The sequence below is a fragment of the Leptopilina boulardi genome, unplaced genomic scaffold (assembly GCF_019393585.1).
Source record: "Leptopilina boulardi isolate dan_hultmark-lab unplaced genomic scaffold, ZJU_Lbou_2.1 LbouV2_204, whole genome shotgun sequence".
In the NCBI taxonomy this organism is placed as follows: Eukaryota; Metazoa; Arthropoda; class Insecta; order Hymenoptera; family Figitidae; genus Leptopilina; species Leptopilina boulardi.
The window spans coordinates 3045-75133 of record NW_026137757.1 but is presented as its reverse complement, the minus strand read 5'-3'; the positions used below and the strand labels follow the sequence as shown (position 1 = coordinate 75133).

Here is a 72089-nt window from a genome sequence, read left to right as displayed (position 1 = left end):
CCTACTGTAAACCTCAATAGATCTTACTCCTACTATGTTAAGTATTCGAGTTAAATTAATAACACCAACAAGTACTTCTGAGAATAGAGAGACTATAGCAAAGGTCAGTGTTGTAATTAATTTACTACACTCACTTTTCAATCAAATAGTTTTAAATGGTGTTGAAATGCGACTCCGCATTGTACGTTTAAAAATTACTTTTCCACTTTTAGACCCTAAAAACCAGTGCTCTTTACTTATCTCAGAAGCAACACTTCTTGTACGTTGAACAAAAATTAGTCTTGCCGTTCTTCTTGCTCATACAAAAGCTCATTCGCATGGTACAGCAAAATATCCTATTACCAGAATTGAGGTCAAAACATTCACTTTACACAGTGATGTTCACGCTGAAACTTTAAATAATGTCATTTTAGGATAACTACCAACTCACCACTAGGTGAGTTGTGCTCCAGGTTCTGTTTTCCGATCAAAACTATTACATAAATTTCTTTTTGACTATTCTATTAAATAGAACTTTTAGTACACGTACAAACACAACTTTTGGCATAATTGATTAATTAAAATTCAAAACGGAAATAGAAATTTTGCTTGTTTTTCGAAAAAACTGGTTTTATTACTTTTCAAAAACAGTAGGGAGTTGTGCTCCACCGTTGAAAATTGAAGAAAAATACATATTTTTTAGAATATTCTTTATTTAAATTATAAAATGTGAAAAAGTAAGATAACTTAGGCAAAATAAAGTAATAGATAAGATAATAAAAGATTAATTTTATATAATTTAGATAAAATTAAATTATTTTAAAAATAATTGAATATGATGTAAGGCACAACTCCCCACTAATGCTGGAGCACAACTCTATCACAACTTCCTCTTCTACATTTTCAAAATAGTCATGGACTAATTAATACATCGAAACTTTATCCAATTTTTTTTAATACTTCAAAAGTAATTAATGAGAGCTAATTTCTATGCATTAAACATTGTGAGGCGCGTGAATTTTCTATAAATTTCAAATGGCTTAAAACTTAATTGACCTAATTGTCCTAATCTTCATTCAATCTAATCTTAATTTGTACTAATCTTCATTTGTCCTACTTCTAATTTGGCATAATCTTAATTTTACCTAATTCTTATTTATTATAATTTTTTTCTGCCCTAAATTTCACTTGGCCTAAATTTTCTGTAATCTAATACTTTTTTAGCTTCATTTTTATTTGACCTAATTATTTCTTGGCCTAAAGACCATTTCCCATAATTATCATTTGAGATAATTTGTTTCTGGTCTAATTACTATTTGGACTAAACCCGCTCATGAACGCAAAGCATGAGAGAGAAAATGACAAAACATATTTTTGTTCTATTCTCTCTTATGAGTCACGTTCAAAAGCGAGTGATATATGAAGTTTAGGCCAAGTGAGAATTAGATCAAATGAGGATTAGACCAAAAGAGAATTAGGTTACATTAAGATTAGGACAATTTAGAATTATGTTAGATTAATATTAGAACAAGTAACAATTAGGATAATGTAAAATTAGGCAATATGAGAATTAGGGCACATAAATTTTAGAACAAATAACAATTAGGTTGTAGTATGATTAGGCCAAATGAGGATTAGGTTTTATAAAGATTAGATCTAATGAAAAGTAGTTTAAGCGGCGTTTAGTCCAAAGGATAATTAGGCCAGATGAAAATTCTTTCAATTGATAATTATGGGAAATTGTTTTTAGGACTAGTAATAATTATATCAAATAAAAATGAGGCTGATAGAGTATTAGGTTACAGAAAATTTAAGCTAAGTGAGATTTAGGGCAGATAAATATTACGCTAAATAAGAATTAGGTTTAATTAAAATTATGCCAAATGAGAATTAGGAAAAATAATGATTAGTACAAATGAGGATTAGATTTAATAAAGATTAGGATAAATATTAATTAGGTCATATACAGATTAGGCCAAGTAATAATTAGTTCATACGACTTTTAGGCCAATTGAATTTAGGTCAATTAAGTTTTAGGCCATTTGAAATTTGGAGAATATTCATGCGTCTCGAATATGCCAAAAGTCGAAATTTATCATATTAATTGCCATAATAAAAAAATTAAGGTGGAGCACGACTCCCCACTCTCCCCTAATAATTGGCTTTTTTTATAATAAAGCATATAATGGAAATACTAGTCTGAACCCGTTTAATTTAAAAAATTATGACATTAATTTCTTATTTTTTATATTGATGGTATGCAGATTCCTTCTAAATCTCTACAACCTGATTTTAATAAAGAAGGTATATTGATTGTGTATTAATTGTTATCAGACTTTATTTTCTGTAACCGGAATACATTTTCTCAACGATGGAAATGATATAGACAAAGCTAGCTACCCTAATAGATTTTGTCTGTTTGCTTTTGACCTAATACCAGATATATCGGCAAACTGTTCTTCTCATTGGAATTTGATAAGAAGCGGCAGTCTTATAGTTGAAGTGCGCTTTAATAATGCTTTAACAGAAACTGTAAACTGTATTATTTACGCAGAATATAATAATGTTCTTGATATTGACTCGGCAAGGCAGGTCATTGTTGATTTTGAAGGTTAGATAGGCACAATATCTTTCAAATTTGAGATAACAGTATTTTATTTTTTTCATGGAAACTTTTTATTACTCACACTCGAACCATCTAATTGTAAAATCAAAATAAAATAAGAGAAGCTTATGTTAGAAATTCTACTTTCATTTATACATGTATAGACGCGGTTTTCTACGCGTATATTACCGAGTATATTACCTCACAAGTTTTATACGTATTTGAAGTATATTACATCTTGTGCACTGGGCATGCGTTATTGTAAATTCTCGTTTGTTTTCATAACCTATACACTCTTGACCGTATATGCTTACACATTTTTTTGAAATTTATATATTTCAATATATTTGAACTTTTTTATTATGGTTTAAAAATGAATAAAGTCGAAAGACCTATAGAAGCAAATTGTGGGAAGAATTAGATTATCTTCTACTTTATTTTTGTATAGAAACAATCTAAATATTGGCAAAAATATTTGCAATTAGTTTTTAAAAAATATTAATAAAATAATTTTTTTGCATATTTATGACTTTCAAGACGTTCTACAACTGTATTTTAATAGTTTTATTGCAAATTAAGCATTTTGAACATTTTATATCGCATATCCTTTTTTCTCAAAACTCAAACTATCCCACTGAATTTTTGTGTGTTTTTGTAAATATTTTCGTTTTTCTGTCACTTTTAAACGTTTAAAAAATCTTCTTTTTTAACGGAAACAAATTATAACCTCTAAATCTCTTATAGAAATGAACAAAATGTAACATACTTGAGTTTTATACGGTTTTTGACGTATATTACGTAGAAAACGTATTATACGTCGAAAACCTCAAGTTACGCGTAACTTTTTCCGAAGCTTTGACTCGTCGTAAAGCTTCTTGTGTAGCGTAACCGACATTTAAATAATTAACGGTAACCGTTTTACTCGTTTTCATGAAGTCGATTTCAGTCATGGGCTTTGAATCCAATACATCTTTCTTAACAAATCTTTGCATTAGATCAGTCAAAAGAAATTTGAGGTCTGAGTACAGGGATTTTCAATAGGGTAGTCACATTATTAAGACAACGTGTTCCGCAAAACTTCAATGGAAACATCTTTGATTTTGTGTAGTAAGTATAGTCTGCTTTCCGTGCCGGTGATTTTTTGAACATATTATATATTGCCCTCAAAAATTCAATTAAATCCCAAAATGTAGCTTTGATTGCGGTTTTCAATGAATTGTGAAAAATGTGCAGGGGACATACGCCTGAATCAAATAATTCCGGATGATCAGGATGATAATTAAGATGTTATTGGATTTATAAAACTACCTGTATCGACTATTTTGACAAAATTAGTAATACTTTGAGAATTATTCTGAGTCGTTAACGCTGATCGATGTTTTCTTCTTTCATTATGACTGACTAAAGATCTTTTTCTCATGCTACTAGGAGAAAAACTTTTTTTTTTACAGATTGTACAGTAACAAGAATGTATATCATTGTCTACATGCTTCGCCCAGTAAAATGTTGAATCCCGTGTCCAATCTTCATTAAAAACAGTCTTTCTCATTGCTATTTTGACAAGTACCTTTAAAGTAAACGTAATTAATAAATATTAAATAATAAATATTAATAAATAGCCCTACATATTTTTTAGCAAAAACCTTGTACAATGAATTAAAAGATAATATCTGTATCCCCAAATCACATATTAATAATAGTTTTGAGCTCATCGAAAAAATAAAAAATTATTATATACCAAATGATTACATTTTAGTCTCTCTGGATGTTAAATCTCTGTTTACCAACGTACCTCTTGACTTGGTCATTCAAAGTCTTGAACGTAGAATCTCAAATATTAATAATTGTAAAATCCCCTTTAATGATATCTCACACTGCACTGATTTTCTTTATAAAAACACCTTCTTTGTCTTTGATGGAAAATATTATCAACAGATTGGTGGTACCCCTATGGGTTCTCCAATTTCTGCGTTTTTCGCTGATATTGTAATGGATGATTTGGAAAGTGATTGCCTTAAAAAATTAAAAATTGAACATAATTGTGTACCTATTTTTTACTTTAGATATGTTGATGACACTATTTTATGTATACATAAAGATCATATTAACCCTGTCATTGAAACTTTTAATTCTTATCACAATAAATTAAAATTCACCTATGAACAACAAGATAACAATCAAATCAATTATTTAGACATTTCTATAATTATAAAAAATAATAACATTACATATAAATGGTATCAAAAATCATCTTCTTCTGGAAGACTCATCAATTACTTTTCAAATCACCCACTCCAACAAAAAATAAACATTGTATATAACCTGGTAGACCGAGCAATGTTATTATCACATCATTCCTTTCACAATGACAATTTAATGAAAATTAATAATATTTTACAAAACAATGATTATCCACTTAAATTTATTAAAAAATATACTAAAATTCGTTTAAATAGCATTAAATTTCATAAAAAAAATAATGATAATAATTCTAATAATATTGTAAATTCACAAGCACTTTTATATAAAAAAATTCCTAAAGTCAGTTTACCTTATAATAACTCAAATTTCATTAGATTGTCAAAAATTCTAAAAACATACAATATACATACTATTCCAATAGTTAATAAACCTTTAAGATCTATTATAAAATTAGGTAAGGATCCTATTGACAAGTGGGATGAAACAAACATTGTTTATAAATTTAATTGTAAAAACTGTCCAGCGAATTACATTGGAGAATCTAAACGTTCATTAAAAACACGTATTAATGAGCATAAAAATACTAAAAATAAAACATCGGCTCAATCAGTAGTAGGATTACATCGATCAGAATTGAATCACGAGTTTGACTGGGATAATGTTCTTATACTAGACCGTGAACAAAATTATAAAAAACGATGTTTCTCAGAAATGCTACACATAAAAATCAATAATTCCACTATTAACAAAAAAGAAGACATAATGTATCTAAACAAAATATACTTGCCTTTAATTTCCAAATTAGACTCGTGATTCTATTTTTCTGAAAATATTTCACTGCCACGTGCTGTTTACATCTAAGTTCATTGACTCCTCTATTTCATTTAGATTTAGAAATTTTGTATTTTCAATTTAGTCTTGACGATACCGATCTATAAACCTGACGTGCCAGCATAGTCTGGGCAAAATAAAATTTTAACGCTAAGATGTAACGGTTCAATTAATTTTTTGGTAATTGTTATTACTTGTTTATTCTTTATTATTTAAAAAAAAAAAAAAAAAAAAAAAAAAAAAAAAAAAAAAATAACAATAATAATAATAACAATGTGGTGTTAAAAATAAAATTATAAATATTTTCAGTAAATTTGACCTGAAGATGATGACGAACCAAGTCATCGAAACGTCGTTTCTTGTTTTGTAACAATAAACAATATTAATAACATACAACTTTTATGTTATTTCATTCCTTCCAAGGATCGAATTTTTCTCAACTTTTTATATATATAGTACTTCACATTGACGTACAAATATGACGAGAATTTTCATGCATCTCATCTGAATAAACATAATCCATTATTGTCAATTTACAACTATAAGGCAAGTTACTAACACAGAATATATTAATACAAGTTATGTTAAATTATAAAAAATTACAACGTCTGATATATATTATTTTGCAATATAAAGAGTATAAATTTTTGTAGTTCGTTAGATTTAAGAAAGAATAAAATAATTTTATGAATAATGCTTCAAAAATTTTACTTACCTTGCATTAAAGCTGACTATAAATAATAACAGTAGTTGATTATCTATCATTTATTAAATTATCTTTTTAAGCAAAGCTACAAAATTAATCAATATTGATTAATTTACGAAAAGTCATTTGATATCGTATACAATTCACATTTTTACATTTGTAAAGTTAGGTAATGTTAGGTTAAATTAACAAAACAAACTAAAGGTTTATTCACTTACACTAACTTTCACCAATAGCAGAGCTGCGAATAGCCTGAACTGTGATACAACCTCTAATGAATCATGCGATTCAATCTAAAGGGTACCTTTTCATCGTAAAATTCGACAAAAATTAACATAATTTTAACAGAAAATTATTTTCTAGGTGTTTTTTCATTTTTCTCTGACATTTCCCTGACTTTTCCATACAAAATAAAATTCCCTGACATTTCCAGGTTTACAAACATTGTAGCAACCCTGTGTTTTAACCCGAGATGGAAACTTTATTGGATAATCGCACCACCTTTTACTGACTTGTCATCATCCACAAAGCAAACCAACAATTATTTGACTTGGTGTTTCTACGGTATCGAGTGGTTTGAGAGAGATGTTCCCGTTAAACATATGCACGCTACGCTCCGTAGTATTGCGAGAAATGCTGGACAAATTTTTACATGAGGTTCAGAAAAATCATCTCTTCTACAAGAGGTTGTGAGTCGTCAAATTGGTAATCTGGAATATCTTTTAAGTCCGAGTTTTAATAAAATAAATTCAAACACAAACATTGTCTACATCATGGTCTACAACAACATAAAAATTTATTGTGTGTATTGAATAATGTATTCAAAATCAAAAAATGGTTCTCACAGACAAATGAGGAGAACAGTCAAAGTTATTCACCGGTTGACAGTTCATGTACAATTAACTACGAGGATCCTTATTCCCAATCAATAGATAAGGTGGATAGAATTGAAGATAAAATCTAAAGATTTTACTCCTGGAAAAAAGGTTGATTCTGCAAACGATGGACAGCCTACATATTGTGACTTGTTTACAACTAATTCCAAAACACGTTATTGAAGTATTCCCAGCGCATCGAATACCGACAGAATTGATGCTCCCTTGTGCTATTGTTGTTAATACAGATGGTCACACTGTTTGGAGAATAACAATTTATTTTAAGAAAGGACACACAAAAAATGAAAAACACAAAAAAATACACAAAATCTCAGTTTATTGTTATTTTATCAAAAAAATAGAATTAAACACAGATTATAAAAATTGAGTTTTTTTCAAGAGAATTAAGATAACACTCTGGAAGGTCGATAAGGGTCCCTTGCAGGGATAACTACACTAATAAGGGCCCACAAGGGAGAGGCTTAAAACAAATGTACATAAAAGGGACCTTGCCAGAATGTTATACACTTTTCATTAATGTATGAATTCTATTTCAAAAGTGCGATTGCAATAGAGTAAGGAAAACTCAGAGCTTAGAAACGTACTTAGGCAAAAGCGAACTGAACGCAAAGTTTTCTATAATATTTTAGTTTTCGTGTTTTAGGAAGAAACTTGCAAAACCAATGAGATGCGCCCGCCAGGGTCGATCGCAGGCAATATCATAAAAAAGGGCTACGCTCGACATGCTAACACATGTTTTGCAGTTTCCATTGGCTTTTGTTATTTAGACTTATGTATAATTTTTTTGGCTTAAACTTTTAAATCTATCTTTAAACACACACAAAACCAGGAACTCACTGGATCGCCATACACATCGATCGAAATGGTACAGGAACATACTTTGATAGATATGGGTTACCGCCTTTTGTTCCTCAACTTCTTACTTGTCTACGCAGAAACTGTACCTACTACAGCTGGAATTTAACACAATTACAAAGTTTCTCTTCAGAAGTGTGTGGTCAGTTTTGTGTTATGTTTTTGTATATTATGCGTCATGGTGGTTTCTTGCTAATTTTTCCTGAACTTTTTACTAAAGATTTAGTGAAAAACGATTAAATTGTTAACCAGTTTTATGGAAAACCAGCGATCCCAAAAACTCCTGAGTAACAACTTTCAAGTGAATTTGGTAACTTTTATAAAACACTGTCTGCCATATTGCATCCGCCATTTTGAATTTAAAATTTTTGCAATTTTAATGTCAAATTCGCATTCAGTGATCAAAAAAGCATTCCAATACTCTCCGATATACCAAAATAAATTATTTTTTAATTTTAGAAACCATTTCAATAACAAAATTTTATATATAAATGTCATTTTTAAGTATAGTTTGAAAATAAATCAAATTTATCACAGTTGTGCGTTATAGGAAAAACCTCTCCCAGTAATTAAAAAAAATTATTAAAATCATTTAAGATTTGTGTTGTCGGCAGATTTTTGTCCACAAAAGGTCATCTTTTTCCCAGTGTAATACGGCTGCGCAGTAAATTTTATTTAACAAACCCTATTGGGGTGCATGTAGTACTTTACCAAATATACAATTTCCAAAAAAATATATAACAACATATATATAATAATATAATTATTCTTAATATATTTTCATATTACTATAGTAATCTTACAACAACCTTACCATGTAAACTTACCACAGCCTTCCCAGTGTGCACGTTATGTAACTGTTCTAGAACAAATAGTGTAACTTGTTCGAGAACAAGTGTTACAATTTTGTTATAAAACAGTTCTGAAACTGTGTCCTAGACCTGCTATGGGATTCCTTTTAGCAACGGCGCTAAGTAGCGCATTGCATTAATTAGCACTAAAAAATTAATTTTTTTTACAGACTTATTGTATATGATAATCAAGATCAACTCCCGTTTGAATTTTGTCAAAAAAATTAATTAGTGGCGTGTAAGATAAAAAACAAAGTCTATCGGCGCTACGAGTTAGCGAATTGGTCAAGATTTTGTTCCAAATCGCTACGGTGTAATCGCTTCGGAGCGTAGCGCAAAGTCACTAGCTATAACACAAATTCAAATTCACTTAAGAGGAGAATACACTGAGTTTTTTTCAAAAAATCAAATTTTTTTTAGTTTTCGTTACCATAATTATTTAAGATGGCGGTAAAAATTGTTTACAATGTATCCAAGGGTAATAAAAGGGTTAAAATAAAGTGGTTAACCCCTTGCCTGTTGAAAAGGCAAATTGTTATTTCTCAAATGAGACTTGAGATTTGTCTCAATTGACGAGTTTTAAGTCACACTTGAGACTTAGGACTCGTCTCAATTGAGACATGAGACTTGTCGCAATTGAGGCTTGAGACTTCTCTAAATTGAGACATGAGACTCGTCGACACCCAACAACCACCTGTTGGGATCTACTAGTGTTGTTGATTACCCTAGCAACGGTTGCTATGGAAACGGTTACCATAGCAACCGTTGTTATGGAGGTGGTTTAAAATAAATGTTTATGTTAAGCATGGAGATGATTGTTCGTTTTTTTTAAATTGTAATATAAGTACTGTACTGTACTGTACTGTACTGTACTGTACTGTACTGTACTGTACTGTACTGTACTGTACTGTACTGTACTGTACTGTACTGTACTGTACTGTACTGTACTGTACTGTACTGTACTGTACTGTACTGTACTGTACTGTACTGTACTGTACTGTACTGTACTGTACTGTACTGTACTGTACTGTACTGTACTGTACTGTACTGTACTGTACTGTACTGTACTGTACTGTACTGTACTGTACTGTACTGTACTGTACTGTACTGTACTGTACTGTACTGTACTGTACTGTACTGTACTGTACTGTACTGTACTGTACTGTACTGTACTGTACTGTACTGTACTGTACTGTACTGTACTGTACTGTACTGTACTGTACTGTACTGTACTGTACTGTACTGTACTGTACTGTACTGTACTGTACTGTACTGTACTGTACTGTACTGTACTGTACTGTACTGTACTGTACTGTACTGTACTGTACTGTACTGTACTGTACTGTACTGTACTGTACTGTACTGTACTGTACTGTACTGTACTGTACTGTACTGTACTGTACTGTACTGTACTGTACTGTACTGTACTGTACTGTACTGTACTGTACTGTACTGTACTGTACTGTACTGTACTGTACTGTACTGTACTGTGCTGTGCTGTGCTGTGCTGTGCTGTACTGTACTGTACTGTACTGTACTGTACTGTACTGTACTGTACTGTACTGTACTGTACTGTACTGTACTGTACTGTACTGTACTGTACTGTACTGTACTGTACTGTACTGTACTGTGTTGTACTACCCTGTTTTTAAGTTGTTTTTTAATTAGAAGAATCCGTAGAGTAGCTAAGCGTAGCGTAGCACTACTTAGCGCCGTTGCTAAACGGAATCCCATAGCTGTACTACAACAGTTGTTCTGCCTTTGTGCTATAAGGAAGATGTAACATTTGTTCTAGAATATTTGTGCTTAATTATTTCTAAAATTTTTAAGTAACGTTGTTACTGCAGCGTAATTCTAGAATATTGTTATAGATCGGTTACAGAATTGTTATATAATTAAAATTTTAAAAAATTTATTTTGGTATCAAATTGTTACATATTTGTTCTAGAATTGTTACAAATCCTGTTACTGTTTTGTGCTCCCAGGGGGACGACAGTTTAACTGACCTGTTCCTCACCAGTTCTAGAACTTGTTCTTTTTTGTTATGGAACAGTTACATAACTGTTCTGTAACATAAAGAAATATGCACAATCAATAAAAAAAGACTTGCAGAAAGTACATATATATGAAATATAGTGTGTCAATTAAATTCTGAAAATAAGTCGAAATTATTTAATTCTAAAATTTGAAAATATAAATAACTATTTTAAAAAAAACCGAAAATTTAATACATTATACTTTAGGTATTGTTATACAAATAATTAATTAATTTTTCTAAAATAGTAATGTTAAATCAGAAAAATTTTATTGTTGTTTTGTGGTTAACATTTAAAAGAAGGTAATGACTTACAGCTCAATAAAATAGAAGATAATATCAAAATCAGAAGAGCCATCAATTTTATTGTCGAAAGGTGTAAGACACATTTTTTTATAACAGTCTTATTTTTTCAAACAACATGAATAACGAAACAGTAAATCGAAAGGAAACTTGTATATCAGACTTCTATAGCCATAGGACCGATCTTAGTTTCCAACCAAGACCATACGCGGCGGTGGATGACCCTAATGAAAATACTAAAAATGATATAATGTCAGTGTTACAAAGAATAACAAATTTGTTAGCCCTGGAGAAAATACAAAAAGAGATACCCATATTGACGGAAAAAACATGCCAGCACGAGATTTTATTCATAATATTGTTAGTACTCAGTGTTTAGTCGCGCCTACGAGTGAGTGTAAGACAATGTTCATAGATTCTATCTTCAGTAGGTTGAGAGGTTATGCGCGAGAATGCACTATAAATATGCAGATTAGAAATTTTGATGATTCGATCGATCTTTTTAAGGATAGATTTGTTCCAAGATATTCATTTAATGATTATTTTGAAAAAATGTTTATGTTGCCTGTACGGGATATGGCGTTGAGAACATTTGTTAGGGCACTACCAAAACATTTAAAAAAAAGCTGTTCATGCACATAAATTTACCGATTTAGAAAAAGCATATACAAAAGACATAACGTGTATTAAAGGAGTTTGTAGGGAGGATTTATATACAATAGGGACAATAGAATTAGAAATTCTTGGAATCAAATCTCTTTTCCACGTAGTAGAACCCACATTTCTTATTTTAACGGAAGGACTTTTAGGAAGACTATTTTTATTAAAAGAAAAATCAAGTAGCTGGTTTCTGTACAAGAAACAAAATTCACAATTGAAATCAGTAGAACCGGATGCTTTCATGGACCCTGAATACAGAAGAATTAAAAAATGCTTAGAAAAACAAGTAGAGACATAAGAAGTACCTCATATAAATAGAGAACCCAGAATCAAACCTAAAATCAGCGTGAAGCCAAAGGAAACAACAGAGGAAATCAAACCTATTTCACCAGAATTGAGGGTTAAGGTAGAAAAGAGGTTAAAAGAAATAAAAACATCTCGAGACACAACTATTTCTACAATAAATCAAATGATGCACAGTAAACTAGAAACCGAAATGTTACAAATACATACTATGAACATGCCAAAAGAAGAAAAAGAAGGCAAACAAAAAGAATCTATATTAATCGATAAAAATGAAGATTCTATTGCAAATAATCGCAATCGGTCGGTCACTGAAAAAGATTCATACCTTCAGTACGATTCAATTCTTAAAAATGAAGAAGAAGATAAAGAAGAAGAAGTGAAACAAAAAGAGTCCTAGATAATTGATAAAAACAAAGATTCTATTGAAAATAATCGCCATCTGTCGATCACTGAAGAGAATGCATACTTTCAGGACAATCAAATTTTTTCAAATAATGAAGAAACAGAAGAAGAAACAGAAAACGTATTGAAAATAAACGAGAAGAAAACACAGAAAAATGCAAAGAATATAAAACAAAAAATAACTCTATATGGATGAAAATTTTATTTAGTCAGATACCATGGGGTAGAAGACAGAAAAGAGTAAATAAAATTAATAGAAGATCGACTGCGAATAGGACTAAACAAAAGTGACTAGTTAGAATCTGAGCATAAAGGATTAAATATATCCAAGTCAAGTACATAACGCAAAGAGTAAAACAGAAAATAAGAAAGAAAATGTTATATATATTTCAAATAATTTGTTTTGGAGATATAAAGATTTAAACGATTATACTATATGAATATTATTAGTTTCGGGTAACACAATTAATAACTTATCATAACTATTGACATATTATTATTAATTACTATTAATTTAGTAACAATAAACAATATTAACAAATATAAGGGATTAACCAAAATTTATAGATTAAACACTGTGAGATATTAAAAATTCTACAATGGCAAGGGCAAAGTCAAAATCAGAAAAGTTACTAAATTCTCAAAATTCAAAATATTTTCAAATTTCAAAAAAAAATTCAAAATTGTAAAATTTTTAATAATCGCAATCTCTGCCAAATAGAGAATATTTGCGACCACCTTCGGAACAATATTTTAGTTTTATAATGATTTTAAACGGATAAGTGTTGGGCGCCAGGTTAATAAATAAACCGTTTCAGCAACAAAATCAAATTCAAAATGTTCATTGTTCTAAAGGACCGAGACTACCAAGTTAATCCCAAAGTAACAATAAATAGATTATTATCCTAAGGACCGAGACTACCAAGTTAATCCATTATCAATAATAAATTAAAATTAATTCAAATATTTAGGGAAAGTGGCCAGTATGACCCAAAATTCAAATTAATCAATAAATATCAAAATTTATCAAAATAACAAAATCAACAAAATTTTCGGAAATCATTACATGAAAATCATCGCTACTTAAATATTGTTTACCGGTCAAAATAAAAAAAAATTTACATCACGCTAGCTCCTTAAATTCACAAACATTTGGGCGAAGGTTTCCAATGAGAGTGTTTCGGCAAATTTAATACACAATAAAATTCATAATGACAATAAAATATATTCAAAATTCATCCTAACTAAATTTAACAAAATGAGAAAATCATTCCTTGTTCTAATTATCTTAAATAAAATAATCAATAATTGGTCCGCGATATAATATAAATTAATCGATAAAAAAAATCTTACACAAAAAAAATTGACAAAAACTCTAAAAATGGCTCCATCGACAAAATTATTAACTATAATAATTTCCGTATTCATTCATTCATTCCGTCTGTCCACACTTGAAGTTAGTCGTATTTTGTTCCTTTTGTTTTTCTAAAATTGACAGATTCTTGATTTCGTAATATTTTATGGTTAACGCGACGGATATTTTTATTCATCGTCATTAATTAAGTCATATACTAAGTATCAGTTTAAAGTAAAAAAAAATACTGTTCATTGTGTGCTGCACCAGTATATTTCCTACTTGGTATTTATAGAAAAAAAAGTTTCAATTATAATATAATTTTTATTATTATTTATAAATTTATTATATTATATATACATTTTTTTAAATATAATGATTATTACAGATAATTAGAACATTTTAACTTATAATTATTATTTCTTTCATTATTTTTCCATTATTCATTATTATTTATTATATATTATTATTCATAAATTTATTATTATTAATTTGTTTTTATTATTAATTATTAGTAATAGTTCCAACGGGAACTGAACGAGAGAAAATAAAATAATAATAAAATAATAAAATTAAATAATAAAATAAAACGTCTAAGCTAGAAATAAGCTTGATTCTAACTTACTAGGGGAGCAAAAGCGCTGGATTTCTGGTTCTGCTCAATATGGTTGAAAGACCATAAGCTGCACGAAGTGTGTAGTACACTTGAATGTCTGTGCGGTTAATGTGGGCGAGTAGGTTTGATCGATATGAGCTCCATAAATGAATGCAAATGAATGTGATTATATGGTAGCGCACAGGTTGTACCTGTGTCCCATCCGGAATAGGTGAATGCGTATTTGGCTATATTAACGTGTTTAACCTTTTCGAGTCCATGAAGACCTGTAATGTTAGGTTTTACGTTTGAGGTTCCAAACTTGGGGACGATATTCTTTCCCATGTTGCGGAATGTTAGTGCAATTGGTTCGTCGTCAGCTGTTAAAACTGATCTGCGGATAGCCCTGTATGAATTATCCTCGGTAATGTTGAGAATATGTCTATCGATATGAACAAGCGGGATTGTACCTTGAAGATACTGGCTGTTATTATCGGTGAGAGACCATGCTGTGGTCGGTAAAGGTAGGGTAACTCCGTCAATTGATTCAGATTCAATTTTCAGTCCAAGTGTTAATGAATAATCAATAATACTGGGGCTATTAATGAATGGCTGGAACCAATAAACGTCGGGTAAGACGTGTTTGAGTGGGTCGAACAAAATTGGTTGAATAAGTGACTGATCTTTGTTAAACGTATAATCGGATACAAGATACATGTCGGCAGATGGTCCATCGATTGCAGGACTAAGAGTTTGTTTTCCTGTTGGTAATTCAACTAGGTAATTCATCGCTTTAGCATAATCAACAGAGTTGATTTGCTGAACGTGAGTTTTCTTTGCTGCTGGAGTGCCAAGTGAATGTGCGGTTGGTAGAGTCACGGATTCAAGAGAATGTGTAAGTAGTGCGGCACCGGTTGACATTTGAATGATCGCGCCAAGGGGGCGTGATGTCTTGTCATGCTGTGACAGAAATGTTGAAATATCTTTAAGCATACTTAAGATGTGGGGTAAGTTAGTCGGTGTAAATGCGGTTCCTAATTCATATGGATCAACGTCGAGAGTATTCTCGTAAGCTGGTCGCTGAATAGGGAGTTTAGCATACGTGGGCCTCGTTGCTAGGATAGTACCAGCTACTGGAATGTAGAATTGTCTAATTCGTTCATTAAACCAGGATTTGTGGTATCTATATGATTCCTCGAGAGTGAATATGCCGCCAATGATGTCTGATACTGAGAACGCACAGTGGCCGATTACCCGAAAAACCTGGGCAAAAGTCAAAAATTTTTTTTTAGAAATTTATACTTTTTATTGTTGAATATTATAAAGGAGGGTTCACTGCATAATTTTGCGAAAAAAAAATTACACTTTTTTTATCACCAATTTATTATGTGAACAAGTAAAAGTGATCTTTGCCAGAGATTTACTCAGAACGTTTCATAACTATAAATTTTCGTCACAGTTAAAATAGTGAAAATATACTAATATACAGCAGATTTTTGAATATCTTTTTTTGGGAATTATGAACAAAGGTGTATGAAATATGTTGAATGTATTTATAATCACATTTAAAACGTACAGTTTTTAAAAAATGACATTAAACATCGCTATTCATGGCGACGATTTTTGTATTGTTTTATCAACGTAAATCAAGAAAATAGTTGTGAAATCCACCGATATCCGCGCTCTACCTGGTATTATCATAAACTAGAATATATTTTTAATTCATTTCAATTGAAATCAGTTGCCCCAAGCTGCCCCTGCAGTTTTGGTATCACTTTTTATTTCACTAAGCGCGGTTTACCGACAGCGCGTTGCACCGGCCGGCGGTGCAACTGAACGTGAAAGACTGACTTTTTCTTCATTCGCATTCGCTTTAAACTAAAATTTAAGCACTGTCTGTAATTTAAAAAAAATAAGCTCTAACACATTTACGCAATTTTATAATACAAGCAAATATTTTGGATCCGCCATATTGAATTTGATAAAACAAATGTAAAATTTGATTTCAGAAACCCAGTAAACGTAAGTATACTAAGTTTGGTTAAAATCGTACCATTTTTTAATTTTTAGCAAAGTTTTTTAAAATCTAAACGGCCATTTTGGATCCGCCATTTTGAATTTGACACAACCAATGTAAAATTTGAATTCAGAAGCCCAAAAAACATGGGTATACCAATTTTGTTTGAAATCGCATCATTTTTCGATTTTCAGCAAAGTTTTTTAAAATCTAAACGGCCATTTTGGATCCGCCATTTTGAATTTGACACAACCAATGTAAAATTTGAATTCAGAAGCCCAAAAAACATGGATATACCAATTTTGATTGAAATCGTATCATTTTTCGATTTTCAGCAAAGTTTTTTAAAATCTAAACGGCCATTTTGGATCCGCCATTTTGAATTTGACACAACCAATGTAAAATTTGAATTCAGAAGCCCAAAAAACATGGGTATACCAATTTTGGTTGAAATCGTATCATTTTTCGATTTTCAGCAAAGTTTTTTAAAATCTAAACGGCCATTTTGGATCCGCTATTTTGAATTTGACACAACCAATGTAAAATTTGAATTCAGAAGCCCAAAAAACATGGGTATACCAATTTTGGTTGAAATCATATCATTTTTCGATTTTTGGCCAGGTTTTTCGAGAAATCGGCCACTGTGGAACGGGGCGTTCTCGACAGAATAGATGGTTAGATGCTGGAATTCGTTAAATAACTCATCCGGCGTCGAAGCATCTCTGTTTTTCGCTAATTGCTTGTGTGCAAGAAGGAGTAACATCGGTGGTATAAATCGGGGATAGTCAAGAGCAAATTCATAACATGCAAAAGTGGGAATATACAATAACTGTTGTCGTTGTGGATCTAGGATCGGAGCAACTTGTAAGATAATTCTTTCAAGATCTTGAGGAACATGGAGGTTCAGCAAGTCTTGGAGTAATCTGTTTTTAAAGTATCTGTTTTCCATTTTTGTGCAAAATATGATGTCTGTGGTCGGTTGACGAGGTCTTGTCTGAGAAAAACGGTGGATAAAATGATCATGCGGTACGCTACAAGGGTAAAAGGGCTAACATAAGGAAAGCCTTTGAAGTATACTTGTTTGTACATTTCCTGAACATTATAAATATGATAGATAAGAGGAAATCGGAAATCAGAAATTACATCTATTGTAAATGGAATTCCGTGGTCGGTTTCAATTTCATTTTTAATCTGTAGCCTGTCAAATAAATCTTTGTGGTCAAGTGGACCAGGATCTTTTTGATCGTAAATCGGGGTGGTATACTTTGTTGAGAGAAGGGAAGTGCCTTCTTTATTCTGTATACTGTAAACTTGAGTTAGTCCAGTCGGACGCGGTGATTTCGGTGATGGTTTAGTTTTATCATCTGAGCTCTATTTTAGAGGTTCGCGCGGTGGATTTTCAATGGATTTGGCCTTGATAGCCGAGTCTTTTAACTCTTTAGTTACTTCTGTAACTGATTGGAGAAGTTGTGATTCAACTTCGGACTTTGGTGATGGTTCAGTCGATTTACCAGATTTTTCTGGGTCAGATTGCTTTGTATCTGACATTTTTCGTAGATTGAATGATTGTATTCGCAAAAACACAATTATATATGGTGATTTGGTTTTATTACTGATAGATTTAACTCTGTCTAGGAATAAATCTTATTAATTATTAAATTGTTATATTTTTTATCTGTAAACAATATAAAAATAGTTTGCTTTTTTAAAAAATTCTCAATTTGATTTTAATTTTTTTTTTGATTACATAATTTTTTAATATTTATTAATTATCAATTAATTAAATTTTTTGAAAAAAAACATAAATTTAAAATTTTCATTTGCAACGAAATATTTATAGAAAATACAAAAAAATATTTAGCAAAACTAATTTTTTGTAATTTCAAAACTTATAAAAAATCATCTAACATTGACTTTATAAAAAATATTTATTTCTAAAATTTTAATATTTATATTCTAAAATTTTTACTTAAAAATCTTATTTTTTTACTATCAATTCACAAAAAAATGATCTTACTCGTTACATATACATTCTGTCAATAAGAAAATCCATTCGTCAGTAATATCTTTTATCCCAACAATCTCTGCCTTTTCGTATACAGTATACATAAGTGACAAAGAATATTTTAATCATAATTGACACAACATAATTAATTTTTCTCGGCATTTCAAGTGGCGGCGGTTATGTTGGTGAAACTAGAATTGATTTATCAACATTTACACCGCAAATTGTAACTATTGGTTTTAATTTATGTTTTTCTTATCATCACTTTTTCGATAGGTTTTTTCTTGGGTTTTCATTGTTGTTACCGTCAACAATCGAACTAATAGTTTTACAAGTTTATTAAATTTAAAAATTAACTTAGCTAAATTATTTTTGCTGTATTAACTAATTATGAGCTGACTTAACTAAAAAATCACTATTTATATATAACATCAAACTCATTTTTTTCTGTGTAAAAATAAATGATAACGTGAAAATTAGAAATATATCTATTATTAATTTATTACTCCACTGATGCAGAATTATTATTATTATTATTATTAATATTATTATTATTTTAAACAACCATTGCAATGACAGTTGGACGCGCGCTTTCGCGCGTGTAATTTTGCTAGTAAAATAATAAATACGCTAAATAATTTAATTAGGCCTTCTCGACTCATAGTTGATACGCAATAAAAAAAAACTTAAAATTTTCCTACACTAAATAATTTCACTTGACTTTGAGGGAAAGCGCGACATTTTGATTTGACTGATACACACAGAAAAAATCAATGAAACGACACTCGGCAAAATAAAATTAATGACGAATTTGATCAAGTCCAGAAATCACAAAATAATACGATAATATAATCAAGAGAAATAATAAGAAATGAACACCATTATAATAACACTTGAAATTTACGCAATTATATTAATAAGAGAAAAATATACGCGAGCAAAGAAAATTCAACCATGCGGTCGACAGTGGCGTCATTTCAAATAGAATATAGAATACACACTCTTATTCATAAAATCAAAATTAATATAATCAAAACATAAAGAGTGTATATTCTTTAGAGAAATGTGTCGACTCACTAAATATTCCAAGGATTAAGGCAGCTTCCGTGACTTGATTTACTCTACACGGAGAGAAAAATCTGCCTTTTATAGTATGAAATAGATTGCTGCTATTTTTCTTTAAACTTTTCATACTAATAGAGCAAAGATTTGAAAATTTTTAGCATGAAACTTGTCTATGCTAATAAAGTTTGTCATATAGCCTCTTTTTACATACTTATTATACTTTTAATCCAACGGCGCCATGCGAAGATCGCACATAACATCATCCTACTATGTTTGCATAAGGGCAGGGACTCAGTTCAACCTTTTCCAATTCTTCAAAGACCGATTTTACATGGTAGATTATACAAATGAATACTCAAAACGCAATCTTACTCTCACCTGACGGACTCTACACAGAGTTACTGTATAATATAATAAGTAAAAAGGGGTTAGATATTTGATTCTTCACAGACTGCCTCTGCACAGCAAAACTATACAAAACTAAATAAATTACAAAGTTAGAATCCTACGCGAACTGACTCTACGCAGAGAAACTCTCCAAAGCTTGATACAATTTTTTTACTCTCTACTGACCGATTCTACACGAATGGATTCTTCAATCTAAAATAAAAACTTGAAATTTTATTTCAATTTCTTATCTCTCCACACACTGACTCTACATGAATAAACTCTCCAAAACTTATTCCATTTTTTTACTATCCGCTGACTGATTCTACACCAAAGGATTATTCCAATCATCAACAAAAACTAAAAAATTTTTATTCATTTTTTATCTCTTCAAACATCGACTCTACACGAGTAAACTCTCCAAAACCCATTTCAATTATTTTTTACTCTCCACTGACTGATTCTACATGAAAGGATTCTCCAATCATCAATAAAAACTTGAAGTTCTAGTTCCACTTTTTATCTCTCCATAAATCGACTCTACACGAGTAAACTCTCCAAAATTTATTTCAATTTTTTTTACTCTCCACTGACTGATTCTACACGAAAGGATTCGCCAATCTTTAATAAAAACTTGAAGTTTTACTTCCACTTTTTATCTCTCCACAAATCGACTGTACACGAATAAACTCTCCAAAACTTAATTCAATTTTTTTTATTCTCCACTGACTGATTCTACACGAAAGGATTCTCCAATCTTGAATAAAAACTAAAATTTTTTGATCCACTTTTTATCTCTCCACAAATCGACTCTACATGAGCAAACTCTCCAAAATTTATTTGAATTTTTTTTACTTTCCACTGACTGATTCTACACGAAATGATTCTCCAATCTTGAATAAAAACGAAAATTTTTTGATCCACTTTTTATCACTCCATAAATCGACTCTACACGAATAAACTCTCCAAAATTTATTTCAATTTTTTTTACTCTCCATTGACTGATTCTACACGAAAGGATTCACCAATCTTGAATAAAAATTTAAAGTTCTAGTTCCAACTTTTTATCTCTCCACAAATCGACTCTACATGAGTAAACTCTCCAAAACTTAATTCAATTTTTTTATTCTCCACTGACTGATTCTACATGAAATGATTCTCCAATCTTGAATAAAAACGAAAATTATTTGATCCATTTTTTATCTCTCCACAAATCGATTCTACACGAATAAACTCTCCAAAACTTAATTCAATTTTTTTTATTTTCCACTGACTGAATCTACACGAAAGGATTCTCCAATCTTGAATAAAAACTTAAAGTTTTAATTCCACTTTTATCTCTCCACAAATCGACTCTACACGATTAAACTCTCCAAAACTTAATTCCATTTTTTTTACTCTTCACCGACTGATTCTACACGGAAGGATTCTTCAATCTTGAATAAAAACAAAAATTTTTTCATTCATTTTTTATCTCTTCAAACATCGACTCTACACGAGTAAACTCTCCAAAATTTATTTCAATTTTTTTTACTCTCCACTGACTGATTCTACACGAAAGGATTCGCCAATCTTTAATAAAAACTTGAAGTTTTACTTCCACTTTTTATCTCTCCACAAATCGACTGTACACGAATAAACTCTCCAAAACTTAATTCAATTTTTTTTATTCTCCACTGACTGATTCTACACGAAAGGATTCTCCAATCTTGAATAAAAACTAAAATTTTTTGATCCACTTTTTATCTCTCCACAAATCGACTCTACACGAGCAAACTCTCCAAAATTTATTTGAATTTTTTTTACTTTCCACTGACTGATTCTACACGAAATGATTCTCCAATCTTGAATAAAAACGAAAATTTTTTGATCCACTTTTATCTCTCCACAAATCGACTCTACATGAGTAAACTCTCCAAAATTTATTTCAATTTTTTTTACTCTCCATTGACTGATTCTACACGAAAGGATTCACCAATCTTGAATAAAAATTTAAAGTTCTAGTTCCAACTTTTTATCTCTCCACAAATCGACTCTACATGAGTAAAATCTCCAAAACTTAATTCAATTTTTTTATTCTCCACTGACTGATTCTACATGAAATGATTCTCCAATCTTGAATAAAAACGAAAATTATTTGATCCATTTTTTATCTCTCCACAAATCGATTCTACACGAATAAACTCTCCAAAACTTAATTCAATTTTTTTTATTTTCCACTGACTGAATCTACACGAAAGGATTCTCCAATCTTGAATAAAAACTTAAAGTTTTAATTCCACTTTTATCTCTCCACAAATCGACTCTACACGATTAAACTCTCCAAAACTTAATTCAATTTTTTTTACTCTTCACCGACTGATTCTACACGAAAGGATTCTTCAATCTTGAATAAAAACAAAAATTTTTGCATCCATTTTTTATCTCTTCAAACATCGATTCTACACGAATAAACTCGCCAAAATCTATTTCAATTTTTTTTATTTTCCACTGACTGATTCTACACGAAAGGATTCTCCAATCTTGAATAAAAACTTAAAGTTTTAATTACACTTTTATCTCTCCACAAATCGACTCTACACGATTAAACTCTCCAAAACTTAATTCAATTTTTTTTACTCTTCACCGACTGATTCTACACGAAAGGATTCTTCAATCTTGAATAAAAACAAAAATTTTTGCATCCATTTTTTATCTCTTCAAACATCGATTCTACACGAATAAACTCGCCAAAATCTATTTCAATTTTTTTTACTCTCCACTGACTGATTCTACACGTAATGATTCTCCAATCTTGAATAAAAACTTAAAGTTTTAATTCCACTTTTATCTCTCCACAAATCGACTCTACACGATTAAACTCTCCAAAACTTAATTCCATTTTTTTTACTCTTCACCGACTGATTCTACACGAAATGATTCTCCAATCTTGAATAAAAACGAAAATTATTTGATCCATTTTTTATCTCTCCACAAATCGATTCTACACGAATAAACTCTCGAAAACTTAATTCCATTTTTTTTACTCTCCACTGACTGATTCTACACGAAAGGATTCTCCAATCTTGAATAAAAACTAAAATTTTTTGACCCATTTTTTATCTCTTCAAACATCGATTCTACACGAATAAACTCATCAAAATCTATTTCAATTTTTTTTTACTCTCCACTGACTGATTCTACACGAAAGGATTCGCCAATCTTTAATAAAAACTTGAAGTTTTACTTCCACTTTTTATCTCTCCACAAATCGACTGTACACGAATAAACTCTCCAAAACTTAATTCAATTTTTTTTATTCTCCACTGACTGATTCTACATGAAATGATTCTCCAATCTTGAATAAAAACGAAAATTATTTGATCCATTTTTTATCTCTCCACAAATCGATTCTACACGAATAAACTCTCCAAAACTTAATTCCATTTTTTTTACTCTTCACCGACTGATTCTACACGAAAGGATTCTTCAATCTTGAATAAAAACAAAAATTTTTTCATCCATTTTTTATCTCTCCACAAATCGATTCTACACGAATAAACTCTCCAAAACTTAATTCAATTTTTTTTACTCTCCACTGACTGATTCTACACGAAAGGATTCTCCAATCTTGAATAAAAAAAAAATTTTTTCATCCATTTTTTATCTCTTCAAACATCGATTCTACACGAATAAACTCGCCAAAATGTATTTCAATTTTTTTTACTCTCCACTGACTGATTCTACACGAAAGAATTCTCCAATCTTGAATAAAAACTTGAAGTTTTACTTCCACTTTTTATCTCTCCACAAATCGACTGTACACGATTAAACTCTCCAAAACTTAATTCCATTTTTTTTAATCTTCACCGACTGATTCTACACGAAATGATTCTCCAATCTTGAATAAAAACGAAAATTATTTGATCCATTTTTTATCTCTCCACAAATCGATTCTACACGAATAAACTCTCGAAAACTTAATTCAATTTTTTTTACTCTCCACTGACTGATTCTACACGAAAGGATTCTCCAATCTTGAATAAAAACTAAAATTTTTTGACCCATTTTTTATCTCTTCAAACATCGATTCTACACGAATAAACTCATCAAAATCTATTTCAATTTTTTTTTACTCTCCACTGACTGATTCTACACGAAAGGATTCGCCAATCTTTAATAAAAACTTGAAGTTTTACTTCCAATTTTTATCTCTCCACAAATCGACTGTACACGAATAAACTCTCCAAAACTTAATTCAATTTTTTTTATTCTCCACTGACTGATTCTACATGAAATGATTCTCCAATCTTGAATAAAAACGAAAATTATTTGATCCATTTTTTATCTCTCCACAAATCGATTCTACACGAATAAACTCTCGAAAACTTAATTCAATTTTTTTTACTCTCCACTGACTGATTCTACACGAAAGGATTCTCCAATCTTGAATAAAAACTAAAATTTTTTGACCCATTTTTTATCTCTTCAAACATCGATTCTACACGAATAAACTCATCAAAATCTATTTCAATTTTTTTTTACTCTCCACTGACTGATTCTACACGAAAGGATTCGCCAATCTTTAATAAAAACTTGAAGTTTTAGTTCCACTTTTTATCTCTCCACAAATCGACTGTACACGAATAAACTCTCCAAAACTTAATTCAATTTTTTTTATTCTCCACTGACTGATTCTACATGAAATGATTCTCCAATCTCGAATAAAAACGAAAATTATTTGATCCATTTTTTATCTCTCCACAAATCGATTCTACACGAATAAACTCTCCAAAACTTAATTCCATTTTTTTTACTCTTCACCGACTGATTCTACACGAAAGGATTCTCCAATCTTGAATAAAAACTTAAAGTTTTAATTCCACTTTTATCTCTCCACAAATCGACTCTACACGATTAAACTCTCCAAAACTTAATTCCATTTTTTTACTCTTCACCGACTGATTCTACACGAAAGGATTCTTCAATCTTGAATAAAAACAAAAATTTTTTCATCCATTTTTTATCTCTTCAAACATCGATTCTACACGAATAAACTCGCCAAAATCTATTTCAATTTTTTGTACTCTCCACTGACTGATTCTACACGATAGGATTCGCCAATCTTTAATAAAAACTTGAAGTTTTAGTTCCACTTTTTATCTCTCCACAAATCAACTGTACACGAATAAACTCTCCAAAACTTAATTCAATTTTTTTTATTCTCCACTGACTGATTCTACACGAAATGATTCTCGAATCTTGAATAAAAACGAAAATTATTTGATCCATTTTTTATCTCTCCAGAAATCGACTCTACACGAATAAACTCTCCAAAATTTAATTCAATTTTTTTTACTCTCCATTGACTGATTCTACACGAAAGGATTCACCAATCTTGAATAAAAATTTAAAGTTCTAGTTCCAACTTTTTATCTCTCCACAAATCGACTCTACATGAGTAAACTCTCCAAAACTTAATTCAATTTTTTTTATTCTCCACTGACTGATTCTACACAAAAGGATTCTCCAATCTTGAATGAAAACGAAAATTTTTTGATCCACTTTTTATCTCTCCACAAATCGATTCTACACGAATAAACTCTCCAAAACTTAATTCAATTTTTTTTATTTTCCACTGACTGAATCTACACGAAAGGATTCTCCAATCTTGAATAAAAACTTAAAGTTTTAATTACACTTTTATCTCTCCACAAATCGACTCTACACGATTAAACTCTCCAAAACTTAATTCCATTTTTTTTACTCTTCACCGACTGATTCTACACGAAAGGATTCTTCAATCTTGAATAAAAACAAAAATTTTTGCATCCATTTTTTATCTCTTCAAACATCGATTCTACACGAATAAACTCGCCAAAATCTATTTCAATTTTTTTTACTCTCCACTGACTGATTCTACAGGAAATGATTCTCCAATCTTGAATAAAAACTTAAAGTTTTAATTCCACTTTTATCTCTCCACAAATCGACTCTACACGATTAAACTCTCCAAAACTTAATTCCATTTTTTTAACTCTTCACCGACTGATTCTACACGAAATGATTCTCCAATCTTGAATAAAAACGAAAATTATTTGATCCATTTTTTATCTCTCCACAAATCGATTCTACACGAATAAACTCTCCAAAACTTAATTCAATTTTTTTTACTCTCCACTGACTGATTCTACACGAAAGGATTCTCCAATCTTGAATAAAAAAAAAAATTTTTCATCCATTTTTTATCTCTTCAAACATCGATTCTACACGAATAAACTCGCCAAAATGTATTTCAATTTTTTTTACTCTCCACTGACTGATTCTACACGAAATGATTCTCCAATCTTGAATAAAAACGAAAATTATTTGATCCATTTTTTATCTCTCCACAAATCGATTCTACACGAATAAACTCTCCAAAACTTAATTCAATTTTTTTTATTCTCCACTGACTGATTCTACACGAAATGATTCTCCAATCTTGAATAAAAACGAAAATTATTTGATCCAATTTTTATCTCTCCACAAATCGACTCTACACGATTAAACTCTCCAAAACTTAATTCCATTTTTTTTACTCTTCACCGACTGATTCTACACGAAAGGATTCTTCAATCTTGAATAAAAACAAAAATTTTTGCATCCATTTTTTATCTCTTCAAACATCGATTCTACACGAATAAACTCGCCAAAATCTATTTCAATTTTTTTTACTCTCCACTGACTGATTCTACACGAAATGATTCTCCAATCTTGAATAAAAACTTAAAGTTTTAATTCCACTTTTATCTCTCCACAAATCGACTCTACACGATTAAACTCTCCAAAACTTAATTCCATTTTTTTTACTCTTCACCGACTGATTCTACACGAAATGATTCTCCAATCTTGAATAAAAACGAAAATTATTTGATCCATTTTTTATCTCTCCACAAATCGATTCTACACGAATAAACTCTCCAAAACTTAATTCAATTTTTTTTACTCTCCACTGACTGATTCTACACGAAAGGATTCTCCAATCTTGAATAAAAACTTAAAGTTTTAATTCCACTTTTATCTCTCCACAAATCGACTCTACACGATTAAACTCTCCAAAACTTAATTCAATTTTTTTTATTCTCCACTGACTGATTCTACACGAAAGGATTCTCCAATCTCGAATAAAAACGAAAATTATTTGATCCATTTTTTATCTCTCCACAAATCGATTCTACACGAATAAACTCTCCAAAACTTAATTCCATTTTTTTTACTCTTCACCGACAGATTCTACACGAAAGGATTCTCCAATCTTGAATAAAAACTTAAAGTTTTAATTCCACTTTTATCTCTCCACAAATCGACTCTACACGATTAAACTCTCCAAAACTTAATTCCATTTTTTTACTCTTCACCGACTGATTCTACACGAAAGGATTCTTCAATCTAGAATAAAAACAAAAATTTTTTCATCCATTTTTTATCTCTTCAAACATCGATTCTACACGAATAAACTCGCCAAAATCTATTTCAATTTTTTGTACTCTCCACTGACTGATTCTACACGATAGGATTCGCCAATCTTTAATAAAAACTTGAAGTTTTAGTTCCACTTTTTATCTCTCCACAAATCAACTGTACACGAATAAACTCTCCAAAACTTAATTCAATTTTTTTTATTCTCCACTGACTGATTCTACACGAAATGATTCTCGAATCTTGAATAAAAACGAAAATTATTTGATCCATTTTTTATCTCTCCAGAAATCGACTCTACACGAATAAACTCTCCAAAATTTATTTCAATTTTTTTTACTCTCCATTGACTGATTCTACACGAAAGGATTCACCAATCTTGAATAAAAATTTAAAGTTCTAGTTCCAACTTTTTATCTCTCCACAAATCGACTCTACATGAGTAAACTCTCCAAAACTTAATTCAATTTTTTTTATTCTCCACTGACTGATTCTACACAAAAGGATTCTCCAATCTTGAATGAAAACGAAAATTTTTTGATCCACTTTTTATCTCTCCACAAATCGATTCTACACGAATAAACTCTCCAAAACTTAATTCAATTTTTTTTATTTTCCACTGACTGATTCTACACGAAAGGATTCTCCAATCTTGAATAAAAACTTAAAGTTTTAATTACACTTTTATCTCTTTACAAATCGACTCTACACGATTAAACTCTCCAAAACTTAATTCCATTTTTTTTACTCTTCACCGACTGATTCTACACGAAAGGATTCTTCAATCTTGAATAAAAACAAAAATTTTTGCATCCATTTTTTATCTCTTCAAACATCGATTCTACACGAATAAACTCGCCAAAATCTATTTCAATTTTTTTTACTCTCCACTGACTGATTCTACAGGAAATGATTCTCCAATCTTGAATAAAAACTTAAAGTTTTAATTCCACTTTTATCTCTCCACAAATCGACTCTACACGATTAAACTCTCCAAAACTTAATTCCATTTTTTTAACTCTTCACCGACTGATTCTACACGAAATGATTCTCCAATCTTGAATAAAAACGAAAATTATTTGATCCATTTTTTATCTCTCCACAAATCGATTCTACACGAATAAACTCTCCAAAACTTAATTCAATTTTTTTTACTCTCCACTGACTGATTCTACACGAAAGGATTCTCCAATCTTGAATAAAAAAAAAAATTTTTCATCCATTTTTTATCTCTTCAAACATCGATTCTACACGAATAAACTCGCCAAAATGTATTTCAATTTTTTTTACTCTCCACTGACTGATTCTACACGATAGGATTCGCCAATCTTCAAAAAAGCTTGAAGTTTTAGTTCCACTTTTTATCTCTCCATAAATCGACTGTACACGAATAAACTCTCCAAGACTTAATTCAATTTTTTTTATTCTCCACTGACTGATTCTACACGAAAGGATTCTCCAATCTTGAATAAAAACTAAAATTTTTTGATCCACTTTTTATCTCTCCACAAATCGACTCTACACGAGCAAACTCTCCAAAATTTATTTGAATTTTTTTTACTTTCCACTGACTGATTCTACACGAAATGATTCTCCAATCTTGAATAAAAACGAAAATTTTTTGATCCACTTTTATCTCTCCACAAATCGACTCTACATGAGTAAACTCTCCAAAATTTATTTCAATTTTTTTTACTCTCCATTGACTGATTCTACACGAAAGGATTCACCAATCTTGAATAAAAATTTAAAGTTCTAGTTCCAACTTTTTATCTCTCCACAAATCGACTCTACATGAGTAAACTCTCCAAAACTTAATTCAATTTTTTTATTCTCCACTGACTGATTCTACATGAAATGATTCTCCAATCTTGAATAAAAACGAAAATTATTTGATCCATTTTTTATCTCTCCACAAATCGATTCTACACGAATAAACTCTCCAAAACTTAATTCCATTTTTTTTACTCTTCACCGACTGATTCTACACGAAAGGATTCTCCAATCTTGAATAAAAACTTAAAGTTTTAATTCCACTTTTATCTCTCCACAAATCGACTCTACACGATTAAACTCTCCAAAACTTAATTCCATTTTTTTTACTCTTCACCGACTGATTCTACACGAAAGGATTCTTCAATCTTGAATAAAAACAAAAATTTTTTCATCCATTTTTTATCTCTCCACAAATCGATTCTACACGAATAAACTCTCCAAAACTTAATTCAATTTTTTTTACTCTCCACTGACTGATTCTACACGAAAGGATTCTCCAATCTTGAATAAAAAAAAAAATTTTTCATCCATTTTTTATCTCTTCAAACATCGATTCTACACGAATAAACTCGCCAAAATGTATTTCAATTTTTTTTACTCTCCACTGACTGATTCTACACGAAATGATTCTCCAATCTTGAATAAAAACGAAAATTATTTGATCCATTTTTTATCTCTCCACAAATCGATTCTACACGAATAAACTCTCCAAAACTTAATTCAATTTTTTTTATTCTCCACTGACTGATTCTACACGAAATGATTCTCCAATCTTGAATAAAAACGAAAATTATTTGATCCAATTTTTATCTCTCCACAAATCGACTCTACACGATTAAACTCTCCAAAACTTAATTCCATTTTTTTTACTCTTCACCGACTGATTCTACACGAAAGGATTCTTCAATCTTGAATAAAAACAAAAATTTTTGCATCCATTTTTTATCTCTTCAAACATCGATTCTACACGAATAAACTCGCCAAAATCTATTTCAATTTTTTTTACTCTCCACTGACTGATTCTACACGAAATGATTCTCCAATCTTGAATAAAAACTTAAAGTTTTAATTCCACTTTTATCTCTCCACAAATCGACTCTACACGATTAAACTCTCCAAAACTTAATTCCATTTTTTTTACTCTTCACCGACTGATTCTACACGAAATGATTCTCCAATCTTGAATAAAAACGAAAATTATTTGATCCATTTTTTATCTCTCCACAAATCGATTCTACACGAATAAACTCTCCAAAACTTAATTCAATTTTTTTTACTCTCCACTGACTGATTCTACACGAAAGGATTCTCCAATCTTGAATAAAAACTTAAAGTTTTAATTCCACTTTTATCTCTCCACAAATCGACTCTACACGATTAAACTCTCCAAAACTTAATTCAATTTTTTTTATTCTCCACTGACTGATTCTACACGAAAGGATTCTCCAATCTCGAATAAAAACGAAAATTATTTGATCCATTTTTTATCTCTCCACAAATCGATTCTACACGAATAAACTCTCCAAAACTTAATTCCATTTTTTTTACTCTTCACCGACAGATTCTACACGAAAGGATTCTCCAATCTTGAATAAAAACTTAAAGTTTTAATTCCACTTTTATCTCTCCACAAATCGACTCTACACGATTAAACTCTCCAAAACTTAATTCCATTTTTTTACTCTTCACCGACTGATTCTACACGAAAGGATTCTTCAATCTAGAATAAAAACAAAAATTTTTTCATCCATTTTTTATCTCTTCAAACATCGATTCTACACGAATAAACTCGCCAAAATCTATTTCAATTTTTTGTACTCTCCACTGACTGATTCTACACGATAGGATTCGCCAATCTTTAATAAAAACTTGAAGTTTTAGTTCCACTTTTTATCTCTCCACAAATCAACTGTACACGAATAAACTCTCCAAAACTTAATTCAATTTTTTTTATTCTCCACTGACTGATTCTACACGAAATGATTCTCGAATCTTGAATAAAAACGAAAATTATTTGATCCATTTTTTATCTCTCCAGAAATCGACTCTACACGAATAAACTCTCCAAAATTTATTTCAATTTTTTTTACTCTCCATTGACTGATTCTACACGAAAGGATTCACCAATCTTGAATAAAAATTTAAAGTTCTAGTTCCAACTTTTTATCTCTCCACAAATCGACTCTACATGAGTAAACTCTCCAAAACTTAATTCAATTTTTTTTATTCTCCACTGACTGATTCTACACAAAAGGATTCTCCAATCTTGAATGAAAACGAAAATTTTTTGATCCACTTTTTATCTCTCCACAAATCGATTCTACACGAATAAACTCTCCAAAACTTAATTCAATTTTTTTTATTTTCCACTGACTGATTCTACACGAGAGGATTCTCCAATCTTGAATAAAAACTTAAAGTTTTAATTACACTTTTATCTCTTTACAAATCGACTCTACACGATTAAACTCTCCAAAACTTAATTCCATTTTTTTTACTCTTCACCGACTGATTCTACACGAAAGGATTCTTCAATCTTGAATAAAAACAAAAATTTTTGCATCCATTTTTTATCTCTTCAAACATCGATTCTACACGAATAAACTCGCCAAAATCTATTTCAATTTTTTTTACTCTCCACTGACTGATTCTACAGGAAATGATTCTCCAATCTTGAATAAAAACTTAAAGTTTTAATTCCACTTTTATCTCTCCACAAATCGACTCTACACGATTAAACTCTCCAAAACTTAATTCCATTTTTTTAACTCTTCACCGACTGATTCTACACGAAATGATTCTCCAATCTTGAATAAAAACGAAAATTATTTGATCCATTTTTTATCTCTCCACAAATCGATTCTACACGAATAAACTCTCCAAAACTTAATTCAATTTTTTTTACTCTCCACTGACTGATTCTACACGAAAGGATTCTCCAATCTTGAATAAAAAAAAAAATTTTTCATCCATTTTTTATCTCTTCAAACATCGATTCTACACGAATAAACTCGCCAAAATGTATTTCAATTTTTTTTACTCTCCACTGACTGATTCTACACGATAGGATTCGCCAATCTTCAATAAAAACTTGAAGTTTTAGTTCCACTTTTTATCTCTCCATAAATCGACTGTACACGAATAAACTCTCCAAGACTTAATTCAATTTTTTTTATTCTCCACTGACTGATTCTACACGAAAGGATTCTCCAATCTTGAATAAAAACTAAAATTTTTTGATCCACTTTTTATCTCTCCACAAATCGACTCTACACGAGCAAACTCTCCAAAATTTATTTGAATTTTTTTTACTTTCCACTGACTGATTCTACACGAAATGATTCTCCAATCTTGAATAAAAACGAAAATTTTTTGATCCACTTTTATCTCTCCACAAATCGACTCTACATGAGTAAACTCTCCAAAATTTATTTCAATTTTTTTTACTCTCCATTGACTGATTCTACACGAAAGGATTCACCAATCTTGAATAAAAATTTAAAGTTCTAGTTCCAACTTTTTATCTCTCCACAAATCGACTCTACATGAGTAAACTCTCCAAAACTTAATTCAATTTTTTTATTCTCCACTGACTGATTCTACATGAAATGATTCTCCAATCTTGAATAAAAACGAAAATTATTTGATCCATTTTTTATCTCTCCACAAATCGATTCTACACGAATAAACTCTCCAAAACTTAATTCCATTTTTTTTACTCTTCACCGACTGATTCTACACGAAAGGATTCTCCAATCTTGAATAAAAACTTAAAGTTTTAATTCCACTTTTATCTCTCCACAAATCGACTCTACACGATTAAACTCTCCAAAACTTAATTCCATTTTTTTTACTCTTCACCGACTGATTCTACACGAAAGGATTCTTCAATCTTGAATAAAAACAAAAATTTTTTCATCCATTTTTTATCTCTTCAAACATCGATTCTACACGAATAAACTCGCCAAAATCTATTTCAATTTTTTGTACTCTCCACTGACTGATTCTACACGATAGGATTCGCCAATCTTTAATAAAAACTTGAAGTTTTAGTTCCACTTTTTATCTCTCCACAAATCAACTGTACACGAATAAACTCTCCAAAACTTAATTCAATTTTTTTTATTCTCCACTGACTGATTCTACACGAAATGATTCTCGAATCTTGAATAAAAACGAAAATTATTTGATCCATTTTTTATCTCTCCACAAATCGATTCTACACGAATAAACTCTCCAAAACTTAATTCAATTTTTTTTACTCTCCACTGACTGATTCTACACGAAAGGATTCTCCAATCTTGAATAAAAACTTAAAGTTTTAATTCCACTTTTATCTCTCCACAAATCGACTCTACACGATTAAACTCTCCAAAACTTAATTCAATTTTTTTTAATTTTCCACTGACTGATTCTACACGAAAGGATTCTCCAATCTTGAATAAAAACTAAAATTTTTTGATCTACTTTTTATCTCTCCACAAATCGACTCTACACGAGCAAACTCTCCAAAATTTACTTGAATTTTTTTTACTTTCCACTGACTGATTCTACACGAAATGATTCTCCAATCTTGAATAAAAACGAAAATTTTTTGATCCATTTTTTATCTCTTCAAACATCGATTCTACACGAATAAACTCTCCAAAACTTAATTCAATTTTTTTTATAATGCACTAACTGATTCTACACGAAAGGATTCTCCAATCTTGAATAAAAACTTAAAGTTTTAATTCTACTTTTATCTCTCCACAAATCGACTCTACACGATTAAACTCTCCAAAACTTAATTCAATTTTTTTTATTCTCCACTGACTGATTCTACACGAAAGGATTCTCCAATCTTGAATAAAAACTAAAATTTTTTGATCCACTTTTTATCTCTCCACAAATCGACTCTACACGAGCAAACTCTCCAAAATTAACTTGAATTTTTTTTACTTTCCACTGACTGATTCTATACGAAATGATTCTCCAATCGTGAATAAAAACGAAAATTTTTTGATACACTTTTTATCACTCCATAAATCGACTCTACACGAATAAACTCTCCAAAATTTATTTCAATTTTTTTTACTCTCCATTGACTGATTCTACACGAAAGGATTCACCAATCTTGAATAAAAATTTAAAGTTCTAGTTCCAACTTTTTTTCTCTCCACAAATCGACTCTACATGAGTAAACTCTCCAAAACTTAATTCAATTTTTTTTATTCTCCACTGACTGATTCTACACAAAAGGATTCTCCAATCTTGAATGAAAACGAAAATTTTTTGATCCACTTTTTATCTCTCCACAAATCGACTCTACACGAGCAAACTCTCCAAAACTTAATTCAATTTTTTTTATAATGCACTAACTGATTCTACACGAAAGGATTCTCCAATCTTGAATAAAAACTTAAAGTTTTAATTCTACTTTTATCTCTCCACAAATCGACTCTACACGATTAAACTCTCCAAAACTTAATTCAATTTTTTTTATTCTCCACTGATTGATTCTACACGAAAGGATTCTCCAATCTTGAATAAAAACTAAAATTTTTTGATCCACTTTTTATCTCTCCACAAATCGACTCTACACGAGCAAACTCTCCAAAATTTACTTGAATTTTTTTTACTTTCCACTGACTGATTCTACACGAAATGATTCTCCAATCTTGAATAAAAACTAAAATTTTGTGATCCTTTTCTTATCTTTTCAAACATCGATTCTACACGAATAAACCTCTCCAAAACCTATTTGAATTTTTTTTACTCTCCATCGACTGATTCTACACGTAAGGATTGGCCAATCTTTAATAAAATCTTAAATTTTTAGTTCCTCTTTTTATCTCTCCAGAAATCGACTACACGAGTAAGCTCTCCAAAACTTAATTCAATTTTTTTTATTCTCCACTGACTGATTCTACACGAAAGGATTCTCCAATCTTGAATAAAAACTAAAATTTTTTGATCCACTTTTTATGTTTTTACACTTTGACTCTACACTCATAAACTCTCCAAAATTTAATTCAAGTATTTTTCTATACCCACAGACTAATTCTATGTAAAGAAACTGTTTAAAATTAAATTAATGTCTTCCTCAACAGTGATCGATTCTTCACGAAGGAATTCCCCAAAATTAAATCAATTTTTTATTTCAACATACCATTTTTTTTATTTATAGTAATTGTGTTATTTAATTAATGAACAGGAAGTTAAACTCAGTTTTTATAAATTATAAATAGTGTTACCTGACCAATTTAATAGTTTGAATAAATGAATTAACGTAACTCAATAAATGAGTAATATAAAATTTTGGAAATTATTAAAATTAATTTTTGGTTGACAGGAATGTATATCATTTTATTTTTATTAATTATTGTAGCTTACAAAAGTAGTGAAGTATTAATTAGGAACAGACGGAAAAATCCATAATAAAAAATGTCTGTAATCACTGAACAAGTAGCCAATATAATTAGTTCTTAAATAATGCTGGGAATCAACAAAATTTAATTCTTTTTTGTTCTACGTCTCCGTTTTGGGGGAGGTGCTTGATCCTGTTTATCTTTTTTTACTTTTTTTATCGATCGTGTTTTTGTCATTTTCCCTTTTTCTGACGGCTTGACGCTGTTGGACTTCGAGAATGGTCGACCTCTTTTTTTCATTTTATTTTCAGGTGTGTTTTTTGCCCCTGCGTTGGACTTAACATTTCCCTTTTTTCGGACTTCTTTCTGTTTTCCTCGTTGGTGCCGCTCGTTCCCGGTGTTGTTTTATCTAAATTAATAATTCAAGTAAGTATTTTAGTTAAATTTTAGTTACTGAATTATTTGTATCTTCACTGTAAAAAGCTGCGATTCAAAATGATACGCATGAGGCTCATTTTGATACGCAACAAACATGGGCTAATGGCGCCACCTAACTGGCTCATTTTTGCTGCGTATCAAAATGAACCGCATGCGGATCATTTTGAGTCACAGGTTTTTACTGTGCGTTTCACACTTTAATATTGTAATTTTTATACATTTATACAAATCACCATACAAATCACCTGAAATTTCTTGGCTGTTCTCCTTCTCACTTTCTACATTTAATTTTGATTCTGCCTCTCTGTTATTATTACACTTATTTATATCGTGATTGTTTTCGTTGTTTTTCTCAATTTCGCTGTTATCGTTATTTTCGCAATGTTTTTGGCTGCTCTCGTTAGTGCCGATTGTCGTTAATCTTGTTTCCTCTGAAATATTTGTCCAAATATGTAAGTATTATTTTTTTAAGAAAGAAATTATAGAACCCCCATTTTATAAAGTTTTATTGATCTAAAAAAAATTTGTTTGGCCAAAAAAATAGACTAATATATTTTTGTGTTTTCCCTTGAATTAAAATTCAAAACAGAATTGTCAGATTGTGTCCAATTTTACAGATAATTTCGAAAAACTACTCAGAAACACGAAATAAAGGCGAAACATATTTTTTTTTGTTTCATATTTTTCTTGGGCAGTTTTTGACATTGTCTCAAAAATTTGAGTCAATTTGAAAATTTTCACAGCAGATTTTAATTCAGTGGAAAAATACATGAAAATATAGTAGTGTGGTATCTCGGCTAAAAAAATTTTTTATGTACTTGTGTTATTATTATTATTGGTTTATTATTATTATTTTGTATTTTATTTTTATTGTTTATATATTATTTTTAATATTATTATTTAAATTTTATTTTAATTTTATTGTTTTTATATTCAGAGGCTATATTTATATAAAATACCTGTTAAATCTAATTCAATGCCAAGAAAACCATCAATTAAGAAAGATGACTCTATAAAAAATTATTATTTTAATGTTAAATTTTGAAATGCACAAATAATTTTTAATTTCCACATGATGTATACATTACCTTTCGAAAGGAACTCCTCTTCAAGGCCATGTTCATTGAACAGAAATTCGTGAAAATCTATAATTTAATCAGATTTTCATTATCTTATTTTAAAAAAATTGCTTAAAAAATTATCGATCTGAATTTTTATTACCTGGTGTAGAAAGATTTGAATTTTGATTCGAGTTATCTGGCTGCGGCGTTACGCCCCGACCCACGTCCCTGCGCAATTTATCAGATACAGTTTCTAGAAAAAATATGGAGTTGTTAATTTATTATCAAGTTGTGCTAATCGGTTTACTTTAGTTCCATTAATGTTTTTTGAGTTTTTATATGCGAATTTTTTATGACCTTCTGTATTTTTGTTCTTTTCCATCATAGAGGTTTCCAACAAAAGTTCACTCTCATTTTCTGAGTCTAAAATTTTTTACATATAATTACATATGTATATAGGTAATAATAATAAAAATATACATATTACTAAATTTAATTTTGTTTTCTTACGTACACATTTGATATAATATATTGTCATAAGCTAAGCGTCGATTAGAATTAATTACAGTTTGTAAGAATCCTTTCAAAGACAATCTAAATTTGAATTTATAAATATTTATTATTTTTTATATAAAAAGTTCTAAAATATTTTAAAAAATTTGTGCGCTAACTATCACTTCTAAATTTAAATCAATAAAAGATTATTAAATTCATTAGTGACACTGCGCTACTAATTCACACTAGTTATAAAAATGTTTCTCTTAGTTAATGAAATAAATAATAAAACTGATAATAAAATACTCCCTAACAACAATGGATGTTCTAGGATATCCTACGAATGTCATATTCATATCCGGAAATTAGAATATCTTTAGGATGTCTTCAGGATATCCACGGATATTCGTGGGACATCCTATGGATATCCTAATTTCCGGGTATCCCTACGACGTCCACAGGATATCCTGAATATCCGGTTGCTCTTAGGGCTCATATAAATCAGTAGCTTAGTTTTAATCGTCATCAATCCGATAATTATTGATTAACAATTTTTTTTACTTGTTTACTGTAAGTTTCTCTTGTTGATTTTTAATGAAATCTTTGTCCATGCTCCAACGCGAATTCCTACTTTGTCTCAATTTTTTTCCCCATTAATTACTCTCTCTAGCTTCTGATCTTCTTTCTTAATCAGCTTATCGAGTACTTGTAAAAATAAAAAATAAAATTACGCTATGTTGTAATCAGGGTTGGTACAAAAATCTGATTTTAAAATTCAATGACATTTTCAGGTTTTCCAGGACTAGTTTCAGAAATTTCAAGGTTAATTTTACACATATATTTTTCGTATAAATATCTAATTATTTTATTAATCATTGACAAATTTCCAATTTATTCTTTATAAATACACAACCAATTAAAATATGAGGGATCATCCATTTTTTATGAATGTAAAACATCTTAAAATATAAAATTCATGGAAACTAACAATTTTTTGTTAATTTTTTTTAAAGTTAATCGGAAGAATAAAACTTAAAAAAATCATTTTGTCAAAATTTTATTTAGATATTTCTAAAAAAAGTGTCATTTTCAATGTTGCATAAGAATTTGATTAAGTTCTAAAATAATAAACGCTTCTTCACGTTCTTAGAATTATTTTATCAGTAAAATGATTTTTAAAATTCTAATAAATTTACTTTATGTATTTTTCTTAAATAAATCCAAATAATATCAAGTTTTATATATTTTACAAAATTGCTATCAACATAAAAAAATTTTTCCAAATTTTTAAATTTTTTAGTATAATTTTGACAACTTGTATTTTTCAAGAAAAAGTTACCTGTTAATGTTTCTCATTCTGTATAAAGAGTACCTTTAAAATATAAACCTAAGAACATGAAAAAACGTTAATTATTTTTGAACTTATTCAAATTTTTATGAAAGATTGAAAATGACAATTGGAATTCGTAAAAAATTCTGACAAAAACAGGAAATTTTTGTGAATTCCTGGAATTTCATTTATTTTACTTTATAAAACTTGAAAAATAAAAAAAAAATTTCTCGGCTATAGTTACAGATATCTTCAATTTATTCAATTGTATTTATCTGAATTATTGGAACTCTTATGTTAGAATAATCGAAAGATATATAACTCTTTTGGGTTGATTAAACGCACACCTCTATTTTAATTTCAATATTACAGAAATATTTAATTTCATTTTTTTAACCTTGAAAAAACCTAGAAAAGTCAGGGAATTTGTTTCTGAAACCTGAGAAATGTTCAATTTTTAACTAATTTGTATCAGTGATTGACTTTTTTCTATTAGTTGGTTAAATTTTACTAATGAATTAATGAAAAAAAAATTTTTATTAATGGATCAAAAAAATGTAATGTAATGATTTCAGAAATGCAAGCCATTTTTTGGATGACCAAATGAAAAATAATTAATAAATATTACTTCTAATATTTTTCTATGAATTTTTTTTCTTTTTTTATGAAAAATAATTTCTAAAAAACTTGGAAAAATATCATTATTTGGCCTGGAAAAGTTAGGGGATTTTCATAATGGAAAAGCGCAACAATCCTGGTTTAGTCAATGTGGTCAATGTTTAAACTCACTGATGTACTTCATGATTGTTGGGTCCGACACTTGCAGGAATGATGCAATTAGTGTATTAAAAAGCGTTTCTGCAAACGGATCCATTCGTTCAGTACAATAAAATGAGTTCACAGATTCTGATAATGGTATCCATTTTCTCCTTAAATACGTCATGTAATTGTTAACAAGTGGAACTTCATGAGCAACTTTGTCAGCTTCACTTTGAATAATCGTTAATCCATCTTGGAAATGTGAGAGTGACGCTAAAGGCAATCCCAGTGACATCCACAATATTTCATTGTAATTGTCAGAAATACCAAGCAATTTCCACTGTTTTAACAATTCCTGTACATATGATTGTTTTGAGGAAATAAATATATTTTTTGTATAATTTTTTTAATAATATCCCAAGAAGGCATTAATTGTGGATGATACATCCCAGATATTTTTTTAACATACCTCCAGAATAAAGATTTCTTTAATTCAAAAAATCAATTTCTTTGACAAATTTTTATTTAATATAAATAAATTTTTTTTCAAACAACTCATCTTTGTTAAAAAAATTATTTTCGTTTCATAGAAATTTGGCCATTTGAGAAGAATACACTTTTTGGTACTTCCAAGTATCCTTGGAAATAAAAATAAATTTTTAGCTGAAATTTTGAGGGATGATAGAGAAGGGTTCAATTAATTGCGCTGTCCTCCTCATTAACTATAATTTTACGGAAAAATAATAAAAATAAAGCAATAAATAGTGATCTAATGTATCTTCGTCACGTGGGACTTTCCCACATGGCCTTAAATTCAAAGAAATGTTTCTTTGACCATATGACAATGCAGAAATTTCTTTGATTTAATACACAAATTTTTTTCCATCAAAAAAACTTTCTTTGAATCGAAGAAATTTTCTTTTAATGAGAGGCACTGGTGAAATTTCAGCCTATTAAAATTATTATTGTTAAAGGGTGTCAATTTTTTTTCTTTCATAATTTAGGACCCAAAATTAATATATTAATATATATTATTAAAATTGAAAAAAAAATTTTTTGGCCATTTTAGAACATTTATTTTTTGAAAAAATTAAAATTTTTTAAAATCCATGCGATTGATTGTTCATAATCATGAAAAAATCGTATAAAAAATTTGACAATGAAAAATAACGAAAATTGTGGAAGGAGTTGTTTTTTAAGGAATTAACACTAAAACTAAAAAAAATTCAAATTGAATATTTTTAGGGGTAATAATTTTTTTGTGACATTTTTTTACAACCTAAAATCGTATTCCACTGTGAAAAAAAAAAAATTTTTAACTATTTTACAATTTTTTTTTTTTTAAATTTTTCATTTTTTAAAAAAATTTACATTTTTTAAAATCCACGCGCCTGATTGTTCAGAATTATGAAAAAAACTTATGCAAAAATCGTCAATAAAAAATAATTAAAATTGTGAGAGATGTTTAAATTTATATTTTTCGAGATTTTTGAAGTTTATTGAAAGAAATTATTAACAAATTTAGTAGTATAGCAACACGGGTTCTAGCGCAGTTACCGACCGAGGTCGGTAAAGTAGGAATCTGTTTTACCGACATTTTTTACCTGCGTTGCAATGTGGTGTAGTTCTAATTTTCACCGCTAGATGGCGCCACTTTATTTTGGCGGCCAATTTAAACTGGCTTGCAATGTGGTAATTTTTTTTCTCACACATTTTTACCTGCGTTGCAATGTGGTGTAGTTCTAATTTTCACCGCTAGATGGCGCCACTTTATTTTGGCGGCCAATTTAAACTGGCTTGCAATGTGGTAATTTTTTTTTCTCACACATTTTTACCTGCGTTGCAATACTGTGTTCTTCTTTACCGATCGTTTTAATTCTCGTTGCCACCGCTAGATGGCGCCACTTTTTTTTGGCGGCCAATTTAAAATTGCTTCGAATTTGGTAATTTTTTTCTCAACCATTTTTACCTGCCTTGCAATATTGTGTTCTTTTATACCGGCCGTCTTAATTCTCATTGTCACCGGTATATGGCACCACTTTATTTTGGCAGCCAATTTAAAATTGCTTGGAATTTGTATAATTTTTAAATATCTCGCAAATTTTACCTACCGAATTATTACCTGTTGCCGTCAATAGATGGCCTCACTTAAAAATTATAAACTTAAAAAGGTGTATTGGAAGTGGGGCGTTTTAAATTTTAGCGCCAATGATGGCGTCTTTATTTAAATTTGCTTGGAAGTAGTTGCACCCTGATCTATCAACACTTCATTTCATTCAGTTAGTTCGGGGAATCCCCAGGCTTTACGCGCCTGTCAGCGGAGCGCGCAGGGATGGGTGTGTTTAGTTGCGCGCGGCTGTTAGGTAGTGGGGAGCGGCTGAGGTGGGGTGCGCCATAGTGGGGAGCGGTTGAGGTGGGGTGCGCCATAGTGGGGAACAGGGTATAAGGCGGGCAGCGCAAGCCACCAGCAGCATTATCTTGTGTTCACAGGTACAGCATAGATCGTCTATAGAGAAGAGTAGCAGTTCAAGAAGATTTTTCCACACTTTTTAATACTTTTATTTCAGTTTTTTTCTTCTGTTTTATTTTGTCTGTTTCAGTTTTTTTTTCTTATTTTTTTTGTTTCAGATTTTCTTCTGTTTCAGGTTTGTTCTTTTGTTTCAGGTTTGTTCTTTTGTTTCAGGTTTGTTCTTTTGTTTTAGGTTTAAGTGTATATATTGTATCTCTTTTTTTCTTAGTCTTAGGGTTTTCGTTATACGTTTTAAGGTTTAGAATTAAGATTCTTCGTTTGTAAAAAAAAATGCCAAAGGTTAATTCTCCAAAAAAATCACGGAAACGAATTCAGGTAAATGAATTCAATGAAGTTTGCCAAGAATGTGACAATTTTATAAAAATCGCGGAAAATCAACTCATCTCCACTATGGGAAAGACTGGAGATGATAGATTTGTTAACGCATTTGAATGGCAAAACAAGTGTCAACGTTATAAAAATGTAATGAGAACATTTTCGCGTAAATTTGATTTTTTCCCACATCAAAAATCGAGATATCTAAATTTATGCCAAAAGCTTGAATACTTGCGTTGCAATTTTGATGCGTTAATGAAGCGTGGTGCAGGAGTGCAAATGAATGACAGAATAAAGTGGGTGAATTTTGATGAGGCTTTTGAGGGTCGATTACAAAGTAGTGCTATCATTAATGTAGATTACAAGGACATTAATGAGTTCCTTGATGATGCTTTTGTTTTATTTCAGATTAATATTGAAAAAGCTTTAAACAAATTTGGTCCAATAAAAGTATATACCGTGTTAGGTGCAAAATTCAAAAAAGATTCAATAGATGGTAGAGAAGAAATATCTGATTTAAAAACATTTACCGCAAAAACTGCTGAAATCTTAAATACAACCCCGTTAGATGACTGGTATAATGTTAATGTTAAACAAGTTACTTTGAGAAGAATTGAAGAGTTCCAAGAGAAAGATTCTAATTGGAAACTTGATTCGATTCAAAGATTAGAGGTTAACATTAACAAGTACAACCCTATGCGCGCAAGTTCTTACATTGACTTACCACTTCCAATAAAACGTAAAAAAGCCTGTATTAATGTGCAAAACATAGATAATCAGTGTTTTAAATGGGCAATACTATCAGCTTTATACCCACCTTTGAGAGATGCTGACCGCGTTTCAAAATACAGACAGTATGAAGAAACGCTTAATTTTACTGGAATTAAATTTCCTGTCGCACTTAAAGATATTTCTAAATTTGAGGCTCTGAACAACATTTCAGTAAATGTATACGGTCTTAGCAAAAGAGATAAAAAGTTTACCGTTTCACCTCTACATCTTTCATCTCAAAAAAAGTTTACTCATGTAAATATGTTACTAATTGAAGACCACTACATAGATGAAAATCTTATTGATGATGAAGAGAGGGAGTCTGATAATGTAACTATCATTTCATTCAACTACCATTATGTCTGGATAAAGGACTTATCGAGACTAGTAAGTTCGGATTTATCAAAGCAGAAAAATAAAAAGTACATATGTGATCGCTGTTTACACTATTTTCTTAATGAACAAAAGCTTACAAGCCATGAAGAAAATTGTAGAAAAATGAACGAGACAAGAATTAGGCTACCGGAAGAAGGAAAAAATTTTGTTGAATTTAAAAATTTCCAGAACAAGGAGCGTGTTCCTTTTATTATTTATGCGGATTGTGAGAGTTTATTAATTCCTGCTGATATACCACAAGAGATCAATAATACTGAGGTTTTCCAAAATCATAAAACGCTCAGTATTGGTTACTACTTGAAGTGTGGTTTTGATGACTCATTGTCCATGTACAAAGCATCTCCAATAGATGAGGAGAATCCTGCAAAGTGGTTTTCAAAGGAGTTAAAGAATTTATCAGATAATCTTAATATGAGATTTAAAAACCCTATTCCAATGAAAGTGCTAAGTCGACAAGAACTGGTTGATTTTAGAAATGTAAATACATGTCATATTTGTAGAAAGAAAATCAAGTATGGGGATGTAAAAGTAAGAGACCACTGTCATCTAACAGGGAAGTATCGTGGGCCCGCGCATCAAGAGTGCAACATTAATTATCACGAATCACAGGTTATACCTGTTGTTTTTCATAACCTGAGTGGTTATGACGCGCATTTCATAATTGAATCTATTGCTACGGAATTTGAAGGCAAAGTTGATCTGCTTCCCATAAATAAAGAGAAGTATATCAGTTTTACAAAAAATATTAAGGATAGTGTTATAAAATTTCGCTTTATTGATTCATTTAAATTTATGGCATCATCATTGGACAAATTAGCGTCCTACCTCGATGAATACAAAATTGTAAGTTCAGTATTTTTTAATTACAGCAACGATAAAATTAAATTGTTAACTCGTAAAGGAGTTTTTCCTTACGAATATATTGATTCACGGGAAAAACTTGAAGAGACTCAATTACCACCAAAAGAAAAATTTTATAGTACGTTAAATGATTCAAATGTTTCCGACGAAGATTATGCACATGCGCAGAAAGTGTGGACCGAATTCAATTGTCAAAATCTCGGCGACTACGTGTATTTGTATATGCAAACAGATGTACTGTTACTTGCAGATATTTTCGAAAATTTCCGAAATCAGTGTTTACTCGCATACGGTCTTGATGCAGCGCATTATTATACAACACCAGGTTTAACATGGGATGCTATGTTAAAGTATACGAATATAAAATTGGAACTCCTCACAGACATTGATATGGTGATGTTTGTTGAACGTGGAATTAGAGGTGGAATAAGTCAATGTACCAATCGGTACGCAAAAGCAAATAATCCTTACATGGAAGAATATAATGAAAATGAGGAAACATCTTACATCGTATACTTTGACGCAAATAACTTGTATGGTTGGGCCATGATTCAATCACTTCCATATGGTGGCTTTGAGTGGGAAGAAAATATTGACAATTCTTTTGATTTTAACGTTCCAGATGATGGGCCAATAGGTTACATTTTGGAAGTCGACTTAGATTATCCGGAAGAACTTCATGAAAAACATAGTGATTTTCCGTTTTGTCCTGAACGCTCAAAGCCACCAGGGTCAAAAGAGCCGAAGCTTCTAACTACCCTTCTACCGAAGCGAAAGCATGTTCTCCATTACCGTGCTTTGAAGCAAGCTGTAGCCAACGGCCTAGTATTAATTCAAATTCATCGCGTTTTAAAATTTCAGCAAGCCATGTGGTTAAAAAATTACATTGATTTTAATACAACTCAACGAACTAATGCTAATAATGAGTTTGAAAAAAACTTGTTTAAATTAATGAACAACGCGGTATTTGGCAAAACAATGGAGAACGTGCGAAAACATGTTGATATAAAACTTGTGACAAAGTGGCAGGGTAGATATGGAGCTGAAGCATTCATTGCGAAACCTAATTTCCACAGCAGGGCCATTTTTAACGAGAACTTGGTTGCTGTGGAGCTTAGAAAAATGGAAGTTTTGATGAACAAACCACTTTATGTTGGTTTGACTGTTTTGGATGTGTCAAAAACTTTAATTTACAACTTTCATTACGATTACATGCTAAAAAAGTATGATGGAAAAAATTTAAAACTGTTGTACACCGACACCGATAGCCTTATTTATGAAATCAAATGCTCTAATATTTATAGAGACATGAAAGAAGATATTCACAAATTCGATACTTCGGATTATCCAGTAAATAATGTGTACAATATTCCGCAAGCCAACAAAAAAATTTTAGGACTTATGAAAGATGAGTGCAGCGGGAAAATTGTAACTGAATTTGTTGGCTTGCGGAGTAAAATGTACAGTGTGCGAGTGGAAGATCAAGATTTTATTAAAAAAGCAAAAGGTGTGAAATCCGCAGTTGTAAAGAAAACTATTACCTTTGATGACTACACGTATTGTTTACGAAATGTTAAAATGCAATCGCGAACTCAATATTGTATCAGATCGAAACTTCACAATGTTCAAACTTTAAAACAAACAAAAGTAGCTTTAAGTCCTTACGATGATAAAAGATTTTTGTTAGATAATAGTACAGATACCCTTGCATGGGGACATTGTAAAATTAGACAAATTAACGATGAAGCTATGGAATTGTAAATAGATGATAATGATGATGATGATGATGATTTGGGAAGATAAAGGTGTTTTAATAAAAGATACTGTACATTTTATATTATGTTTATTTATTAGAACCTTAATCTAGTTACATTTTTAACTTTATTTTAACTATTTTTAACTTTATTTTAACTATTTTTAACTTTTTTTAACTATATTTAACTTTATTTTAACTATATTTAACTTTATTTTAACTATTTTTAACTTATCTTTAACTATTTTTAACTTTTTTTAACTATATTTAACTTTATTTTAACTTATCTTTAACTATTTTTAACTTTATTTTAACTTTATTTTAACTATTTTTATATATATATTACATATCAGATTTTTTTATCCAACTATTGTGTGAGTTGTCAAATCCAAGCCATTTTACATATACATTGTTGCCACGGCTTTTAAGGACTTTCTCGACGAGGTAAACATCTGGATATTTAACTTTTAATAGTTCTTCTTCGTAGAAACCACCTTCGATTGGCTGATTTTCATAATCTGAAAGTTTGTATGTAACTGGTTTTGTTCGTTTTACTTGATCTACAGTGAATATTTCCGTTGTCCAGTTGGGGGTGTATCCTTTTTCAAAGATGTTTTTATGTTTGCTGACTCGAACTCTATCTCCAACTTTAAATTTTTGTCTTCTCATTAGAATTTTTCTTAATTTACGGATACGTCTCATCAGTTCTCTTGTATCTTCTACGGTGACATCTTTAGGTTTCATACCAATCGTACGATGTTTTTTATTATTGTACTTTGATATGAGAATTGGTAAAAGATTAAACCATTTGTAATTGCCTTGTAAGTTGAATTCAGGCCACATCATATTTTTTAGAGTGCGGTTAAACCTTTCAACAATTGATGCTTTTAAATTACTATAAGTCGAATAGAGATTAATATTGAATTCTTGCATTAAACTCTGAAATTCAGAGTTATAAAATTCCTTGCCTCTATCAGTGTGTAAATTTTTTGGAATACGACCTTCTTTTAATATTAATTTCATGGCTGAAGAAATATCTTTTCCATTTTTACTTTTTACAGGTACAGCCCAGGCATATTTGGAAAATATGTCTATTACTGTGAGCATGTATTTGAAACCTTTATTGGAATAGGAGTAAGGTATCATTTCTACCAAATCTGCTTGCCAGGTTTCATCTATGCCACGCATTTGAACTTTACGACGAGGATAATTCCTTCTCGCTTGTTTATGCAGTTCAGTTACAACTGTTAACTTTTTATCATTCATCATTTGGAATAAATGTAGTTTCCTTGATAATAATATTTTGTTGTAATTTAATTTGTTTTAGTTTTTCGTTAACTCTATCTTCAACAACTTGTACTAAAATATTCAAATCATCAATGGCTGATCTTAATGAAGATATAATTTGAAAGATAGTTTTTATCTCGTTTCGGATAATTTGTTGTACAAGTCGTAAATTTACTGCATCATGCAGCTCTTCAGCATCTTGAACGTTACAAAGTCTTTTGCCTTCAATATTGTAATCTCCACTTGGAGTAACTTTAAATCCAATACCAGAAGGTCCAGGCAGTCCACGACTTGCAGAGGCAACACGTCGTGTTAAAGAATGTCCGAACACATCAATGCTCATTGTAATACTAAGCACTTCTTCTTTATGCTCTCTCTTAATATATAATTCGAGCTTCACGAAGTTCTTCGATAATTGACATAATCTCATTATTATGACTTGGATTACCAGCTTGCTGTGATCCTATGAGTAGTCGTAAACGGTCAACGAGTTCATTTGGATCATCCCAATAGATGTAGTCTGGATTAAATTGTCTTTTTGCAATCATAAATTGTGGTAATATATTTTTATGCTTCTTTAAAGAACCACCACCACCACCACTTTTCTTTGGTGTACTTTTGATAAGTTTTGCAATAACATCAGTGTACTTGGAAGTTCTACTTATGTTGACAGATTCACTTGGACTATAATTTTTTCGATGTGCATTCGTAGCAATGAGAATTTCTTTGTAATTTAAAAAATCATCTGAACTTATTAAAGCTTCTTTTGGTTTTTGTTTAAATAATAGTTCGAGTAACCCAGCAGTTTTTAAATAATTTTTCTTTCCAACAAGCTTAATATGTGAACCTTCAAATTCAATAGGTGTATCACCAATCATAAAAGAACCGTTGGCAAGTTTACGTACTCCATAAACCGTATCTAAAAACAGTTTTCTATTTTTATCTAACATAAAAATAAATTTATTTGTAATTTTTTCATAATCTTCTTCTTTTTCAAAGTTATTACTCTTATCAAGAAAAGTTGAATTTAGTAAAGTTTTATCAAATTCTTCATCATCGTCAACAGCAGTTGAAAAAGAGAAATCATTAATATCTTTCTTGAATTTTTCAATTTTAACATTTTTGAAAGGAGTTTCAGTTACATTTGCCAACTTTTGAAGAGGTGTAACTATTGGTTGCAGAGTTTCTTTTAACAATGTCTCTGCAGCCTCTTTACCCATTTTAAGTAAGCGATGTTTTCGTCTAATAGCGTCGCTTGCTTTTGCTATTTGACGCAATGTTTCTTGCTCTTTTCGATACATGTTTTCGTCTTGATAACATAAACTATACTAATTTAAAATGAAATAAAGTCCTTATATTTATAGTGTAATAAAGCAATCAAATCCCTTTCTATATCTTCCCTCATTAAAATTCCTATCTTTATCAATAACGACAAATCCATATTTATCAGATTTCCAACATTCTGAACATAAATCACGAAATTGAGTATAAGACATGTCTGTATTTACATGATCTTCGTAGACATGTTTTAAATTTTTTTCATCTTGTCTAAAAAGCACCAGTAAATTTACATTATCTCGGACTAGATGTTTTGGAATACGAGCATATGTTTGACACAAGTAGAAACTGTCAACATTTACATGTCTACCCATACAAAAGAAAGCTCTAACATTGTCTTGCTTTTCACAAGCAATATCATCAAAGATGAATATTGAGTTTGGTTTAGCATCTTTTGGAGATACTACTTCTTCATGCTCACTAAATGGAAAGTATTCAATTCCATCCACGTCATGAATTACATTTTTCAAAAATTGATATTTTGGCTGCTGCAGAGATTTAGAGTATAGATAAATATTTTCAAAACTTAAACCATTTGGATGTATAATTAAAGAGAGAAGAGCGTTTGTTTTACCACAATTTGAGGGACCACAAAAGACAGCTCGGATGCTATCTGAAAACAAGCTACCATGACGTTGAATTTTTTTCTCACTACTTTCAACGTCAATACTTGTGATTGGGAGTGCTACAGGTTGTTTCGTGAACTGCATCTTGACAGTAACTGCTCTGTAAACTATAAATACTCGGCTTTTATAGTCTTACAGTCAGTTGCATATCAAACTTCATAGAGTGTAGAATGATTTTACATCGAAGTGATAAAAAACATCTTTGTCGTGGTAGAGGATTAGTTAACCGTATTATCAATAGTTTACCTTTTGAATTACATTTACCTGGATACCAATTCTGTGGACCCGGTACAAAGTTGACAAAAAGATTGGCACGTGGTGATAAAGGTGTTAACCCATTAGACGCTGCATGTAAAGCACATGACATTGCATATTCACAAAATAGAGAAAACATTGAAGCAAGAAACGTTGCAGACCAAGAGCTAGCTGAAAAGGCGTGGCAACGTGTTACAGCTAAGGATTCTAGTATCAGTGAAAAGGCAGCAGCTTTAGCGATATCTGGAACGATGAAAGCTAAATCAACGTTAGGTATGGGAATGAAAAGAAAGAAAAAGTCTTTAATTAGGAAGAAAAAAAGGAAAACCATGTGTAAGAAAAAGCGACTAGCATTAAGAAGAGTTGTTGATGCTGCTAGAAAAAGTATGCTACCCGATCATAATTCTGGAGAATCAATTCAAGCTGCTCTGATTGGTGCAAAAGAAGCAATAAAGAATGCTGGTGGTAAATCAAAAATTTTGTCACCGCGAATTCTACCTGTACCTTCTAAAGTTGGTGGTATTTTACCACTAGTTCCAATTTTTGCTGGACTTAGTGCTTTAGGAGCTCTTGCTGGTGGAGCTTCAGGTATAGTGAAAGCTGTAAATAAGGCTAAAACTGCCAAGGAACAACTTGTTGAAGCTCAACGACATAATAAAGTAATGGAAGCAATATCGCTTGGAAAAGGATTACATCTCAAACCCTACCGACAAGGACTTGGTCTTCATATTAAACCATACATTCAGGGGAAAGGATTAAAAAAGAAGAAGAAACCAACATAAAGGAAGAAAAAAAACTTGTATTGAAGCTACCTCACCGTCCTCTAACTGATTTTGATCTGTTGAAATATGCTAAAACTATGAAAATACCACATTTTCGTGGAGTTTTCATGCGAAATGAACTATCTTTAAAAGGACCTTATCGATATGAGTCAGGAATTATTAACTTAGATAACAAAGAAGGCCCAGGAACACATTGGGTGGCATATAAAAAATGTAATAACGAAATAATGTATTTTGATAGTTTTGGCAACCTTCCTCCACCAACAGATCTAATCATATACTTGGGTGATGGTAGCTTAATAAAATATAATCATGAAAGATATCAGAATTATGATACTTATGTGTGTGGACATTTATGTTTAAAATTTTTATGTAAACAACTTAATGTTAAGAGCAGCTTTAGTCTATATAAGAACGTGTAACTTTGTAATCTTTTAGTATATGAACAACTTAATGTTAAGAGCAGCTTTAGTGTATATAAGAACGTGTAACTTTTGTAATCTTTTAGTATATAAACTGACAGCATCATGAGTGATTCGTTTACTTTAACACTAAGTGGAAACAGTTCAGTTCTTGAATCTGAATATTTCCCACCAATAGAACTTAATCCAAATAAAAATTATGTCCTCGGTCTTGTTGAATTACTGACTTTTAATTCTATTCCCAATATTGATCAAGGTAACAATAAATTTTACATTGGTAATCATATAATTGATATACCAACTGGGAGTTATGAAATCACAGATATTGAAACATGTATAAAAAATTCAGTGAAACTTGGAACTGTTATTAGTATAAAACCTAATAACAATACATTGCGCAGTTTAGTTGAATCAAATTTACCAATTGATTTTAAACATAAAGATTCAATTGGTAAATTATTAGGATTTACACCCCGGAAATTATCACCTAATCAAACGCACATCTCTGATTTACCTGTAGCCATTCTCAAGGTAAATTCAGTCAGAGTTGAGTGTAGTATTACATCTGGAGCATATATAAATAATCAAAAAGCCCACACTATCCATGAATTCTTCCCTAGCGTTCCACCAGGATATAAGATTGTGGAAGTGCCAGCACACGTCATTTACCTTCCGATTGTTGTCAAGACAATACATAATATTCAACTCCGCATTGTCGATCAGGACGGTGATTTGATTAATTTTCGAGGAGAAACTATAACTACCCGATTGCACATAAAGTCAATGTAATGGGAATTGTATATAATCAAAAAGTTGGTGGAAACTATAAAAGTCAGCCAACATGCCAAAGACAAATCAGTTTAAATTTGTCTCACAAGGTGTTAACACCTCAGAATCACCTGTTCCTGAAAAAACTAGGTCTAAAAGTTATACCTCAAGGAAAACGCCAAGACAAATAATTTATATATTTTTTGGGTGTTGTTGCAACAAAAATGGACGAAATTCTCAACATTCCAGCAGCAGTGAATTTTGATGAGTCCATAGCTCATTATGAAATTCATGCTCATCAACCGTATGCTTCATCCTCTTTTAACAATAGTGATGAAATTCGAATTGCAGTTCAACATCAAGATTTATGTATTCTACCGAGTAAAAGTTCATTGCACATATTTGGGAAATTGACTAAAAATGATGGTATTGCTGTTACAGAAAACGTGCACTTAAGTAGCAATGCAATATGTTTTTTATTTGATGAAATTCGCTATGAATTAAATGGTATCGAGATTGATCGATGCAAATACGTTGGACATACAACTATTATGAAAAATTTAGTATCTCTGACTCCACCTCAATTAAATCTAATTGAAAATGCAGGGTTTTCAAAAATTACAGCTGATGCAAGAATTTCTTTAGAAAATGGATACTTTGATATTACAATACCACTTGGCATGATTTTTGGTTTTGCTGAGGATTATAAGAAAATTGTTATGAACGCTAAACATGAACTTATTTTAACAAGAGCACGTAATGACACTAATGCTATAATTCAAACAGGTCAAGGAGCTGATGAAGAATTTAAAATTTTCATCAATAAACTAGAATGGATGGTACCATACGTTTTACCAGCTGATAATAATAAAATAAAATTATTGAAATTTATTGAAAAAGATCCTTTAATTTCAATAAGTTTTCGATCATGGGAAATGTACGAGTATCCGTTACTTCCAACAAGTTCAAAAGTCCTATGGCAAATAAAAACATCAACACAATTGGAGAAACCACGATATGTAATTGTAGGATTTCAAACAGCAAGAAAAGATAAACGAAAAAAATATGCCTGTCATTTTGATCATTGTAACATTACAAATGTTAAACTATTTTTAAATTCACAATATTACCCTTATGGAAATTTAAATCTAAACTTTGATCAAAATCAGTATGCTCTGCTTTATGAAATGTATGCTAATTTTCAAAGTTCTTACTATGGAAAAGACTCAGAACCTATTTTAACAAGGGCTATTTTTAAACAACTATTTCCTCTAATTGTTATTGATTGTTCAAAACAAAATGAGTTTCTTAAACAAGCATCAGTAGATGTACGTTTAGAATTTGAATCAGGAAATAATATGCCGGCTGAGACCACTGCATATTGCCTCATTATTCATGACCGCGTTGTACAATATAAACCAATCAGCGGCGTCGTCAAGAAGCTGCTGTAGAGGAGAGGGGATAAAGTGGAGGGAGTATGATTGAGTATAAATGCAGTAGTTTTCAGCCAAAAAATTCATTTCTGGTTCAACATGGAGTTCATTGTAGACGTCCAAGGATTTAAAAGACCCTACAACGATTTTATTTTCAAAGAGTTGGCAATACTTCCTCTTCAACCAGATGCTCAACCACTTGTCTACCTATTTGAATCACCTTGTACGTGGAATTCATTGCCAGGACGCTATAAAAGTGAAAATCGCTGGTTAACACACAACTACCATGGAATCCATTGGGCAGCTGGAGATGTCTCATATGATGAACTTCGTCCTATTCTACGAGAAATACTTCAAGGCGCTAGCGTAATTTACGTTAAAGGATTAGAAAAGAAAACATGGTTAGAGAAATATGTGTTGAATGTACAAAATTTAGAAGATTTCGAATGTCCTTCTTTAAAAAAACTTAAGACTGATTTGTTAACAATATGTACGCATCATACTCTTTATACTGAAAATTGTGCTGTCAGAAATGTTAAAATTCTTCGCGACTGGTTTTTGGATCCTCCAAACAAATATGTAAGTGCTGCTACAAAAGGCTTTGATGAAGTTGATTCTACTAGTTTAAAATGTTTTTACGAAAATTGTGAATCTTTTTTTTGTAAATAGTTTAATATGTTTTTTCAAATAAAATATTAATAATTTCAATTTAATACTTTGTTCGTTAATTTTTAAAACCTTTAATGTTAATGTTTAATGAAAATAAACTTATATAGGGTGAAGAAAATAATTTTAAAACCAATTTACAATTAAATTTTTTTTTTATTTTTAACAGTTATTTTATATGTATACATTTTTGTTTTAACATAACTTTTATTTCTTAAATTAATTTTTTTCTTTTTTTTTCACTTTAATAATTTAAATTCAACGATGTTGTATGGTCCTCCAAGGTACTTCAATTGTAGGTTCTTTAGGGCTGCAGCTTCTTGCATCATTTTTAAAGTGTTAGGCTCATCATCTTCGAAATGTTTAGCGAATCTGGTTGGAAGATATGTGATAAAGTCTGCGTCGAGTTCTACGATGATTCTGGGTCCGTATTTCGTCTGCACCTTTTTGATTTTTGTCACAAAGTATCGGCCATTTGTCACTAATTCCGATAGCGGCTTTGTTGGCAGAAAACCCTCCAATCGTCCAACTGCATTGACTTTTTCTAAATCCATATTTTTTTTTGTTAAAAAAAGATCTGTAACAGAAAAATAGAAAATATTCTGAAACATTTTTAAAAAAAACATAGAACTGAAACATAAAATTAAAAGAAGAAACCTGAAACATAAAAAGGAAACTGAAAAAAAGAAACTTGAAACATTTTTATGTTTCAAGTTCAACAAAGCTAAAACAAAAACCTGAAACAAAAAAAAATTTAAGAATAAACCTGAAACATAAAGATAGAACTGAAACAGAAAATTGAAAGGAGAAATCTGTAACAGAAAAATAAGCTGAAAGAGAATAAAAAGAAAAACTTGTAACTGAAAAAAAATCAAAGGAAACCTGAAACAAAAAAAAAATTTAAGAAAAAACCTGAAACATAAAAATAGAACTGAAACAGAAAATTAAAAGGAGAAATCTGTAACAGAAAAATAAGCTGAAAGAGAATAAAAAGAAAAACTTGTAACTGAAAAAAAATCAAAGGGAACTGAAACAAAAAAAAAATTTAAGAAAAAACCTGAAACATAAAAATAGAACTGAAACAGAAAATTAAAAGGAGAAATCTGTAACAGAAAAATAAGCTGAAAGAAGGAATCCATACTTACTGTTTTAATGTTGCAAATAGTCCCGGAATGCTGAAACATAAATGAGCTGCCTTTCTTTGCACACCGGTTTAAATCACCAAGTCCCCACTTTCTCTTTACCCCCACTTTCTCTTTCCCCCTCTCACAACATGCGCACGCATCATTTGAATGTGACTAGCATGAGGTAATATTTTAAAAAAATATTTAATGATTTTATTTTGTATAAAAAAATATTTAATTATTAAATTTTTTTTTTTTTAATAAGTATTTTAATCAGAATTGTCATGACGTTAAGGTGAAGATTTGCAGGATGTGTCATCGCTTAGAGTGGGTGGTGTTTCTGGAGGAATTAATTCATGTAATTCCGACATCTATAAAAAAAAAATTATAAGTTTTTAGTAAAACAATTTTATAAAAAGTATGTTAATAGTCATGTTTTATTCCAAGAAGTTTACCTCATCTTCACTAATATTAATTTCTAATACGTCACTGTTCGGACTCTCTGGTAGAATCATGCCGTATTCATCCAATATTTGATTAATATCAGGCAAAGATTCGAACATGTTGTATGCATTCAACATTTGATCAATGTCAGGGACGCATTCTAATAATTCTGACAACTATAAAAGAAAAGCCATAAAATTTTTTTTTTTTATAAGAAAAGAATAATTATAATTTAATCTATTAAAAAAAAGAAAAAAATACCTCTTCTTCACCAAAGTTAATATCAAATATATTAATATCATTATTATTATCATTTGTGTCTTCATCATCGCTGCTAAGAATGATGGTTGAACCCTGACTATCATATATTTCAACCTCATTATCATCGGAGTTCTCATCCGAATCCTCATAAGAATTATAATAATATTCATCAAATATAACATATTCTATGTCCTCTTCCCCGCTACAGAGTTGATTAGAGTTTGGTAAGAAATTTGACATTTTTACTTTGAAACTGCAAAAAAAAAAAAAAAAAAACATGTTTGAAAAAGCGCCTAGATAAGAAAGAGAAAGGAAACTGAAAATAAAATGTACCGTTCTACTACAGTTTCTACTGCTGCTTCTGATGTTGCTGCAACTGAAAAAGAAATAATGACTCTTCGAGCTCGTGCGCTAACTTTTATGCCTCTTCAACGCTCCCCACTACAGTCACATGACATCCAACACCCTCCGCGGCAAACTGAAGAACTAACACTCATTGGCGCGATGTTTTAAAATACGACATAAATTAAATATTTTATTTAAATCAAATTCAATTTTAAGTAAGTTAGGTTACACTTACTTTTACTAGAACAATTTTGTGAATTTCATTTAATTTTAGTTATTTCAGGATAATTTGATATAGCAAAAATTATTTGTACTCACCTTAGATGTGTTTGAAAATTATTTTACCTAATTTACTTTTTCTTTTAATTTAATTTAATGCAATTCGTATTATATAAGAATTTTTACAAAATTAAAACTAAAAAAAGTATATGGAAAACATTTAATTATATGAAGTTCTCGTAAAACACTAAGATGTACGTTAATTTTTTTAAAAAATGTAATTTTTATAGAATAAAATCAAAAAAAGTATATCACAAAAAAAACAAAAAAGTTCTTCACAAAACTATAAAATAGAACGCTTCAAGTAATTTTTCACTGAAAAAAAAAAATTTTTTTTATTAAAAGTCAAGAAATTTTTTTTCAAGACAATAAACACATACAATATAAAAAAAACCAAATAAATTCACTTCGTGCAAGAAATATTTTTTATTTTTAGCAATACTTGCAAAACTTTTTAAAAAATAAACACAAATTATAAAAAATAAAATAAACACAAATTAGAAAAAAATAAAGGCCATACAAAAAAAACTTCACACAAAATAAAAGAAAATTTCACACAAGATAAAAAAAAATAAACACAAATTATAAAAATAAAATAAACACAAATTAGAAAAAAAATAAAGGCCATACAAAAAAAACTTCACACAAAATAAAAGAAAATTTCACACAAGATAAAAACAAAAAAATAAACACAAATTATAAAAATAAAATAAACACACATTTGAAAAAACAAAAGGCCATACAAAAAAAAACTTCACACAAAATAAAAGAAAATTTCCCACAAGATATAAAAAATAAACACAAATTATAAAAAATAAAATAAACACACATTAGAAAAAAAATAAAGGCCATACAAAAAAAAAGAAAAGAAAAAAACTTCACACAAAATAAAAGAAAATTTCACACAAGATAAAAAATTAAACACAAATTATATATAAAAAAATAAAATAAACACATTTGAAAAGAAAACAAAAGGCCATACAAAAAAAAACTTCACACAAAATAAAAGAGAATTTCATACAAGATAAAAAAAAACTTTATACAAAAAAAAAAAAATGAAGGCGATGACAGTAACATCTAATAGATTAACTTTTTCTGGACTTTTTACATGACCTCTTGTCCATTTTTTTCCTTCTTTTTTTATTGCTTAAAGTTGAGCCTGTCGATAAAGATGAATCTGAAGTTGAGCCTGACGATGATGATGAGCCTGACGATGATGATGAGCCTGATGATGAAGATGATCCTGATGATGAAGAGGAGCCTGATGTAGAAGATGAGCTTGACGATGAAAATGGGATTTTTTTCTGATTATCATCATCATCATCTTTATCTTCCTCGTTCACGGCCTCGATATTTTCATTTACCTCAGAGGGTGCATCTGAGTCGACGTTTGCAAAATTCTCTGGGTTCTCTTCCGGTTCCGACTCCTCAAATGAATCTTCTTCGGAAAAACTCAAGTTTTGATTTGGAATTTTAGCACTTTCAGTTGGAATAGATGCTGCCTGCAATGGTAGATCTGCTTCTTCACTGTTTATTGGTGGCTGGATTGCAATGAGGTTTGTAGAGGGCAAAATATCCCATCTAGATACTTTGCACCGTTTTTTTGTTTCTTGTTGTCTTCTCTCTTTTAAAATATTTAATTTTAATTGTACCTTTCGTACTCGTTCCGCAAGGTCAACCTTGACAACGGATTCGTCTTTCTGCTGACACTAGAAATATCAATTAATTTCATTAATTTAAGTGTGTGTAAATCATGGAAAGTTTTATTCTTATTTTCTTATATAGGGCAGAGTCGGGTAGCCCCGTCATCTTAACGTTTTCAGGTTATTATATAAAAATAATATAATATATAAAATATAAAAATAATGGATAAATAAGTCAGCGCAACTTTAGTAAATTGACTTGTTTTGAAGGCAAAATTTTTAGACAAGGTTTTTTACTCTTTTAGGGTGACCATTTGTTCAAATAATTTTAAATTTACATTATGAGAACATCTCAAATAAAAAAAAACAATTTACTATTATCGTAAATATAATAATAATAATAATAATTTATTAATTACCGTGTGTGGCCACGGCTACCCCATGGCCATGGTTACCCAACTCTCCCTTATAGAAGCTAATTATTTTTGCATTTGACTTGTGAAAAAATAGTCACAAAAATATTTATTTAGATTAATATGTAAATAAAAAAATATTTTTAAAAATCGTTTACCTTTGGAATTGAAGTCAAAGAAAAATGTGGCACAGGCAGTGTTATTGTTGTTCTTGTTCTTTGCTTTTTTTTTAATCGAGGATCATTTGGATAAACTAGTTGACATGCTTCACAGGAACAATAAACGCTTTCCTTCGGTGGACCTGGTGCATACGACCTTAAATAAAACGGATCTGTCGTTCGGAAAAAACGACAACTCTCGCAATCGCATCCTTTTCTTTGTTCATCAACCTAGAAAATATTTGTTCTTTTTCTTATAACAATATATATATAAACATAACATATTTATGTACATTAATTTTACACTTACCATCGTTATATCCAGCTGTTTTTCATCAATAGCGGCCATTTGCATTCACGGCCAGAGTAGAGAAGGTTAGTATACTACAGTAAAACCAAGGTTTATGAATTAAGGATGCTTTCAGCAGCTGTCTAACTTCTGATTGGCTGCTCTTATTTTCTCTATTAGAAATAGCCAATCAGCGTGTTTTTAAATAAAATCGATACAAACATTTATATTTAACATTTATATTTAACATTTAATATAAATAGCTTATGATTATTATATGAAAAATTATTATTGTTTAATATACTATAATTATATACTAATACTAATTAGATAAAAATAATTAAAACACATTATTATTATTATTACCTAGTACCACCATGCCTAAGGACTTTAAGTTGTTTTAAAAAATTACTTAACGCCGATCCATTTCAAATTGACTGTGAAAATAAGTGGTGTCATCTAACCGTGGCAGCCAGTAATAATTTGGAGGGAAATTTAAAAATCCCCTATGCCAAGGAACTTTAAATTATTATTTTTAAAATTACAAAACGCCAAGCCATTTTGAATTGGCCGCGAAAATAAAGTGGCCCCTTCTAATAGTGACGCTGGTAATAATTTTATCGTTAAATTTGGTGGGGAATTTAAAAATCCCCTATGCCAAGGCACTTTAATTTCACCGGTAATAAAAATTATACAAATTCCAAGCAATTTTAAATTGGCTGCCAAAATAAAGTGGTGCCATATACCGGTGACAATGAGAATTAAGACGGCCGGTATAAAAGAACACAATATTGCAAGGCAGGTAAAAATGGTTGAGAAAAAAATTACCAAATTCGAAGCAATTTTAAATTGGCCGCCAAAAAAAAGTGGCGCCATCTAGCGGTGGCAACGAGAATTAAAACGATCGGTAAAGAAGAACACAGTATTGCAACGCAGGTAAAAATGTGTGAGAAAAAAAAATTACCACATTGCAAGCCAGTTTAAATTGGCCGCCAAAATAAAGTGGCGCCATCTAGCGGTGAAAATTAGAACTACACCACATTGCAACGCAGGTAAAAAAATGTGTGAGAAAAAAAAATTACCACATTGCAAGCCAGTTTAAATTGGCCGCCAAAATAAAGTGGCGCCATCTAGCGGTGAAAATTAGAACTACACCACATTGCAACGCAGGTAAAAAATGTCGGTAAAACAGATTCCTACTTTACCGACCTCGGTCGGTAACTGCGCTAGAACCCGTGTTGCTATACTACTAAATTTTTATTTTTTAAAAATTTTTTACATTATATTATAATTTTAGATACTTAATATTACCAGAAAAAGAATTAACGACCCTAAACAACAATGATTTCGATGAGTTAAAATTTCATCGGTGCCTCCCCTTAAACTATTAAATTTTTTTGATTCAAAGAAAATTTTATTTTGAATGAAAGAAAACAAGTCAAAGAAATTGATTTCTTTAAATCAAAGAAATATTTTTTCTGGGTGTATTCCCTCAAATAAATCAAAAGATTATATAATCCTTAATTCTCACACCACAGGCAATTTTTTATAATGTCAAATGAAAAGAATAGAGTGGTAATATATTTAAAATTTTAAAAACTATCTGCGATTTTTAAAACCAGATGTGACTTTCTAAAGATATTTTTCTTTATCAGTAGTGAAACCAAAGTGCGTTAAATCTATTTACCAATGTAAAATTGTGACAAGTGCCAATGAAAACTGATTCTGGCATTTTCTGATGCAGAGCAGTCACTGCATTGAGTTTGAAGCCGCATTTAATTTTTTGAAACTTCAGTTGTGGAAAGAGTTCGAGAATTTTGGACCAAACAGCATCATACAAAAGTAAACTCCTATCGGTCATTATAACCCAAATTGCTGAATGAATCTATAAAATTAAATTTGAAAAATAAAATGACTAATTAAAAAAAATAATTTACTTTAAGATAAAAATAGAAAATCATTTACCTGTTCAATTTTTGATTCAACTTTTTGTACGCTTACAACGTAAAGGTGCGAAAATGGTGGTTTCACGGAAGGAAACTACGGTAATAAAATAAACAATTAAAAAGATTTTTAAAAGCATTTTTAATTTATTATTTTTAAAAATAATTGTAAATTTTCTTAAATCCCTACATTTTGATGAAAATTTAAAATTGAAATTTGTTTTGCACCTTGAAAATGTACTTTTTATTAAAACTTTATTTAAGCTAAAAAACAAAAATAAGAAAATCTAAATAGCTAAATTAAAAAAAAATTACCATTGTGACAAATCCAATACAATATTAAAATAAAATGCCGTCTTGATTAATATCAAATTTAAGAAATTTTTTTTTTAATTTACTATTTAAAAAAATTTATTTAAAAAATTTTTATTTCAAAAAGAAAAATTTTTTTTAAATTAAAAAAAAATGTTAATAAAAAAGTCTGAAAAAAATTAATTTCTAATAAAATTTAGAGAAAATTGGTTCTTTTAAATTTTAAAACTTAGAAAAAGGCACAAAAGATTTTAATGTTTCAATATTTTTAAATATAATAATCTTTAATCGTCTTACTGAGACAAAATCTTCAATGCGAGCGTTTAACGTTGGGTTATCGTTTAAAAATTTTGTCATAAAATTGGATATGAATATTATGGCGGCTGATTCGGAATTTTCGATCTCAACAATTCCTCGACATAGTTTATCAAGTTCGGTATTATTCTTTAAACTTTCCGTTAAAGTTGTCATGGATTCTGGATTTCTTGCTGACTTCGGGCATCGTTTATTTCTCATCATCGATTTAACTGACTTCAATGGAATCAACTTTTGTATTTCTTCAGGCTGCCTGTGTGACAAAAATTAAAATATATGAACTTATTTTTATTTATTCATTATAATTATTTATTTTTATTTATTTACTTTTATTATTTTTTAAATGTAGCTTCTGGAAATAAAATAATGATATCGACGATAAATTAAATTTTTATTCTTACCCCTCAAGAACCTTCTTGTGAATGGCATCGAACGAATCGAGAGTGGTTTTTGATAAATGAAGCATTTGGGTTTTTAGTCGCGATATGGTCGCACCCTCAATCATCGGTTGATCACAATGTATTCCGAACAATTCAATTTCTCCACTATCATTTTCTTCAGCGTACGCAACGCAATGAGTAGTAGATCTTGTTGCACATCTGTACGTCACTTTACTTTGGCCTTTTTTATTAGCTTTATCTTTATGATACATATAGCCTTTGGAGAAATATTTGAAAGTGTCTCCACGCTCTCCAGGCAACTTTTCCATAATTACCTTTTCAATAAATTTCCTTCTTTCAAATTAAATTTTTTAGTCTTTAATTATTAATTTTAATTTATCGACCTCAAATTGCATTCGAAAACTTGCACGCCTTGATGTTTATTGATTAATCACTAAGTAAAACAAAAAAAAAGAAAAGCAATAATATGCTTATTTCACATAGCTTGTTGTTTTTTCATTGACAAAATAATATTTGAATATGGTATTTAGTATTCCAAGAATATAATTAAAATGTAATTAATACAAATTTAAAAAGTTGTAATTTTAATATTTTATGGTTCTAACGTAAAATAATAATGTAAAAGCTTTATATAATAATTTCAAGTCTTTTTTGAAAAATATCCACTTTTTTAAGAAAATGGAAAAGGAAGAAGGAGTACGAAAAGGCTCCTCAAAATATTACCACAATGGTTACTATTATCATAAAAAAATGAAAAGTGCTACTGAGAAAAATGAAGATATAGAGTATCGGTGCGTAAATTTTTCTCGTGGCTGTTTGGGAGATGCAAAAGTAAATATAGAGTCTCAAGTTGTTGAAATTACAAAAAATCACAACCATAAAGCGGATTTCAACGCTCAGTCAGTGTCACTTTTGAAAAATAAAATTTTGAAAAAAAGTGAAACAGCGAAAATAAAACCTAAACATTTATTTAATTCAATTGTTTCCAAGTAAGTAATGAGCTAATTCCGACTTTTTTAAAATGATGATGTATTTGTAATAAATGATAGATTTTTTATTTAAAAAAATATTATGTACATGTTAACCGTATTTAATTTTTGAAAAAATTTACTATTTTTCAAGTATGTAAGTTTATTGTGAAATAATATTTTTAATTCCTTTGGGGTTGTCCATAAACCCCGTAGCTCTTTAGGGGAGGGGGGTCAAGTCATTTGCTACGGTAAGACGAAAAAATTGCGCTATTGTAGGGAAAAGTGTTCTTCATGGGGGGAGAGGGGGGTCAAAATTTAAAAAAAAATGTACTACGTGATTTATGGACGGCCCCTTTCGCATGGTGGCCACTAAAAACAATCAAAAAATATCCCTGACAATTCCCTTACCTTCCTTGACTTTCACCGCTAAATAATCAGTAATTATGTAAGTTGGTTTTTTCATTGAACTTTTTAACAAAAAATTTTATTTCAGATTTCCTAAAATTCAATTATTTTGAAATTTTTTAACGAAAATTCTATTCCAAATTAATTGAATTTTTCATGGATTAAAATTTAGAAAAATTTAAATTTTAATTGATTCTTGAATAATTGAATTTTCCAAAGATTAAAATTTGGAATAATTAAAATTGTACTTGATTCTTGAATAATTGAATTTTAAACTGATTATAGTTGAAATAATTGATTTTTTTATTTATTAAAATTTAGAATAATTGAAATTTCACTTGATTCTTGAATAATTGAATTTTAAAGTGATTAAAATTTTGAAACAGTTGAGTTTTTTCATGTATTAAAACTTGGAATAATTAAATTTTTAATTGATAAAAATTTCAGTAAACTGAGCTTTTGTAGCAATAATTTTTTTTCTGTTCTTAAGTATTATTTCAGTTAATATTAATTTTAATGAGAAATATTTCTATATTTTACTATTAATAAAAAATTAACTATTTTTAAAGTTTAGTTAAATTTAAATCTTTTCCTAACGATTCCCCTGACTAATCAAAAATTTTCCTGACTTTTCCTTGATTTCTAGGTTTTTCCTAACCAGTGGCTACCATGCTTTTAAACTGACATCCATATTTTTAAAGTGGGGCAGACAACGATCTTGCATTGTGTTTCAAAATTACTTTAAAGTTTCAAAAAATGATCTAAGCCTTTAAAACATTGATTTACAATTTTTATATTTATTTTGAAGTAAAAATTAATTAAATTCAAAAAATTATAGAGAATCATTGAGTCTTGGATCGTCCATTAATTATAACTCAATGAGAGCAGCAATGCAGCGTCGGAAAAGCGTAGGCGGACTACCAAAGATTCCGAAACACTTATTAGATTTTGAGCAAATTTTAAACAACAGTTTTCAACCGACAAAAGAACTATTTAGAGGAATTGTCGAAGCAGATGGTGGATCAGCAGCTGCAATTTTTGCATCTGACTTAATGCTTGAATTATTAAATTCAGATGAAACAAAAAGAGTCGAAATTGACGCTACTTTTGCGGTAAAAATGGACCACTGATCTTAAAACTTAACCCGACCCGACCTGACCTGACCTGACTCAACTACCATAAGATCTAACCTAAACTAACGTGATCTAAAATTATATACAGATAACTTTTGTCTAGAATTTCAAAAGCCACGAAACTTTAGATGTAGGCGCTTTGCGCCTACTTCTTATCCCGATTTTTTATTGAATCATTTTGTTAAATTATTTAATGAGAGATATTTCTATTATTTCATTAATCGAACTTACCTGATTTAAAACTTTAAATGTTACTGTTTCACTGTAGGTATCACCACGGGATCTAAGAATTTATCAGCTTTATACAGTACATATAGAAAACCGGGGTGCAGTAAGTCCTTTTTTCGATTTTAAAGACTTGAATTACAAGTTATTTATTATTTTAATTATATATAATTTTCTTAGTTACCCATTATTTATAATTTATTTATATCAATCATATTTTTTTTACAACTTATCAGGAATTTTGTGCGGTTTGGGTTTTGATGACTCATAAGAAATTAAAACTGTACACTGCTGTATGGAAAAAGATAATGGAACTTGCCCCGAATTTGATGGTAAATATTACAGAAATAATGTCTGATTTTGAATCAGCAATCCCGCAATCAGTCCGCAACTGTATATCAAGATTAATCTCCATCAAGGGATGCTGGTTTCATTTTTGCCAGGTTATTTTTATACTTTATATATAATTAAAAGAAAAAATTATTATAATTGATATTTAATACCTAAATTAACGACTTGAATTCCAACGTAGAAAGGTTTCCGGAATTTCTGCGGATTGACTTCGGAAAATTCTGCGGAGTTATTTCCGGAAAGTTCTGCGGAGTGATTTTCGGATAATTCAGCGGAGTGATTTCCGGAAAGTTCTGCGGAGTGATTTTCGGAAAATTTTGCGGAATGATTTCCGAAAATCACTCTGCATAATTTTCTGGAAAGGGGCCGTTCAAGTATTACGTAAGTAACTTATGGGGAGGGGGGGTTTCTGATTTGCTTACGGTAATGTTAATATTAGGGAGGGGATAATGACAAAATGCTTATTAGGGGAGGGGGGTCTAAAAACCATAAAAATATGTTTACGTAATACTTGAATGGCCCCAAATCACTCTGCATGATTTTTCTGCTATCACTCCTCGAATTTTTCCGATGTCTATCCGCAAATTTTTCTGAAGTCAATTCGCAGACAAATTTTTAGATAGACTTCGAAAAAATTTGCGGAGTGATTGCGGAAAATTCTGCGGAGTGATTTTCGTTAATTTTTTACACAAATTTCCGGAAATTATTTTTTAAAATTTCCTGAAATCACTCTGCAGAAATATCTGGAAATCACTTCGCAGAATTTTCCGCAATCATTTTCGGAAATTTTTTTGAAAATTCCAAAAGTCACTGCGCAGAACTTTCTGGAAATCGCTCTGCAGAATTTTCTGCAATCACTCCCCAAATTTTTCCGAAGTCTATCCCACAAATTTTTCTAAAGGCAATCCGCAGAAATTCCGGAAACCTTTCCACATGGGTTTAAACGCTTTACTATTATATTATACTTATTTATTATTTTTTAAGTGTTTATTGAGAAGGTGGAAGAAGTTGGGCTTAATTCGCTTAAAATCTCCGAAAAAGGCCTTGTGGATGGCAATGAACCTCGCTTTGGCACCAGAAACGTACTTCGAAGAAGGTTTAAAATTAATAGAAAGTTTGTGCCACGAGGATATAAAACAATTTAAACAAATTAAGTTGTTTTTTGAATATTTGAGACAGCAATGGCTTCCTCTTGCAGATGTTGTTTGCATGTACGACAATGGCAGAAGAACGAATAATGCCGTGGAAAGCTTCCACAAAAATGCTTTCGATGAATTAGGAGGAAATCATCCTAACATGTACTCATTTCTCAGTGAGTTAAATTAAATTAAATTGTAGTAATTTTTTCTCTAAAATAATCAAGATCTGTCAGTTATATTAACTGCAGACATTAAAACTTTTCTTTTAATCATATTGAATTAATCTTTAAATATATTGATTAACAAAAATACCACTATAAAGTTTAAAAATATTAGCATCTTTAATTATTTTAAGAAAAAATAGCGTAAATGCACATTTTAAAAAAATTAAAACATTTGAGAAAAAAGGTTCAAAAATTTAAGATTTCTTATTAACTTTTGTAACTGTCGATATTCTAAACTTTAATTTAGTTGAGAGTATCTTAACAAATAAATTTTTTTAAATAATAAAAATTTCTAAAATTTAACCCATTATAATTATAATTTTTAAGCAAAAATGTCTTCCTACATCAAATCTGAAGACATGCAGTTTCTACGACTTCAAAAAGGGTTCTCTATTCGTCGAAATGTACCGAAAAAATACATAAGCAATGATGCACATATTCTTCATTGCCAGCAAGAATTAGTTAACGAAAAGTAAGACAGAGTGCAAAAATTAAGAATATGTCAACTTGTACAATAATTTTTAAATTATTTTAAATTACAAATTTTATATTTTCGCTATAAAAAAGTATTTGCTTCGATCGTTAATAATCCTTCATAAATTTAAAATTATTTTTATTATAAACATAAATAGGATGACGCTGGCAACGTTTTTGAATGACGTTATATCGCGTGAACAACAGCAACAATTCAGCGAGATCTTTGAAATTACGGGTAATAAAGAACAGACTAGAATAATAAGAAAAAATTAATAACTAATAAAATCATATAGTTATTCCACTTGAAGTTTAAGCTTTAAAATTATCGAAACAATTTTTTTAGAATTATCTGATCAATAAACAATCCTGTTGAAGAGAAATCCGATCTATCAGGTACCCCAGAAAATATAGAAAAAACATAACCATAGAAAGATAATAATAATGATAAGGAGACATTTATATAACAGTAATAATAATATTATTTATTATTATAAGTATTATATATTAACTATAAAAATTATAAACTTATACTTACCTGAGTTAATAATGTAGATAAAACTACGCCAACAACAAGCAAAACTAACGAGGAAAATGATAATTTCAAACGTAACGAAAATGTAAATGCGAGGGAAAAACTCACAGCTGAAATAAAGAGAAAAAGAGGACGACCATTATCGAAATCGAAAATCGACAAGTCGCCAGAAAAACTTAAAACAAATAGAGGGCGATCGTCAAAATACGTAAAGGAAGATAAGCAGAATCAAGCACCTCCTCCGAAAAGGGGACGAAAAACAAAGCAGAATTGAAATTTCTAATATTAATATTATTTACTATAATTGTACAATGTTAAAATTCAATTTCATTCGATATTATTCCATTTATTAATGTTTATTTTCTTAATATCTTTTACACACTGTAATAATCAACTAATTATAAAATAAAATAATTTATATTTATGTAAATTAAAAATTGTTTCTAGTCATTTTAAAAAAATATCTATTTTTAAAAGTTCTCTTCTATAGACATGGTAAATGGAACGCCACAACTCTTTATCTTATTTCAAAAAGATCACTCGTGTAGAATCGGTCAGGAGAGAAAAAATGAATTAAATATTTGACATTATATTTAAGTTTGGAAACATATTTCATTTAGTATCAATCAGTAGAGAATAAAAAAAATTAATTAAATTTTGCAGAGTTCCTTCGTGTAAAAGTTAAAAGTAAAAAGAAAAAAATTAAATTAATCATTGAAAATTATATTTAAGATTGAAGAGTTCTTTCCTGTAAAGTCAGTTATTGGAGGGAAAAAAATTGAAACAAGTTTTACAGATTTTACATCAGTGGAGTCGCTCAATGGAGAGATAAAAGTTAAACTAAACTATCGAGATTTTTACTAAGTTTAAAAGTACTTTTATGTTGAATCGGTCAGTGGAGAGTAAAAAAAATTTTTATCACTTTTGGAGAGTTTAATCGTGTAGAGTCAGTGTGTAGAGAGAACAAAAATTGAACTAAAACTTTCAGCTTTTATTTAAGACTGGACAATCTTTCTGTAAAATCAATCAGTGGAGAGTAAAAAATATTGAAATAAATTTTGGAGAGTTTATTCGTGAAGAATCGATGATTGAAGAGATAAAAAATGGATCAAAAAATTTTCGTTTTTATTAAAGATTGGCGAATCCTTTCGTGTAGAATCAGTCAGTGGAGAATAAAAAAAATTGAATTAAGTTTTGGAGAGTTTATTCGTGTAGAGTCGATTTGTGGAGAGATAAAAAGTGGAATTATAACTTTAAATTTTTATTTAAGATTAAAGAATCCTTTCGTGTAGAATCAGTCTGTGAAGAGTAAAAAAAATGGAATTAAGTTTTGGAGAGTTTACTCGTGTAGAGTCGATTTGTGGAGAGATAAAAAGTTGGAACTAGAACTTTAAATTTTTATTCAAGATTGGAGAATCATTTCGTGTAGAATCAGTCAGTGAAGAGTAAAAAAAATTGAATTAAGTTTTGGAGAGTTTACTCGTGTAGAGTCGATTTGTGGAGAGATAAAAAGTTGGAACTAGAACTTTAAATTTTTATTCAAGATTGGAGAATCATTTCGTGTAGAATCAGTCAGTGGAAAGTAAAAAAAATTGAAGTAAATTTTGGAGAGTTTACTCATGTAGTGTCGATTTGTGGAGAGATAAAAAATTGATCAAATAATTTTCGTTTTTATTCAAGATTGGAGAATCATTTCGTGTAGAATCAGTCAGTGGAGAATAAAAAAAATTGAATTAAGTTTTGGAGAGTTTATTCGTGTAGAGTCGATTTGTGGAGAGATAAAAAGTGGAATTATAACTTTAAATTTTTATTTAAGATTAAAGAATCCTTTCGTGTAGAATCAGTCTGTGAAGAGTAAAAAAAATGGAATTAAGTTTTGGAGAGTTTACTCGTGTAGAGTCGATTTGTGGAGAGATAAAAAGTTGGAACTAGAACTTTAAATTTTTATTCAAGATTGGAGAATCATTTCGTGTAGAATCAGTCAGTGGAAAGTAAAAAAAATTGAAGTAAATTTTGGAGAGTTTACTCATGTAGTGTCGATTTGTGGAGAGATAAAAAATTGATCAAATAATTTTCGTTTTTATTCAAGATTGGAGAATCATTTCGTGTAGAATCAGTCAGTGGAGAATAAAAAAAATTGAATTAAGTTTTGGAGAGTTTATTCGTGTACAGTCGATTTGTGGAGAGATAAAAAGTGGAATTATAACTTTAAATTTTTATTTAAGATTAAAGAATCCTTTCGTGTAGAATCAGTCTGTGAAGAGTAAAAAAAATGGAATAGATTTTGGCGAGTTTATTCGTGTAGAATCGATGTTTGAAGAGATAAAAAATGGATGAAAAAATTTTTGTTTATATTCAATATTGATGAATCCTTTCGTGTAGAATCAGTCAGTGGAAAGTAAAAAAAATTGAAGTAAATTTTGGAGAGGTTTATTCATGTAGAATCGATGTTTGAAGAGATAAGAAAAGGATCAAAAAATTTTAGTTTTTATTCAAGATTGGAGAATAATTTCGTGTAGAATCAGTCAGTGGAGAGTAAAAAAAATTGAAATAGATTTTGATGAGTTTATTCGTGTAGAATCGATGTTTGAAGAGATAAAAAATGGATCAAAAAATTTTCGTTTTTACTCAAGATTGGAGAATCCTTTCGTGTAGAATCAGTCAGTGGAAAATAAAAAAAATTGAATTAAGTTTTGGAGAGTTTAATCGTGTAGAGTCGATTTGTGAAGAGATAAAAGTGGAATTAAAACTTTAAGTTTTTATTCAAGATAGGAGAATCCATTCGTGTAGAATCAGTCAGTGCAGAATAAAAAAAATTGAATTAAGTTTTGGAGAGTTTATTCGTGTACAATCGATGTTTGAAGAGATAAAAAATGGATCAAAAAATTTTCGTTCTTATTCAAGATTGGAGAATCATTTCGTGTAGAATCAGTCAGTGGAAAGTAACAAAAATTGAAGTAAATTTTGGAGAGGTTTATTCGTGTAGAATCGATGTTTGAAGAGATAAGAAAAGGATCAAAAATTTTTAGTTTTTATTCAAGATTGGAGAATCATTTCGTGTAGAATCAGTCAGTGGAGAGTAAAAAAAATTGAATTAAGTTTTGGAGAGTATATTCGTGTAGAATCGATTTCTGGAGAGATAAAAAATAGATCAAATAATTTTCGTTTTTATTCAAGATTGGAGAATCATTTCGTGTAGAATCAGTCAGTGGAGAATAAAAAAAATTGAATTAAGTTTTGGAGAGTTTAATCGTGTAGAGTCGATTTGTGGAGAGATAAAAAGTGGAATTAAAACTTTAAGTTTTTATTCAAGATTGGAGAATCCTTTCGTGTAGAATCAGTCAGTGGAAAATAAAAAAAATTGAATTAAGTTTTGGAGAGTATATTCGTGTAGAATCGATTTGTGGAGAGATAAAAAATTGATCAAATAATTTTCGTTTTTATTCAAGATTGGAGAATCATTTCGTGTAGAATCAGTCAGTGGAGAGTAAAAAAAATTGAATTAAGTTTTGGAGAGTATATTCGTGTAGAATCGATTTGTGGAGAGATAAAAAATTGATCATATAATTTTCGTTTTTATTCAAGATTGGAGAATCATTTCGTGTAGAATCAGTCAGTGGAGAATAAAAAAAATTGAATTAAGTTTCGGAGAGTTTAATCGTGTAGAGTCGATTTGTGGAGAGATAAAAAGTGGAATTAAAACTTTAAGTTTTTATTCAAGATTGGAGAATCCTTTCGTGTAGAATCAGTCAGTGGAAAATAAAAAAAATTGAATTAAGTTTTGGAGAGTTTATTCGTGTACAGTCGATTTGTGGAGAGATAAAAAGTGGAACTAAAACTTCAAGTTTTTATTGAAGATTGGCGAATCCTATCGTGTAGAATCAGTCAGTGGAGAGTAAAAAAAATTGAAATAGATTTTGATGAGTTTATTCGTGTAGAATCGATGTTTGAAGAGATAAGAAAAGGATCAATAAATTTTAGTTTTTATTCAAGATTGGAGAATCATTTCGTGTAGAATCAGTGGGTGGAGAGTAAAAAAAATTGAATTAAGTTTTGGAGAGTATATTCGTGTAGAATCGATTTCTGGAGAGATAAAAAATTGATCAAATAATTTTCGTTTTTATTCAAGATTGGAGAATCATTTCGTGTAGAATCAGTCAGTGGAAAGTAAAAAAAATTCAAGTAAATTTTGGAGAGTTTGCTCGTGTAGAGTCGATTTGTGGAGAGATAAAAAGTGGATCAAAAAATTTTAGTTTTTATTCAAGATTGGAGAATCCTTTCGTGTAGAATCAGTCAGTGGAAAATAAAAAAAATTGAATTAAGTTTTGGAGAGTTTATTCGTGTACAGTCGATTTGTGGAGAGATAAAAAGTGGAACTAAAACTTCAAGTTTTTATTGAAGATTGGCGAATCCTATCGTGTAGAATCAGTCAGTGGAGAGTAAAAAAAATTGAAATAGATTTTGATGAGTTTATTCGTGTAGAATCGATTTTTGAAGAGATAAAAAATGGATCAAAAAATTTTCGTTTTTATTCAAGATTGGAGAATCCTTTCGTGTAGAATCAGTCAGTGGAAAATAAAAAAAATTGAATTAAGTTTTGGAGAGTTTATTCGTGTACAGTCGATTTGTGGAGAGATAAAAGTGGAATTAAAACTTTAAGTTTTTATTCAAGATTGGAGAATCCTTTCGTGTAGAATCAGTCAGTGCAGAATAAAATAAATTGAATTAAGTTTTGGAGAGTTTATTCGTGTAGAATCGATGTTTGAAGAGATAAAAAATGGATCAAAAAATTTTCGTTT

The 72089-nt window shown here is 29.9% G+C and overlaps 6 protein-coding genes across 6 annotated transcripts; 2 read left to right on the top strand and 4 right to left on the bottom strand.

Moving 5' to 3' along the window:
* Positions 1-35786: 35786 nt before the first annotated feature.
* On the bottom strand, positions 35787-39998 carry LOC127278499 (putative mediator of RNA polymerase II transcription subunit 29). The gene is made up of 5 exons (XM_051300232.1): positions 39734-39998; positions 37280-37372; positions 37147-37203; positions 36304-36489; positions 35787-36029 (listed from the first exon to the last, which is right to left on the bottom strand). Exons 1-5 carry the CDS (start codon positions 39996-39998, stop codon positions 35917-35919), a joined length of 714 nt encoding a protein of 237 aa, XP_051156189.1. The 3' UTR covers positions 35787-35916.
* Positions 39999-42803: 2805 nt separating this feature from the next.
* LOC127278498 (uncharacterized) lies at positions 42804-46337 on the top strand. Its single transcript, XM_051300231.1, has one exon. The coding sequence runs from the start codon at positions 42804-42806 to the stop codon at positions 46335-46337; it is 3534 nt and encodes a 1177-aa protein (XP_051156188.1).
* A 1656-nt stretch (positions 46338-47993) lies between these two features.
* Positions 47994-48917, bottom strand: LOC127278496 (uncharacterized). The gene is made up of 3 exons (XM_051300230.1): positions 48623-48917; positions 48203-48535; positions 47994-48136 (listed from the first exon to the last, which is right to left on the bottom strand). Exons 1-3 carry the CDS (start codon positions 48915-48917, stop codon positions 47994-47996), a joined length of 771 nt encoding a protein of 256 aa, XP_051156187.1.
* Positions 48918-52031: 3114 nt separating this feature from the next.
* On the top strand, positions 52032-53258 carry LOC127278495 (uncharacterized). Its single transcript, XM_051300229.1, has 3 exons — positions 52032-52593; positions 52708-52878; positions 53125-53258. The coding sequence occupies exons 1-3, from the start codon at positions 52032-52034 to the stop codon at positions 53256-53258; spliced, it is 867 nt and encodes a 288-aa protein (XP_051156186.1).
* Positions 53259-55078: 1820 nt separating this feature from the next.
* LOC127278515 (uncharacterized) lies at positions 55079-56205 on the bottom strand. Its single transcript, XM_051300251.1, has 4 exons — positions 56069-56205; positions 55736-55988; positions 55486-55650; positions 55079-55401 (listed from the first exon to the last, which is right to left on the bottom strand). The coding sequence occupies exons 2-4, from the start codon at positions 55973-55975 to the stop codon at positions 55321-55323; spliced, it is 486 nt and encodes a 161-aa protein (XP_051156208.1). The 5' UTR covers positions 55976-55988; positions 56069-56205; the 3' UTR covers positions 55079-55320.
* A 1239-nt stretch (positions 56206-57444) lies between these two features.
* On the bottom strand, positions 57445-58922 carry LOC127278494 (pinin-like). Its single transcript, XM_051300228.1, has 3 exons — positions 58884-58922; positions 58574-58804; positions 57445-58068 (listed from the first exon to the last, which is right to left on the bottom strand). Exons 1-3 carry the CDS (start codon positions 58920-58922, stop codon positions 57445-57447), a joined length of 894 nt encoding a protein of 297 aa, XP_051156185.1.
* Between the last annotated feature and the right edge of the window lie 13167 nt (positions 58923-72089).

What these genes read in the sequence shown, in the direction of transcription:
- LOC127278496 (XM_051300230.1), bottom strand. Translation starts at nt 48,917, where the DNA reads ATGTATCGAAAAGAGCAAGAAACATTGCGTCAAATAGCAAAAGCAAGC. An exon ending in TTCAACTTTTCTTGATAAGA is followed by an intron (nt 48,536 to 48,622) that starts GTAATAACTTTG and finishes AACTGTTTTTAG; the next exon opens with ATACGGTTTATGGAGTACGT. An exon ending in GAAAAGTGGTGGTGGTGGTG is followed by an intron (nt 48,137 to 48,202) that starts GTTCTTTAAAGA and finishes AATTTAATCCAG; the next exon opens with ACTACATCTATTGGGATGAT.
- LOC127278498 (XM_051300231.1), top strand. Translation starts at nt 42,804, where the DNA reads ATGAAGCGTGGTGCAGGAGTGCAAATGAATGACAGAATAAAGTGGGTG.
- LOC127278515 (XM_051300251.1), bottom strand. Translation starts at nt 55,975, where the DNA reads ATGTCAAATTTCTTACCAAACTCTAATCAACTCTGTAGCGGGGAAGAG. An exon ending in TTAACTTTGGTGAAGAAGAG is followed by an intron (nt 55,651 to 55,735) that starts GTATTTTTTTCT and finishes TTTCTTTTATAG; the next exon opens with TTGTCAGAATTATTAGAATG. An exon ending in TTAATATTAGTGAAGATGAG is followed by an intron (nt 55,402 to 55,485) that starts GTAAACTTCTTG and finishes TTTTTTTTATAG; the next exon opens with ATGTCGGAATTACATGAATT.
- LOC127278495 (XM_051300229.1), top strand. Translation starts at nt 52,032, where the DNA reads ATGGACGAAATTCTCAACATTCCAGCAGCAGTGAATTTTGATGAGTCC. An exon ending in TAATGCTATAATTCAAACAG is followed by an intron (nt 52,594 to 52,707) that starts GTCAAGGAGCTG and finishes TTATTGAAAAAG; the next exon opens with ATCCTTTAATTTCAATAAGT. An exon ending in TAAACGAAAAAAATATGCCT is followed by an intron (nt 52,879 to 53,124) that starts GTCATTTTGATC and finishes TTCTTAAACAAG; the next exon opens with CATCAGTAGATGTACGTTTA.
- LOC127278494 (XM_051300228.1), bottom strand. Translation starts at nt 58,922, where the DNA reads ATGGCCGCTATTGATGAAAAACAGCTGGATATAACGATG. An exon ending in AACAGCTGGATATAACGATG is followed by an intron (nt 58,805 to 58,883) that starts GTAAGTGTAAAA and finishes AATATTTTCTAG; the next exon opens with GTTGATGAACAAAGAAAAGG. An exon ending in CTTTGACTTCAATTCCAAAG is followed by an intron (nt 58,069 to 58,573) that starts GTAAACGATTTT and finishes TGATATTTCTAG; the next exon opens with TGTCAGCAGAAAGACGAATC.
- LOC127278499 (XM_051300232.1), bottom strand. Translation starts at nt 39,998, where the DNA reads ATGTCACTGGGATTGCCTTTAGCGTCACTCTCACATTTCCAAGATGGA. An exon ending in AACAATCATGAAGTACATCA is followed by an intron (nt 37,373 to 39,733) that starts GTGAGTTTAAAC and finishes TATTTTTTCTAG; the next exon opens with AAACTGTATCTGATAAATTG. An exon ending in AGAGGAGTTCCTTTCGAAAG is followed by an intron (nt 36,490 to 37,146) that starts GTAATGTATACA and finishes CAAATATTTCAG; the next exon opens with AGGAAACAAGATTAACGACA.